This window comes from Arachis ipaensis, chromosome B10 (assembly GCF_059453495.1).
Source record: "Arachis ipaensis isolate K30076 ecotype BB chromosome B10, ASM5945349v1, whole genome shotgun sequence".
Taxonomy (NCBI): domain Eukaryota; kingdom Viridiplantae; phylum Streptophyta; class Magnoliopsida; order Fabales; family Fabaceae; genus Arachis; species Arachis ipaensis.
Genome location: NC_142435.1, coordinates 112,545,880 through 112,617,968, shown reverse-complemented (window position 1 = coordinate 112,617,968; position 72,089 = coordinate 112,545,880). Strand labels below are relative to the sequence as shown.

The window sequence follows — 72,089 nt, the reverse complement described above, 5'->3', positions numbered from 1 at the left end:
AAGAAAAAGCAGTGAAAAGCAAAAGCTTGTAGAAAAAAAAAGCGAAAAATAAATAAAAAAAGAAAGAAAAAAAAACAAGCAGAAAAAGCCAATAGCTCTTTAAACTAAAAAGAAAGGGTAAAAAGGATTCAAGGCTTTGAGCATTAATGGATAGGAGGGCCCGAAGAAATAAAATCCTGGCCTAAGCGGCTAAATCAAGCTGTCCTTAACCATGTGCTTGTGTCATGAAGGTCTAAGTGAAAAGCTTGGGACTGAGTGGTTAAAGTCGTGATCCAAAGCAAAGAGTGTGCTTAAGAACTCTGGACACCTCTAACTGGGGACTCTAGCAAAGCTGAGTCACAATCTAAAAAGATTCATCCAGTTATGTGTCCGTGGCATTTATGTATCCGGTGGTAATACTGGAAAACAAAAAGCTTAGGGTCATGGCCAAGACTCATAAAGTAGCTGTGTTCAAGAATCAACATACGAAACTAGGAGAATCAATAACACTATCTGGATTTTGGGTTCCTATCGATGCCAATCATTCTGAACTTCAAAGGATAAAGTGAGATGCCAAAACTGTTCAGAAGCAAAAAGCTACTAGTCCCGCTCATCTAATTAAAACTAATCTTTATTGATATTTTGGAAATTTATTATATTTTCTCTTCTTTTTATCTTATTTTGTTTTTGGTTGCTTGGGAACAAGCAACAATTTAAGTTTGGTGTTGTGATGAGCGGATAATTTATACGCTTTTTGGCATTATTTTTAGGTAGTTTTTAGTATATTTTAGTTACTTTTTATTATATTTTTATTAGTTTTTATGCAAAAATCACATTTCTGGACTTTACTATGAGTTTGTGTATTTTTCTGTAATTTCAGGTATTTTCTGGTTGAAATTGAGGGACCTGAGCAAAAGTCTGATTCAGAGGCTGAGAAAGGACTGCAGATGCTGTTGGATTCTGACCCTCCTACACTCAAAGTTGATTTTCTGGATCTAGAGAAGTCTAATTGGTGCGCTCTCGATTGCGTTAAAAAGTAGACATCTTGGGCTTTCTAGAAATGTATAATAGTCCATACTTTGCCCAAGATTTGATGGCCCAAACTGGCATTTAAACGCCAGCCAGATACCCTTTTCTGGCGTTTAACTCTAGAAAAGGCCTATGCATGTGTAAAGCTCAATGCTCAGCCCAAGCACATACCAAGTGGGCCCCGGAAGAGGATTTCTGCACTATCTACACTTAGTTACTTATTTTCTGTAATTCTTAGTAACTAGTTTAGTATAAATAGCACTTTTTACTATTGTATAGAGGAGCTTATGCCATTTTTCACATTTGGAGGCTGGCCACACGGCCATGCCAAGATATTTTTCTCTTATGTATTTTCTACGGTGGAGTTTCTAAACCTCATAGATTAAGGTGCGAAGCTCTACTGTTCTTCAAGAATTAATGAAAGAACTATTGTTTCTCTTTCAATTCACGCATGTCTCTTCTCCAATATATACTCTCGTTCTTAATTTAGTTAAGTCAGAATGAATGGGTGACATGTGACAATCACCCACTATCTTCATTACTCGCTTAGCCAAGATCCGCGTGCCTAACAACCACAAGCGGTCTACATGATGTTCAACGTAGTCATTGGACGACAGCTGGAGTATGATCTCTTAGGCCTCTGGTTTGTGACTTTGACTTGCATCTCCTGACAACAGAGCAGTCGAACTCACAGAGATTAGAACCTTCGTGGTAAAGGCTAGAACAAACGAGCTTCAAACTCACCAATGTTGGGCGCAGTGACAGTGTGCAAAAGGATAGAGAGATCCTATTCTGACACAAGTGAGAACCGACAGATGATTAGTCGTGCGGTAGCTGTGCCTGGTATTTTTCATCCGAGACGAGAGATCTGACAGATGATTAGCAGTACAGAAGTCGTGCCTGGACCATTTTCACTGAGACGACGGATGGTAGCCATTGATAATGGTGATCCACCAACATACAGCTTGCCATGAAAGGGAGCACGCATGATTGGATGAAGACAATAGGAAAGCAGAGGTTCAGAAGCAACAAAGCATCTCCAAACGCTTATCTTAAATTTGCACCAATGAATTACATAAGTATCTTTATTTTAATTTACGTTTTATTTATCTTTCAATTATCAAAACTCATAACCAATTGAATCCGCCTGACTAAGATTTACATGATGACCATAGCTTGCTTCAAGCCGGCAATCTCTGTGGGATCGACCCTTACTCGCGTAAGGTTTTATTACTTGGACGACCCAGTGCACTTGCTGGTTAGTTGTACCGGAGTTGTGAAAAGTGTGATCACAATTCCGTGCACCAAGTTTTTAGCGCCGTTGTCGGGGATTGTTTGAGTTTGGACAACTGACGGTTCATCTTGTTGCTTAGATTAGCTATTGGAGGAGCCTTTGGATTCTCATTTATAATTCTGTGCTAAAGCTTGGCTGGCCATTTGGCCATGTCTAATTCTTTTGGACCGAAACTTTATACTAACATTGCATGAATCCTGGAATTCTTATTAAAAATTTTGAATTTCTTTATTTTCTTTTTCCAAAATAATTTCGAAAAAAATACAAAAAGTTTAATAAAATCATAAAAACAAAAAAAAAATTGTGTTTCTTGTTTAAGTCTTGTGTCAAATTTTAAGTTTGGTGTCAACTGCATTTTTTTTAATTTAATTTTTTTTAATTTTCAAAAATTCATGCATTATGTTCTTCATGATCTTCAAGTTGTTCTTGATGATTTTCTTTGTTTGATCTTTACATTTTCTTGTTTTGTGTCTTTTCTTATTTTTCATATGCATTTTCAAATTGTTAGTGTCCCTAGTATAAAAGTTCTTAAGTTTGATGTCTTGCATGTCTTTCTTTTCTTAAAAGTTTCAAAAATATGTTCTTGATGTTCATCATGATCTTCAAAGTGTTCTTGGTGTTCATCTTGACATTCAAAGTGTTCTTGCATGCATTATTTGTTTTGATCTTAAATTTTTATGTCTTGTTTCATTTTGTTGTTTTTCTCTCTCCTCATTAAAAATTCAAAAGTAAAAAAAAAATATCTTTTCCTTATTCTTCTCATAATTTTCGAAATTTTGAGTTGACTTGGTCAAAAAATTTTAAAATTTAGTTGTTTTTTGTTAGTCAAGTCAAAAATTTCAATTTAAAAACTTTATCTTTTCAAATCTTTTTCAAAATCAAATCTTTTTCATTTTTTTATGATTTTCGAATTTCATTCTTAAAATTTTTCAAAATTTTTTTCATTTTTCTTTTAATGTTTTTGAAAATTTTAAAACTAATTTTTCAAAATTTTTTTCTTAATTTTATTTCATATTTTCAAAAATTCTTGCTAACAATTAATGTTTTGATTCAAAAATTTTAAGTTTATTACTTTCTTGTTAAGAAAGGTTCAATCTTTAAATTCCAGAATCATATCTTTTAGTTTCTTGTTAGTCAAGGCATCAACTTTAATTTTAAAAATCAAAATCTTTTTAATTTCTTCTTCAATTCTTTTTCAAAATAAATTTCAATCATATCTTTTTAAAATTTTAATTTCAAAATCTTTTTCTAACTTCTTATTTTTTCAAAATTTATTTTCAAATCTTTTTCAACTAATTACTTGACTTGTTTGTTTTAATTTTAAAAAGTTTACTATTTCTTATCTTTTTCAAAACCACCTAACTACTTTTTCACTTCTCATTTTCGAAAACAACTAACCACTTTTTCAAAATTCTTTTTAATTAACTAATTGTTTTAAATTCTAATTTTATTTTATTTCTTATAATATTTTCGAAACTAACTTAATTAATTAAATAAAAATAAAAATATTTTTCTTTTTCCTCTTCTTAAAATTTGAATACTCTCTCTCTCATCTTTTTCTATTTATTTATTTAATTACTAACACTTCTCTTTTACTCATAACAGTTCAATTTTTAATTCATAATGAAAAATCGGTTTAGTTAATAAGTTGTATATACAATTTAGAATTCGAATTCTTATCACTTGTTTAAGCATAGGAGCGAACTGAGAATACCATTCAGCCAACCAAAATTGGTTCCATTAATTGTAGTTATTAGCACGCATTTAAGGACTATTATTAAGTTAATTAATTAGTTAAATACTAGTATTTGGCCATGCTCTCTGATATCTCTCACTGTTGTTCTCGGTGCTCGTCATTCTAACACTTCAGTCCGATCCGTTAATTAATTGATCAGTTTGTATTTTGGTATTATAATGTTTCAAAATTTGAGTCGTTCTTTTTCCTCTCTCGTTGTGGTTAGAAGAAGGATTTTGAATTTTTCTATAGAAGCTGTAAATACTAATCCGCACTATTTTTCACTTCTCTGTACCCTAAAACTTTTTCTTAACTGAGAAGCAGCTAACTTGTAAAAGTGGTGAATGTAGAAAAATGCTCCTTGGTTATCAGTGCCACAGTTTGGTGACTAGGATCAAAAGGGTGGAGTGCCTGACTACTCACTAGATTTCTCGAAAATCAGGGAAATGAGGAAACAAAACAAGACAAATCTTTCAAGGGCAAGTCTTGGAAACGAAGAAGAGCTCGTGGCTTCAACCACTACCACTACAAACGCAAGCCACACTGAGCCTGAGCCTGTACACCAGCATCCCCATTATCACCAGACAAACTCTCCAACGGTAAGATTCTCGCCCTGTTTAATTTCTTTATTTCATTTTAATTCAGTATTCACTAATAACTAATCTTGTTTAATTCTCGGTCTGTTCTTCACTGAGAATGATAGTGTGGCCATCAATTCACAAACAATTTCAAGATAAGAGAATATGAAAATTGAATATACTAACACAAATCCGTGGCGGGCGATCTATATGTTTTTGTAACTCTACCACATTAATATGTCCAATTTTGGTTACTGTGGGGTCTTCATCCTCCATTTTTTTATTTAATGATAAACATCACTTAGTATCAGGCACAATGTGGGGGAAAAATACTTTTAGCAAGGAGACAAATACGAAACGTTGAATAAATATAAATAATAATAACAACTACAATAGCATTAAGGAAAAAAATAACAACTAAGCCAAGTAAGGTCGGCGCCAACTGGTTGATAACAAACACTTGTTGTCTTGTCGTCCATTGCCTTCCTTGATTAATGCATGCTCTGGACTCTGGAGAATTGTAAATAAAAAAAAGAGTACACGTTGGATTATTAATTATAGGGAATTATATTGTGGGACCAATAGATGATTAGCTGGTTTTATGGATGTGTTGGTTTGATTTTCTTAAAGTAATATTGTATATTATGTACACTATTTTTGCATATATTTTTCTTATACATTTTCATTTTTTATTAAAAATAATTAATAAAAGTTATCTTTTACGCTTAAAAAACAAATCCAATCATAATTCATACCAAGGCAAGACACAGTTCTAGTTGCTGCACATGCAATGACTGTTTGGGGCAACTTGGTTCGTCATTGGTTGACTCATAAAATAGTGACAGGTTGTTTATGGCGTATGGGTCGTAGCGTCGTTGGAGATAATCTCCAACTCATATGTGGTCATAAACAAACTAGTATAGAAAAATCTGTGGTCGGCATTGGACGCCTCGTCATATCTCATATCATATTACATCTTCTAATGTTGGAACTTGGAAATAAAAAAATAAAATAAAAAAACAGCTCCTTTCATGTATTGTTTTGTTATTTCATATTTGTGGTGGCTGACTTATGCGTTTATGTTTGAATTACAGGCAAGGAGGAGCTTCCTCAGCTACTTCAACTGATGTGTAAAAGCATGATATTTAATTAAGGGCACGTACAACCCTTTTACTTCTAAAGATCACGAACTAGAACAATTATGCTTCTTGTCTTGGTGATTAGTACTTTAGTATTTGTTTATGTTTTGTCCTTGTAAAAAGAAAGTCCCTTCGTCCAAGCCCTACTCTGATGTTATTAATTTATTGGTATTTGAAAGTTGGGTAATCTAATTTAGAGGTTAAGATGAACATGTAAATGGCACCGATGAGTCATAAACCTGTACACGTATGATTTGATTTCAAAGTATGATTACTTGATTAGTCACTTTATCACCGTTAGGCTCTAGAACTTGAAGTACCATTCCTCTGTTCCTTCGTTTTTCGGATTGAAACTTAATACATGGAATGGAAGTTGAAAACTAGTTTGGACTTGGCGGTTAAATTCTTTTAAACTCTTCCTTTCCAAAAATATAAATCATTTTTGACAAAACACGTACAAACTGATGAAAAAATAGTAAAATTTAAAAGATATTTGAAGTTTTAAACTAAATAATCCTTTGCAATCTTATTCTAAATGAATGATTATTACTGTGAGAGTCAAATACACTATGATTATGAACTAATATAATTGAAAATAATATTAAAAACATTTTTTATTGGACAAAATTTTGGATAAAGAGAAATGAGAATAGTTAAGAGGTAATTACTGATTAGTTTGTTTCCAGTCGTGCATGAATAACCTATCATAAGTTGTTTGTTACACAGACTCGCTCGCGTTGATCGAGTTCTAGTGTGCACTTTCACAGAGACATCTACTGAAACCAAGAAATCATACTATTGGCTTTCTCAATTCCTTCTTTAGGAGCCAGCCTACTCTTAACTACAGAGCTTTCCATAAATCTTTAACATTCTAAATCCTAAACCTCTAACCGCAGAGGATCATTAGCTTGAAATTTCTAATTAGAAAAATGATTTAGAATTCTTACTCATCTCTCTCGTTATTCTCCTAATATGTAAATAAAAAAAATTTTACCTTTTTAGTGTTTTAAAAATTAACATCTATATTTATTTATTTTTTACTCTTTAAGTATTAAAAAAAAAGGTTAAATATAAGAATCAAGACTTTTAAATTTCAATCGTGTACTCTTTAACTCTTTTTTTATTTCAGCGACCGAAAAGAAAAAAGAAGATATATGAATATATGATGTATCTATTATATTATGGGAAGCGGTTCTGGTATTCCGCTGTACTTGAGCGGAACTTGATGTTCCGTTAATCTCCACTATTCAAATATAATATAAATAATGTAAATGATTAAGATCTTGAAAGTTGTGCTTGAGTGAACATGATAAGAAAGACCTTATTGGGTATGGAGGGGGGTGCAAGACCGGCTGTGTAGTTGAGAAGTTTTGATGGTCATGATTTGTCTCTACTGACCATGTACACTGATAGATAGGTGTGCAGAGGCTTGATTTTCAGTCAAGCTGTGGTGCTACTTTCAACTGAGTTGGAAAATTTTTAAGTTTGGTCTCCTCTTACCATTTTATATTTGATTCTTTTTTCCTTTCCCTTGCAGCCATGTGACATTTTCCTTCCTATACCTTTCACATATTTTTGTTAAAAAAATATTTGTATGTGTATAAGATGAATGGTAGAAAATTGTCAAAGTAAATATTTTAAAATTAATATTCTTTTAAGAAATAACAATTACTAAAACCTAAATTATATGTTTTTATTTAATATAAGAATAAGAATTTAATTGCAAATTTTAAAATTATAAATTTTTTATTAAAAAATAAAAAATTAGAAAAACTAATAAAATAATTAATAATTTACTTGCTTATGTGCTTTAATTTAGGGGTGTTCATGAATTGGATCCGATCCGCATATCCGGGTATTTATCCGAATCCGATCTGAAAATTGCGGATATGGATTCGATCCGCAAGGCTATTGGATCGGATCCGTACATTAATCGGATCGGATTGCGGATTTCGTGTTGGTATCTGCATTTCCACTCACGTATCCGCAAAAATAAAGAAATAAATAAGTAAATATTTTTTTATATTTTATTTCAACTAATAATTATCATATATGTTGTATTATTTTAATTTATTATTTAAAAAATATGTTTAATATTATTTTAAGAGTACACATATTTAAAAGAATAAAAAATGAATTTTATTGATTTTTTTAATAAAAATAAGTTTTTAAAAATATTTTTTGTATTTTGCGGATATATCCAATATCCGATATCCGATCCGCAAATGTGCGGATCGAATCGGATCGAATCCAAATTTAAAATATACGGATATGGGATCCAATCTGATCTGATAATTTCAGTGCGGATCGGATCGAAATTTTAGTTATATCCGATCCGCGTTCACCCCTACTTTAAATCCATTTTTTTAAAGTTTTTTCTCTCTATTATCCAAATAGTTCTAGTTTTTTTAAGGTTAGATAATTTTAAATTTTCAAGTTTAAACTAAGGCGCTATTTGATTAATATGATTCTATTTATTATTAGGTTTCTTTCATTTGAAATTTGAATTCCTCATTTTTTTTTCTTTATCTATTTTTGAAGTTGTTTATTATTTAAAATTAAAATTAAAATTTTGATAAGAGTAACAGGTGTTACAATCAACTTAATAAATATTAATATAATGTGTCTGTTAATATATTTTTTTATAATTAAATATTATATATAATAATAATTATTGGGTTAATTAATATGATAAATATTTTATATTTTAATTGAAATTTTTAAATTCAAATTTTATAAACATTTCTTATAAATTATATATAATGAAACATAATTTTAAAAAAATAAAATTATATATAAAATATTTTTTCAATCTTGATTATATATAATAGATTAGTATGCTAACATGTTTATTAATTTATTTTTTAAAATTAATGATGTATAATACTAATAAATGTCAAATTTATCAAAATATATTTTTTATTTTTTAATGGTGGATGAGGATTCTGCATAATCGATACCGAATGTTATTTTCATCGCCTTTGGTAATTGGTTATTTTCTCTCCCACCTCTTCTTGGCTCCATCCCAATTTGAAGAAATTAATTGGGGTTGAGTGCATGATGAAAATTGTTAGTGTTACTGGGTTAAGTTTGAGAGAAAAAATAAATATAAAAGACGGATATGAGTATGTACTTGGAGGTGCATTTTATACACAAAGTCATAAAACCATGGGCATGATGAATGCTGCAAAAACCCTGCTAGCTTACAGCTGAATTCTTCGCTGCTTCACTGTTAAGACAGGAGTTTATAAATTGTTTACTTCAGCGAGTATTTACGTCAAAACACTCATATAATAAGGGATATTTTCGCCATTTCATGACTCACTACATGACAAAAGAAGTCTAGACAACTTGATCGTACCATGAACATGATGTTCCATTTTTTGTCAGGGGAACACCTGATTATTTTCCTATATTATATATTATTAGTTTTATAAGATACTTTTTTTATTGTAATTGAATTAAAACTTTTCTATCCGAAATGAATGAGATCTCTTCTTTTTCCCTCTTTTCTTTTGTATATTTATTCCTCTTTTATTCACCCTATCTCTCTACCTCTATTGCTCTTTTCCTCTCCTATCTCTCTTTACTCTTTTCAAACTCACGCTATCCATAACCTACTATTATTATTATTATTATTATTATTATTATTATTATTATTATTATTATTATTATTATTATTATTATTTTGACAATCAAAATATATTATATAATACTCTCATTACAATTATAATCATTACCAAGGTTATAATCATTACCAAGGTTCTGAAAACGGACCGAATCGGTCAGTTCAACCGGATTAATCGAGAACCGGTCATCTAGTCGGTCCGGTCCATTCTCAAAATCGTCCTATAAAAAATCGGTAAAAAATCAGTCGAACTGGTGGTTAACCGTTGAACCGGTTGGATTTTTGCAAGGACCGGTTTTTTCCAAATCCACCAAACTGTGTTGTTTTGACATTGAAGGAAAAAAAAAAGAAAAATTGAAGTTGATAAGTGATAGCACCCCACCCCCATCCATTTCTCTCTCTCTCTCTCTCTCTCTCTCTCACCAGCAAAAAATCCTAATCCCACCCAATCCTCTCTTCTCTTCGAATTCGAAGAACAGCCACCACCCACCATCCCACTTCTCAGCTCAAACCCATCACTGGACCCTTCTCTCTGTTGTTTTGCTGCTATTGATTCAAAATAAAAATATTTTCATAACTCTGTATTGAATTTACTATATGACTTCATATGATTTGGTTGAATTATGCTGGTGATTCTTAGGTTGGATACATGTTTTAGAGAATGCTTGATTGACTTACAGAGATTTACATATGGGAGAGTTAATTTTTTAATAAATTTTATTAGATATTTAATTAAATCAATTTAATTTTGGTTGAACCATTAAATTATTGAACCAGTTACTTAACCGATTCAATAACCGGTCCAATTCTCACAACCTTGATAATTACAATTACAATTAAAATTAATTTTTTTTCTCTCCCATTTTCTCTGCATCTTTCTCTTTTTCCCTCTTTCACTTTCTATCCCTCTCTGATTCTCTATCATTTTCTCTCTCATTCCCACTATTTATAATCTATAACCTATTATTAATTTAGCAAGCAAAATATATTACATCACATTCTTTCCTTAGTCAAAAAAAAATTTACTCAATTTTTTTTCTAAAATCTGTGCACCATTACTTCTTATACTATATCCAATTATATTGAGTTAATTTTATAATTATTAATATAATTTTTTTATACAAATATCTAAGTATATTTTAATATATAAAAAATATTATTTTTAAATAATAAATATAAAAATTAATTATTTTTATTTATACAAAAATTTACTACCTAATTAAATAATAAATATTAAATTTATTACTAACAAACAAATAAATTTCTTTCACAAGAGAATAAATTCAAAAAATCAATAAGATTCTTATTAAAAAAAATAACTAAAAGACTTATCACTTCCATTTTTTTTCTTTTCTTGTCTATCGAAGATCTAGTCTCTGTAGTTAACAAGGACTTCTTCCCAGAATCTTTTTCTAAAAGTGGCCTTTTTATAGATTTTTTATTTAAATTAAATAAATATAAAATTTACGAAAATACATAAAATACAGTGTAATTACATAAATATACAATTGCTCACATATCGGTTATTGAGAAATTTCAAAAATTAAACACATCTTGGATATTGAGATCCCCAATCTGTGTCAAAAGAGTTAAATGGGTACTAAGTACCCAAGATACATGCAAAAATAGAATATGAGTTCAGTACTCGAGATATGCACAATGCGCGAATTGGTGACTCAGTATCCGAGATGTGTTCATAATTGAATTTGTGTTCATTTCAATTGTTTTTACTATTTTCATACTTTATAACAATTTAAGTTGGAGTTCCTGAAGTACACATAGCCCCTGATAATATGAACGCGACGGAAACATCAACAGACTAAATGACACTTGACACATAGCTGGTGCTTTGGATTTTCATATTAGTATTTTTTTTCTCTTTTATTTTAAGTAAATAATTAGTTTAGTTGTTTAAACTTTATTAATTTAGTTAATGGTTTAGGCATTTTGATTTTGTTAGTTAGTTTAGTTAGTTTTTTTTTTCTCTTAGTATTTTTAATTTGATAATCTTTGTATTCCTTATAATAGAGATTTTTGGTATTCTTTTTTTGTATTTTTATAGTTATACTGTTAGAACTTGTTTATATCCTAATCCACAATAAAGCCAGGCCCATTAAGGATAAATGCCCATTAAGGGTGGCCTCCTCTACTTACTCAACCTCCTAAGAGGTCAGACACGATAAAAAGATCTAGTTTTATTTATCCAAATAAGTAAATTGCCTCCCCAAATCTCTCCTACTATCTCTATCTCCACTAAAAGATGGAATCTAACAAACTCCCAAGATAAAGGGAACAGTTATCTACCAATAAAGGTGAAACTACCCAAAAGGTGGTTATTGACTCTACTATAAATACACTGACACCCCTCAGGTATATTCACATTCTAACCTACTAAAAATCTACCTAAAACTCTTGCTAATATAAGCATCGGAGTTATTTGGAGGATAGCACCTCAGCACAAGAACAAGTCGAATGCTGCCTCACAAGGAGTCTGGACCTCACGTTCAAGACCAAATCACCATTTTAGGTAACTCTTGGAACATTGACACCATTTTCAGGGAAGAACTACGCCATGGTAGAAGAAGCCAAAATCGGGAAGAACTACGGGAAGAACTACGCCCCCAACCTGGAAGAAAGGTAGAAGAAGTCCAAATCAGAGATCATCCCGAAAAAATAACTAATATAGGGACTAACCTAGAAGGAGGACTGAAAGCACAACTCGTTGACCTCCTACGATGAAACTCTGATCTCTTCGCTCGGAAAGCCTCCGACATGCCTGGTATAGATCCCGACTTGATGTCTCATAAGCTCGCGATCTACCCTGGTTCTAGACCTATTCAGTAAAAACATCAAAAACTTGGACCCGAAAGGATACAAGGTGGAAGAATAAATGCAAGCGTTATTGGAAGCCGGCTTCATAAGAGAAGCCAAGTATCCATTATGCTGGCTAACGTGGTTCTGGTAAAGAAGCAAAATTGAAAATGGAGGGTGCATGTCGACTACACCGACATCAACGAGGCTTGTCCCAAGGAACTATACCCTCTCCCAAACATCGATGCTTTGGTCAACTTGGCCTCAGGTTATCGGTACCTATCCTTTATGGACGCATACTTAGGATATAACCAAATCCTAATGTATAAGTCGGACTAAGAAAAGACCAATTTCATCACTCCCAAAGCTAACTATTGTTATGTAATAATTCCTTTTGGATTAAAGAATGTCGAAGCCACATATCAACGACTGATGAACAAGGTGTTTTTCTCCCACTTAGGAAAACTCATCGAAGTATATGTGGACGACATACTCGTCAAAACTAAAGACAACTTAGATCTCTCCGAGGTATTTTCCACGATAAGAAAGCATGAGATGAGACTAAACCCCTCAAAATACACCTTCACGATGGAGGCTGGGAAGTTCTTAGGATTCATGCTAACTCAAAGAGGTATAGAGGCAAACTCAGATAAGTGTAGAGCCACACTAGAGATGAAGAGCACAACTTGTTCCAAAGAAGTCCAACAACTAAATGGAAGGTTGGTAGCACTATCCAGATTCTTGGCAGGATCAGTGTTGAAGTCCCTACCATTATATTTGATCTTAAGAAAGGAGAATCAATTTGAGTGGACCCCGAAATGCGAACAAGCCTTTCAAGGCTTCAAAGTATTTCTGGGTCAACCCTTCATACTCACCCAACCTATTTAATTACTTTGTCAGCAAAGCCTTACAAGGAGCAGAGTTAAACTACCAAAAGATAAAAAAGTTCACGTATGCTCTTATCCTTACCTCTTGAAAACTCCGACTTTATTTCCAGGCTCACACTATAAAGGTTCATACTAATCAACCAAGGAAGAACATTCTACAAAAGACGGACCTAGCAGGAAGGATGCTACAATGGGCTGTAGAACTGTCTTAGTTTGATTTGAAATATGAATTTCGGACAGTAATCAAATCTCAGTACCTCGCTGACTTCGTGGCCGGATACACCGAAAGTCATAGAAGCCCGACAACTTAGAGCACATAGACGAATCATCCAATACAGTTGGCAGTAGAGCGGGTGTCATCCTAGAAAGTGAGCAAGGAACTCGGATAGAACTTTCGTTAAGGTTTGAGTTTCCTGCTTCTAATAACCAAGCAGAATATGAAGCCTTGTTTGCTGGCTTGAAGCTGGCTAAAGAAATAGGGGCACAAAGGTTGATAATGTTTAGTGACTCCTAAGTGATAACCTCACAAATTAATGGCACTTATCAAGGCAAATATCCCAACATGAAAAAGTATCTAGACAAAGCACGGGAATAACTAGCACAGTTCTCGAAAAAGAGAGGTGGTGCACGAAATTGTGATGTCCAGGCTCGAACAATCCCTGGCAACGTGAGTAACTTGGTGCTCTGATCTCAATACATAATTGTCACAACTTCGATACAACTAACCAGCAAGTGCACTGGGTCGTCCAAGTAATACCTTACGTGAGTAAGGGTCGAATCCCACGGAGATTGTTGGTATGAAGCAAGCTATGGTCACCTTGCAAATCTCAGTCAGGCAGATATAAATTGATAATGGTGTTTTCGAATAATAACTAATAGAATAGGGATAGAGATACTTATGTAATTCATTGGTAGGAATTTCAGATAAGCGAATGGAGATGCTTTTTGTTCCTCTGAACCTCTGCTTTCCTGCTATCTTCATCCAGTCAGTCTTACTCCTTTCCATGGCTGGCTTTATGTGATACATCACCACTGTCAATGGCTACTTTCGGTCATCTCTCGGGAAAATGATCCAATGCCCTGTCACGGCACGGCTAATCGTCTGGAGGCATCACCCTTGCCAATGGCTTCATCTTATCCTCTCAGTGAATAATATGCTCACGCACCCTGTCACGGCACGGCTATTTATCTGTCGGTTCTCGATCATGCTGGAATAGGATTTACTATCCTTTTGCGTCTGTCACTAACGCCCTGCAATCGCGAGTTAGGAGCTCGTCACAGTCATTCAATCATTGAATCCTACTCAGAATACCACAGACAAGGTTTAGACCTTCCGGATTCTCTTGAATGCCGCCATCATTCTAGCTTACGCCACGAAGATTCTGGTTGGGAGATCTAAGAGATATTCATTCTAGCTTATTTCATGTAGGACGGAAGTGTTTGTCAGGCACGCGTTCATAAGGGAGAAGGATGATGAGCATCACACATAATCATCACCTTCATCACGTTCTTGGGTGCGAATGGATATCTTAGAAGCAAAATAAGATGAATTGAATAGAAAACAGTAGTACTTTGCATTAATATTTGAGGAACAGCAGAGCTCCACACCTTAATCTATGGAGTGTAGAAACTCTACCGTTGAAAATACATAAGTGAAAGGTCCAGGCATGGCCAAGATGGCCAGCCCCCTATTGTGATCTAAGATAGCATACAACTAATCAAAGATACCTAATACAATAGTAAAAGGTCCTATTTATAATAAACTAGTCACTAGGGTTTACATGAGTAAGTAATTGATGCATAAATCCACTTCCGGGGCCCACTTGGTGTGTGGTTGGGCTGAGCTTAAGTGTTGCACGTGTAGAGGCCATTTGTGGAGTTGAACACCAGTATTTGTGCCAGTTTGGGCGTTCAACTCTGGTTTTGGCTCCTTTTCTGGCGCTGGACGCCAGATTTGGGCAGAGAGCTGGCGTTGAACGCCAGTTTACGTCATCTATTCTTGGCCAAAGTATGGACTATTATATATTGCTGGAAAGCCCTGGATGTCTACTTTCCAACGCAATTGGAAGCGCACCATTTCGAGTTCTGTAGCTCCAGAAAATCCACTTTGAGTGCAGGGAGGTCAGAATCCAACAGCATCAGCAGTCCTTCTTCAACCTCTGAATCTGATTTCTGCTCAAGTCCCTCAATTTCAGCCAGAAAATACTTGAAATTATAGAAAAACACACAAACTCATAGTAAAGTCCAGAAATGTGAATTTAGCATAAAAACTAATGAAAATATCCCTAAAAGTAACTAGATCCTACTAAAAACATACTAAAAACAATGTCAAAAAGCGTATAAATTATCCGCTCATCACAACACCAAACTTAAATTGTTGCTTGTCCCCAAGCAACTAAAAATAAAATAGGATAAAAAGAAGAGAATATACTATAAATTCCAAACTATCAATGAAACATAGCTCCAATCAAATGAGCGGGACTTATAGCTTTTTGCCTCTTGAATAGTTTTGGCATCTCACTTTATCCATTGAGGTTCAGAATGATTGGCATCTATAGGAATTTCAGATTTCGAATAGTGTTATTGACTCTCCTAGTTCAGTATGATGATTCTTGAACACAGCTTCTTTATGAGTCTTGGCCGTGGCCCTAAGCACTTTGTTTTCCAGTATTACCACCGGATACATAAATGCCACAGACACATAATTGGGTGAACCTTTTCAGATTGTGACTCAGCTTTGCTAAAGTCCCCAATTAGAGGTGTCCAGGGTTCTTAAGCACACTCTTTGTTTTTGCTTTGGACCTTGACTTTAACCGCTCAGTCTCAAGTTTTCACTTGACACCTACACGCCACAAGCACATGGTTAGGGACAGCTTGGTTTAGCCGCTTAGACCATGATTTTATTCCTTTAGGCCCTCCTATCCACTGATGCTCAAAGCCTTGGGATCCTTTTTATTTGCCTTTGCCTTTTGGTTTTAAGGGTTATTGGCTTTTTGCTCTTGCCTCTTGGTTTTAAGAGCTTTGGCTTTTTCTGCTTGCTTTTTCTTTTTCTTATTATTTTTTTTTTCGCCTATATATATATATATATTTTTTTTTTCTGCAAGCTTTGTTCTTTGCTGCTTTTTCTTGCTTCAAGAATCATTTTTATGATTTTTCAGATTATCAAATAACATGTCTCCTAGTCATCATTCTTTCAAGAGCCAACATATTTAACATTCTTAAACAACAACTTCAAAAGACATATGCACTGTTCAAGCATACATTCAGAAAACAAGAAGCATTGTCACCACATCAATATAATTAAGCTAAGTTCAAGGATAAATTCGAAACTCATGTACTTCTTGTTCTTTTGAATTAAAACAATTTTTTATTTTAAGAGAGGTGATGGATTCATAGGACATTCATAACTTTAAGACAAAGTTACTAACTACTAATGATCATGTAATGAAGACACAAACATAGATAAGCACATAACATAGAAAACGAAAAATAGAGAAAGTAAGAACAAGGAATGAATCCACCTTAGTGATGTCCTTGAGCTCTTCTATGTCTCTTCCTTGTCTTTGCTGCTCCTCCTTCATTGCTTTTAGATCTTCTCTGATTTCATGAAGGATGATGGAGTGCTCTTGATGTTCCACCCTTAGTTGCTTCCAATAATTGTGTGGAAGAAAATGTATCCCCTGAGGTATCTCAGGGATCTCTTGATTTGTAGTCAAATGTTCTACCACTGAGCTATAGACCCTTGATGGAAGCTTTTGTCTTTCCTTTCCTCTTTCTAGAGGCCTCTCTGGCCTTAGGTGCCATCAATGGTTATGGAGAAAAACAAAAAAGCTATACTTTTTACCACACCAAACTTAGAATGTTGCTCGCCCTCGAGCAAAAGAAGAAAGAATAGAAGAAGAAGAAGAAGATATGGAGGAGATGGATGGATGTGTGTATTCAGCCATATGGGTGGGATTGGGTGGGAGAGAGATGTTGAATTTTGAAGGTAGTGGTTGTATGGATGTGAGTGGTAAATGGAAAACAGAAGGGATGATCATGAATGGGAAGAGAGATGATGAGGTAGGTGGGGATCCTGTGGGGTCCACAGATCCTGGGATGATCCTGTGGGGTCCACTGATCCTGGGATGATCCTGTGGGGTCCACAGATCCTGAGGTGTCAAGGCATTTACATCCCTGCACCAAATTAGGCATGTAAAATGCCTTTGCACACAACTCTGGGCGTTCAGTGCCAGGTTGGTGCCCATTTTGGGTGTTCAACGCCCATTTGCTGCCATTTCTGGCGTTGAACGCCAGAACCATGCTCTGTTCTGGCGTTCGAACGCCAGGCAGATGCTCCTCCAGGGTGTGATTTTTCTTCTGCTGTTTTTAATTCCGTTTTCAATTTTTATATTTATTTTGTGACTCCACATGATCATGAACCTAAGAAAATATGAAAAACAATAAAAATAAGAATTAGATAAACATTGGGTTGCCTCCCAACAAGCGCTTCTTTAATGTCAATAGCTTGACAGTGGGCTCTCATGGAGCCTCACAGATGTGCAGAGCTTTGTTGAGACTCTCCAACACCAAACTTAGAGTTTGGATATGGGAGTTCAACACCAAACTTAGAGTTTGGTTGTGGCCTCCCAACACCAAACTTAGAGTTTGACTGTGGGGGCTCTGGTTGACTATGTTTGGAGAGAAGCTTTTTTTGCTTCCTCTCCATGGTTGCAGAGGGAGATCCTTGAGTTTTAAACACAAGGGAGTCCTCATTCCATTGAAGGAATATTTCACCTCTGTCAACATCAATCACAGCTCTTGCTGTGGCCAGGAAAGGTCTTCCTAGGATGATGGATTCATCCTCTTCCTTTCCAGTTTCCAGGACTATGAAATCAGCAGGGATGTAAAGGCCTTCAACCTTTACTAACACGTCCTCTACTTGTCCATAAGCCTGTTTTCTTGAACTGTCTGCCATCTCTAATGAGATTTTAGCAGCTTGCACCCCATAGATTCCCAGTTTCTCTATTACAGAGAGGGGCATGAGGTTTATTCCTGAACCAAGGTCACACAGAGCCTTAAAGATCATGGTGCCTATGGTACAGGGTATTATGAACTTCCCAGGATCCTGTCTCTTCTGAGGCAATGTCAGTTGATCCAGATCACTTAGTTCATTGATGAACAAGGGAGGTTCAACTTCCCAAGTATCAATGCCAAATAATTTGGCATTTAGCTTCATGATTGCACCAAGAAACTTGGCAGTTTGCTCTTCAGTAACATCCTCATTCTCTTCAGAAGAGGAATACTCATCAGAGCTCATGAATGGCATAAAGAGGTTCAATGGAATCTCTATGGTCTCTAGATGAGTCTCAGATTCCTTTGGTTCCTCAGAGGGAAGCTCCTTATTGATCACTGGACGTCCCAGGAGGTCTTCCTCCTTGGGATTCACGTCCTCTCCTCTCCTCACAGGTTCGGCCATGGCGCTTATGTCAATGGCCTTGCACTCTCCTTTTGGATTCTCTTCTGTATTGCTTGGGAGAGTACTAGGAGGGATTTCAGTGATCCTTTTACTCGGCTGGCCCACTTGTGCTTCCAAATTTCTAATGGAAGACCTTGTTTCATTCATGAAACTTACAGTGGCCTTAGATAGATCAGAGACTAGATTTGCTAAATTAGAAGCATTTTGTTCAGAGTTCTCTGTCTGTTGTTGAGTGGATGATGGAAAAGGTTTATTATTGTTAAACCTGTTTCTTCCACCATTATTAAAGCCTTGTTGAGGCTTTTGATCCTTCCATGAGAAATTTGGATGATTTCTCCATGATGAGTTATAGGTGTTTCCATAAGGTTCACCTAAGTAATTTACCTCTGCTATTGCAGGGTTCTCAGGATCATAAGCTTCTTCTTCAGAAGATGTCTCTTGAGTACTGTTGGATGCAGCTTGCATTCCATGCAGACTCTGAGAGATCATATTGACTTGCTGAGTCAATATTTTATTCTTAGCCAATATGGCATTCAGAGTATCAACCTCAAGAACTCCCTTCTTCATAGGCGTCCCATTATTCACAAGATTCCTTTCAGAAGTGTACATGAACTGGTTATTAGCAACCATGTCAATGAGTTCTTGAGCTTCTGCAGACGTTTTCTTTAGGTGAATAGATCCACCTGCAGAAGTGTCCAGTGACATTTTTGATAGCTCAGATAAACCATCATAGAATATATCCAGGATGGTCCATTCTGAAAGCATGTCAGAAGGATACTTTTTGGTCAACTGTTTGTATCTTTCCCAAGCTTCATAGAGGGATTCACCTTCTTTCTGTCTGAAGGTTTGAACATCAGCTCTAAGCTTGTTCAGCTTTTGAGGAGGAAAGTACTTGGCTAAGAAAGCCGTGACCAGCTTATCCCAAGAGTTCAGGCTGTCTTTGGGTTGAGAATCCAACCATAATCTAGCTCTGTCTCTTACAGCAAAAGGGAAAAGCATGAGCCTGTAGACTTCAGGATCTACTCCATTAGTTTTAACAGTATCACATATCTGCAAGAATTCAGTTAAGAACTGAAAAGGATCTTCAGATGAAAGTCCATGAAACTTGCAGTTCTGCTGCATCAGAGAAACTAATTGAGATTTCAGCTCAAAGTTGTTTGCTCCAATGGCAGGAATGGAGATGCTTCTTCCATGTAAATTGGAATTAGGTGCAATAAAGTCACTAAGCATCTTCCTTACATTATTATTATTTTCGGCTGCCATCTCCTCTTCCTGTTCGAAAATTTCTGAAAGGTTTTCTCTGGATTGTTGTAATTTAGCTTCTCTTAATTTTCTCTTCAGAGTCCTTTCAGGTTCTGGATCTGCTTCCACAAGAATGTTCTTATCCTTGCTCCTGTTCATATGACAAAGAAGAAGGCACAGAAAAATAATAATAATAATGGAGATCCTTTATACCACAGTATAGGGATCCCTGTGTGAGTGGAAGAAGAGGGGGAGACAAAGAATGTAATATAATGGAAGAAACACAACTGTGAGGATGGAAGAGAGGTGAGATTAGATGTTAGGATATGAATGAATAAATAGAATGAGATGGGGGAGGGATAATTTTCGAAAATTATTTTGAAAAAGAGTTAGTGATTTTCGAAAATGGTTTTTGAAAAATGTTAGTAATTTTCGAAAATTTTTGAAATCAAAAATAAAAAATAAAAATAATTAGTTAATTAAAAAGAAATTTTTGAAAAAGAGGGAAGATATTTTCGAAAATTAGAGAGAGAGAGTTAGTTAGGTAGTTTTGAAAAAGTTTAAGAAACAAAAAGTTAGTTAGTTAGTTGAAACAAATTTTGAAAAGATAAGAAGTTAGGAAGTTAGAAAAGATATTTTGAAATCAAATTTTTGACAAAGATAAGATAAGAAGATATTTTGAAAAGATATGATAGAAATTAGTTTTTTTTTTTTTGAAAAAGATTTGATTTTTAAAATCTCAATTAATGACTTGATTCATAAGAAATCACAAGATATGATTCTAGAACTTAAAGTTTGAATCTTTCTTAACAAGCAAGTAACAAACTTCAAATTTTTGAATCAAAACATTAATTGATTATGTTATTTTCGAAAATTTGAGATAAAAATAAGAAAAAGATTTTTGAAAAATATTTTTGGAATTTTCGAAAATAACTAAGAATTTTGAAAAAGATTTGATTTTTGAAAAAGATTTTGAAAAAGATAAGATTTTCAAATTGAAAATTTGATTTGACTCATGAGAAACAATTTGATTTTAAAAATTTTTGAAAAAGTCAACTCAAATTTTCGAATTTGATGAGAGAAAAAGGGAAAGATATATATATATATATATATATATATATATATATATATATTTTTTGAATTTTTATGATGCAAGAGAAAAACAAGAAAAGACACAAAACAAAAAATCATCAAGATCAAACAAGAAGACTTACCAAGAACAACTTGAAGATTATGAAGAACACAATGAATGCATGATATTTTCGAAAAATGCAAGATGCATATGCAAGTGACACCAAACTTATAACATGACCCAAGACTCAAACAAGAAACATGAAATATTTTTTATTTTTATGATTTTCTAAATTTTTTTTTTTTTGGATTTTTTTTCGAAAATTAATTGAAAAAGGAAAATAAGGATTCCAAAATTTTTAACATGAATTCCAGGAATCTTGCATTCTTAGTCTAAAGCTTCAGTCCAGGAATTAGACATGGCTCACTAGCCAGCCAAGCTTTCAAAGAAAGCTCCAGTCCAAAACACTAGACATGGCCAATGGCCAGCCAAGCTTCAGCATTTAACACGAGAGTATATTGCTCTTGATAACAAATTGCAAGCCTCAGTCCAAATAAATTTAGACATGGCTTTACAGCCAGCCAGGCTTTACATGCTTCATGAAACACTAGAATTCATTCTTAAAAATTTTGAATAAAAAAAAATTTTTTTTTGAAAGCATTTTTATTATTTTCGAAAACAGATGAGAAAATTTTAGAAATATTTTTGAAAAATTTTTGAAAAGAAAATAAAAAAGAAAATTACCTAATCTGAGCAACAAGATGAACCGTCAGTTGTCCAAACTCAAACAATCCCCGGCAACGGCGCCAAAAACTTGGTGCACGAAATTGTGATGTCCAGGCTCGAACAATCCCTGGCAACGTGAGCAACTTGGTGCTCTGATCTCAATACATAATTGTCACAACTTCGATACAACTAACCAGCAAGTGCACTGGGTCGTCCAAGTAATACCTTACGTGAGTAAGGGTCGAATCCCACGGAGATTGTTGGTATGAAGCAAGCTATGGTCACCTTGTAAATCTCAGTCAGGCAGATATAAATTGATAATGGTGTTTTCGAATAATAACTAATAGAATAGGGATAGAGATACTTATGTAATTCATTGGTAGGAATTTCAGATAAGCGAATGGAGATGCTTTTCGTTCCTCTGAACCTCTGCTTTCCTGCTATCTTCATCCAGTCAGTCTTACTCCTTTCCATGGCTGGCTTTATGTGATACATCACCACTGTCAATGGTTACTTTCGGTCATCTCTCGGGAAAATGATCCAATGCCCTGTCACGGCACGGCTAATCGTCTGGAGGCATCACCCTTGCCAATGGCTTCATCTTATCCTCTCAGTGAATAATATGCTCACGCACCCTGTCACGGCACGGCTATTCATCTGTCGGTTCTCGATCATGCTGGAATAGGATTTACTATCCTTTTGCGTCTGTCACTAACGCCCTGCAATCGCGAGTTAGGAGCTCGTCACAGTCATTCAATCATTGAATCCTACTCAGAATACCACAGACAAGGTTTAGACCTTTCGGATTCTCTTGAATGCTGCCATCATTCTAGCTTACGCCACGAAGATTCTGGTTGGGAGATCTAAGAGATATTCATTCTAGCTTATTTCATGTAGAACGGAAGTGTTTGTCAGGCACGCGTTCATAAGGGAGAAGGATGATGAGCGTCACACATAATCATCACCTTCATCACGTTCTTGGGTGCGAATGGATATCTTAGAAGCGAAAGAAGATGAATTCAATAGAAAACAGTAGTACTTTGCATTAATCTTTGAGGAACAGCAGAGCTCCACACCTTAATCTATGGAGTGTAGAAACTCTACCGTTGAAAATACATAAGTGAAAGGTCCAGGCATGGCCGAGATGGCCAGCCCCCTATTGTGATCTAAGATAGCATACAACTGATCAAAGATACCTAATACAATAGTAAAAGGTCCTATTTATAATAAACTAGTCACTAGGGTTTACATGAGTAAGTAATTGATGCATAAATCCACTTCCGGGGCCCACTTGGTGTGTGGTTGGGCTGAGCTTAAGTGTTGCACGTGCAGAGGCCATTTGTGAAGTTGAACGCCAGTATTTGTGCCAGTTTGGGCGTTCAACTCTGGTTTTGGCTCCTTTTCTGACGCTGGATGCCAGATTTGGGCAGAGAGCTGGCGTTGAACGCCAGTTTACGTCGTCTATTCTTGGCCAAAGTATGGACTATTATATATTGTTGGAAAGACCTGGATGTCTACTTTCCAACGTAATTGGAAGCGCACCATTTTGAGTTCTGTAGCTCCAGAAAATCCACTTTGAGTGCAGGGAGGTCAGAATCCAACAGCATCAGCAGTCCTTCTTCAACCTTTGAATCTGATTTCTGCTCAAGTCCCTCAATTTCAGCCAGAAAATACCTGAAATTATAGAAAAACACACAAACTCATAGTAAAGTCCAGAAATGTGAATTTAGCATAAAAACTAATGAAAACATCCCTAAAAGTAACTAGATCCTACTAAAAACATACTAAAAACAATGCCAAAAAGCGTATAAATTATCCGCTCATCAAGAGGTCCGACACATAACTCGAAAATCAAATGCCCGAGCAGATGCTCTCTCCAAATTAGCCAGCACCAAGCCAGGGGGCAATAATAGAAGCTTCATCCAGGAAACTTTTCACACACCATCAGTATCAAGGGGAGAGGACAACTCATATATAATGGTTATATCCAACCAAAATTTAGGATAGATGACCCCTATTAATCAATTACCTTAAATTTGATATTATTCTTGAAGACAAAAAATGAGGCTCAAAGACTCATAAGGGGAGCTTAAAATTATACCTTGGTTCACAATGTTCTATACAAAAGAGGGATATCAACACATCTCCTAAAGTATGTCCTGACCTCTAATACGAAGGAGGTCCTAGAGGAAGTACATAAATAGCATATGTGGGAACCACTTGGGAGTCTGGTCACTAGCCAAGAAGGTATCTGGGTAGACTTCTTTTGGCCGACCTTACAAAGAGAAGTGGCTGAGTTCATTAAAAAATGTCAGCCTTACCAAAAGCATACCAACTTCCATGTTGCGCCTCTCGAAGAGCTTATCAACGTCACCTCACTATGGCCATTTGTAAAGTTAGGACTCGATCTCTTTGGACCATTTTCTCAAGATCCAGGGGAAGTAAAATACCTCATAGTCGGGATCAACTATTTTACTAAGTGGATCAAGATGGAACCATTAGCAACCATCACGAGCCAAAGAAGTCAAAAGTTTCTCTACAAGAACATTGTCACAAGGTCTGGAGTTTCCCACTCCATCACCACGAATAATGGAACTCAATTTATCGACTTGACCTTCAGGAATTTGGTGCCCGACCTCAAGATAAAGCACAAATTCACGTCGTTAGAACACCCTCAGGCTAATGGACAAGCCAAATCTGCAAACAAAGTCATACTAGCCGGGTTTAAACGCCGACTACAAGACGCAAAAGGATCATAGGTAGACGAGCTTCCTCAAGTTTTATAGGAATATCGGGCAACTCCTCATTCCACAACAGGGGAGTCAAATTTTCGACTTGCTTACGGAATGGTAGCCATAATTCTTATAGAAATCACTGAAGAATCACCAAAGGTTATATTCTACAATGAAGAGGTCAATACCCAAGCAGGAAAGCACAAAAGGAAGAGCCTAACCTCCTCCCAGAAGTCTGAGAATAAGCTCGAATCAAAGAGGAAGTAGGAAGAGGACGGACCACAACACTGTCTGAGGTGGAAAGAGGTGGAATTAGCCGAGACAGCGGGACGGGTATAATCTTTCGCGAAGCTGACACGCCCGAGTCTAACTTTGAGGGAGAAGACCAGGCAAAAGTGTCACAAGCTTTCTTTAGTTGAATGCCCCGAGCCACAACATTTTTTCTAGTGGCACGAAGTGTCTTCTTAGCAGCATATTTAGGAGTCATTCTTTCTGTAACACCAAAGTAAAAACACATTGGTCATCAATACAAACTTACAACAAAATTTCATAAGCAAAAGGTAAGAGAGCTACTTAGCTCAGACCGAAGTTGACTAGGATCCCCTAAAAAAATTTTAGTGTCCAAATAAGGAGCCCGACTCCAACACTCTTGAAACAAGCCCACTACACTCTTCTCAAACTCATCTAAATTATCTATATTATACTTGGCCATCACTGGTTTCTCCTCCCAATACAATGGAAAACAAGGTTCATTGTTCTCGCTATGGAAGAAAGGTCGGGCATTCTCGACAGTCCTGACTTTGAAAAAGTAATTTTTGAAATCATGAAAGGACTCGTAAAAAATAGAGAAGACTTTCCTCCCCTGGACATCCCGGAAAAAAATCCAACCTAATTTTTTAGAAGAACTAAAAAGTTTGGTCAGTACAAAGAGGTAGAAGAACACTTTCAGGGAAGGTTGAACATCCAGTTCCCGACAAAGGAGCTGGTATATTTTCAGAAATACCCACGAATTAGGGTGTAGTTAGGTAGGGGCAACATTAATCTCAAAGTCAAAAAAGGAAGCCTAACATCTAGTTTAGTGAAAAAGCAATCATAGGCGTAAAAGAAAGGGCGTTCCGACCTATCCAATGAGGGAAAACATACCCTCTCCTCGGAATCAACTACCAGTATTTCATAATTTCTCTCATCTTCCTGACTTTCACACAACCTATGATCCCTACAAAATGTCTCAACATACTTTCTATCAATAATAGAAACGGGAGTAAGAACAGAAGTATCTACCCAGGTCAGATGAGAAGGGACTTTGGTATACATGTTGTGAATAATAAAGTGAGACATAAAAGCTATACCTACTAGTACAACAAAATAAAGAAGTTATCATAAAGAAGTCGGATACCAAACAAAGGAAAACGGATTTTCGAAAAACAGTGTGCAAAAAATAATTTCGAAAGATTTTTACAAACAAATACAAGAATTAGAAATTAAGTCACTTTTAAACTAGCAAAAGCAACACCATTTGGGAAAAACGCAATTATAGTTCATAGCAACAACCAGCGGCTGTAAACCTCGAGTGATTAGTGAATAATTAGTTAATAAGTTAATTATTAATCAAGAAAATTAGAAAATAGAATTTTGTAGTTTAGTATGATAGAGCTAATTAAAACGAAAATTTTGACACTAATTTTAAAGAATTTAGCCCAAGATTGAGCCAAACCGGGCGAACTAGACCCGTATTGGGCCCAAGGCCCAACCCAACACATAAAAGTCAATGAGCTTCAGCTCATTTACTCTCGATGCAAGCCAAGCACGCTGCAAGGGCAGCAAAAGGGAAGAACACCTTCCAAAATCCACAAAACCCTCACTTGATAATTAAATCCACATAACTTTTGATCCGGAACTCCGATTGACGAGCCGTCAGTAGCCATGCGTTCATCTCGAAATTCTCTACAAAGCCCACAAGATTATTTGAAAGGTAAGTCACGTTTTATCACCAGTCTTCCAGCCTTTTAATTTCGAATTTATTGGGTAAAGATGTTGAGATTTTGTGTAATTCTGGTGTTTATGTTCAAATTAACTTGCAAGGATTGATGGGCTTGGTCCGTTGGATCCATGGGTATGATAAAAATTCGTAACCCTAGTGGAATTCATTGAGTACATGTGTTTGGGTTTTGAGTTTGTATGTGTGGATGTTAATGTGTATTAGGTAATGTATATGTAAGTGGTTTGGAGCTTAATTGAGGTCTTGGAAAGCTTGGAGTGAATTTTGGTGCTGGAAAATCCATTTGGGAGGTGTTGAGCCTGGAAGATTGAGGGAAAAGTGAATTGGGAGTGTTCCGGGTTTTATCGAGAAATCGGCCAAGGTATGGTTTAGGCTTCATGTATTTAATGTATAATATTTTGTGAAAACTTAGGTTAGTTGACTATAAGATAGGAATGATTGTATGTGTATGTTAAATTGTTTAGTGCCTTGAGAACAATTGTGAATTTATTTGGGAGTTGATTGTTGTTTGATAGTGGAGATGAAGGTTGGAATGATTAAGGGTGTTGAATGTTTAGTAATTGTGACTTGGATTGATGATATATGTTGAGCATGTGTTGATAACTATGAACCAAGTTGAGTATGGGTTTGTTGTTTAATATTGAGAATGGAAATTTGGATGTTAAATGATAATTTAATGTTGATTGATAAATTGATAATAATGAATATGTATAGATGATGGATGGTTGGTGGTCTTCTTGATATGATTATGAAGTTATGCATGAGAATTGTTTAGAATTGAGGTGCGATGGATGATGGAAGGGTGTAGAGCTGTGTTGTTGTGATATTTCAAGTGTTGGAACTAATTTTAAATGTAAGAGGATTGATATTGAATGGTGAATTAATGAAAATAAAGGTTTGAAGGTTTTTGTGTAAACTTAATTTTTGGTCGAAGTTCAGTGAGTCATAACTTGGCTTCCAAACTCCCAAATTATTTCAAACTTCTTTCATATGCAAATTGGGTCCGTGGAGTTTATGCCGTTTGAAGAACGGATAAAAAATGTTTTTAGACGAAAAAGTTATGTGCGTCGAAAGTTTGAAGTGCAAAATTGAAAATTCTGCAGCATTCAGCATTTTTGCTATTCTGCATAACTCGCGTACACGACTGCACGTGACGCAACCAACCTATTAGGATTGGGTATCTCACGTAGGTGAGCAGGGTGCTTGCGTACGCGGGCATAGAAAATTGTACTCCCACGCGCACGCATGATGTTTCAAAAATGCACTCCCAGGCGTACGCGTGGCCCCTGTTTCAGCAAAAATGGATTTTGTATTTTAAAGCTCAAATTCGAACCTCTAAACTTCTATGTTCATTCCTTTAGCCCTAGATTTATTAGTAAACCTAGTAATAGGAGGAAGTTAGGAAATTGTGGTAACTTGGAGAGGAAGAAATATTTTTAAAAAGGTAATAAGTAGTTAGAGAGGATGGTACTTGATTAATAAGGATGATGAAAACTGCATATAAGGCAATTAAGAGAGAGTAAAGTAACATTGAGAAAGATGTGATGAGCTATGGATTATTATTGAGAATGAGAAATGATTGAATATATTGAGCTTGGGGTGTTGTCTTCCTCATATCAGTTTGGGGTGTTGTCTCCCCATGTCAGCCGAGAATTTTTTCCGTGAATATTATTGAGCTTGGGGTGTTGTCTCCCCCATGTCAGCTTGGGGTGTTGTCTCCCCATGTCAGCTTGGGATTTGTCCCATGATAATATTGAGTTTGGGGTATTGTTTTCCCCTTGTCAGCTTGGGATCCTGTCCATGGTTATCATTGAGCTTAGGGTGTTGATTCTCCCATGTCAGCTTGGAATTTTTTCCATGGTTAATTTCCACAATTAGTTACCAGGACATGTCGGGCTGGCTACGTAACCGACAGTTGATATCAACAGCCATAGGACAGGCATACATCATGTGCATATTGTATGATTTGGTTGCTTGTGAACTATGTGGGTTTGCCTACGTGATTATAATATGTTATTTGTTATAGTTGCTATCTGTATTACTTGTGAACCACTTGTATTTGCCTTGTTTTGCTTGTTTGTCTGTGCAACTCATAGGAGACGGAGGAATGAAGAAAAGGTGGAAAAGATTAGTGTGCAGGTTAAGTTGGTTAGGTTGAGAACCTTTAGACGACCACCCTAATTCATGGTTTCTGTTTTTAGTTTCTTAAGTTTTATATCTGAGTGTCGGCGTTCTAGGATTGCCTCTGGCATTCCCAAGACCTTATATCTTATATGTGTGGCACCTTTACCATACTGAGAACCTCTGACTCTCACTCCATACTGTATTATTATTTTTCAGATGCAGGTCGAGAGGCTCATCTGTAGGTGTCTGGACATCTGTAGAGCGGTTTTCTGGGTTTTATTTTGATGTATAGTTATGTTTATATATGTACTTAACTCTCTGAATTGCTACTTTATTTTGTACCTCTTAGAGGTTTAAGGAGAATTAGGGTTTATCTTTGTATTTTAGTTTTTGGGATACGTATATATGTATGTAAATATTTCTCTGGCCAGCCTTAGCTTCGCAGGCTGAGTTAGGAACTTGTTATTTTGTATTCTTGACTCTCTACTCTTACTTTCTATATATTTAGGTTTATGAACCTTAGTTTTCTTCGTACGCAAGTCTTTCGTTTACCTGAGTATTACGACTTTTGTTTTAAACTTTTCTTCACAGGCTCTTCGATATGAATTCCTTTCAGCTATTATTATTATTATTATTATTATTATTATTATTATTATTATTATTATTATTATTATTATTATTATTATTATTATTATTATTATTATTATACATTTTTACTTTTAGAGGTCGTAATTCCTTGCCACCTCAACTTTATGACTTAAGCATTAGACTCCGTGTGGTAGGGTGTTACAGCGACAGTTTTAAAGAAATTTCAAGACACAACAAGCATCGACAATAAAAAAGGGAAAGCAAAAGTCTCCGTCAACATTTTAAAATCATTACTCAAGATATCATTCAAAACAAAGAAATACAAGTGCCACCCAGAAACATTGAAAATGAAAAACAATGAAAATAGGCGAGAGCACCAACCATGATAAAACGCAGAGATAAAGGGGCATGTCAAACAGCAAAAAACTCAAATGCTCCTCTCCGAAAAGCAAAATGAGATCTTCATAGGATCCAAGATGAAAAAATCTTATACCAGAAAGACGTAAGAACAAAAGAAGAAGAGTAAAGGGTACGAAGCAAAGAGAGTGATTTCAAAAATAGAAAAGAAAGAAGAAGAAAGGCGCGGAGGTTTTATAAGAAACAAGGGGCAAAAAAGAAATATCGCACCCCTATTTAAAGCCACGCGCGAATTCCCAAGAAACTTCCACATAACATTTGCCACGACATTAAAGTAGCAACATTTCAAAAATTTGACACACGTCGAGTACCCGACCTCATGAAGGCGGCGTACCCGACACAGGAAACAGTAACCACAGATACTTGAACCAGACCTCATAAAAGCTCAAATTTAAGCAGGGGCACTATTCATACCCTATCCAAAAATAAAGTCAGGCCCATTAAGGATAAAGGCCCATCAAGGGTGACCTCTTCCACTTACACGACCTCCTAAGAGGTCGGACACGATAAGAAGGTCCTGTTTTACTTATCCAAATAAGTAAACTGCCTTCCCAAATCTCTCCTACTATCTCTATCTCCACTAAAAGATGGATTCTAACAAACTCTCAAGATAAAGGGAATGGTTATCCACTAACAAAGGTGGAACTACCCAAAAGGTGATTATCGACTCTACTATTGTAACACCTTACCATACTTAATCTTATGCTTAAGTCATAAGACTGAGATAGTAAGGTATTACGACCTCTAAAAATAAAAAAATATATATAATAATAGAGAAAGGGATACTTAACAAGGAGCCTTGAAAAACGAGTAAAACAAAGTCGCAAAATTTAAAAGCGCAACCCTCAGAAAACGTGGTTACTTGCGTTAAAAGAAAACTAAAGTTCATTAACATCTATGTACAGATGATACGAGTAGAGGGCCAAGAACACAGCATAACTAGCTCCTGACTCAGCCTGCGAAGTCAAGGCTGGCCGGAGAATATATATATATAGTAACAACCCAAAAGAGCATGTTCAAAACCCTATTTCTCCATCAAACCTCTAAGAGGTACATAAACAAAGTATTCTTACATACAAGAGGAGAAACTATACATATATATACATCAAGATAATAAAAGGAGACCCCAAAATAAACCACTTCGCCGCAAAACCTTCAAACGCCTAACGAGGAGCCGCTCGACCTGCATCTGAAAACAACAACACACCCGGTTCTCAGCATGGTAAAGGTGCCACGCGTATAATAAATAAGGTCCTGGAAATGCCAGAGGCAATCCTAGAACTCCGTCATACGATTATAAAACTTAGTTTCTAAGCAAAACCATCATTAGGGGTAGGTGACCTAAGCTATTCTTATACTTACTCAAATTCAAACCTAACATAACCACCAACCTTTTTCACCCTTCCTCCGTTCCTTCGTCATCCATAAATCATGCAGAGACAAGCAACCAAACAAGTTCATGCACAAGTAAAAAGCAGATAGTGCAAATAGCAAGTATAGCAAGTAGAAGAATATATATTTTTAATTAGGCAATCTCAAATAATGCATAGCAGTCAAAGCAAACAAATGCACATGATGCATGCCTGTCCTATGGATGATGATATCATCTGTCGGTTATATAGCCAACCTGACATGTCCTGGTAGCTAACCATGGACTGAAACACCCATGCAGAGCAAGTGGGTTTGAGCTACAACCCCCTTACTACTACCCGCTTAACCCAGAGCCAGTGGAATAACCACTACTGCGGCTACTACCCAGGCGGGTGTTTAAAAGCTCAACTTGGAGCAAGTGGAAGATCCACTACTGCTGCTACTACCCAGGCATCACAAACATACATTTATTTAAGTCAAGCATGATCATTATCAATTCTCAAACATTAACTTGGAGCAAGCGGGACGAACCACCATCCTTACTACTACCCAGGTATCTCAAACATACATTCATTCCCAAATCTCATCATTATCATCGTCATTTCCTTACATTAGTTCTTTATAGTCATAGCTTAGCCTAATCTCATACATACTTCTCATATCATTACAATTTGTACCTAATTCTTCATTTTAAGATTATTACTTCACTCTCAAATTATCACTCTTTTCCTAACTTTAACTAATTACTAAGCTCACTAGAAAAATCTAGGGTTAACAGGGCAGAAATGGAGGTTTAGAAGTTCAAGATCATGTTTAGAACGTAAAAACACAGGTGCTGAAAAACAGGATGTGTGCGTATGCACATATGTGTGCGTGCGCACACTCAAAAGAAAGCAGAACGTGTGCGTGCGCACACATCACTAAGTGTGCATGCGCCTCACCTGTGCTAGCGCCACCAACAGAAGGCCTATCCTGGCGTGTGCGTGCGTACAAGGGCGTGCGTACGCACACTTTATGAAAAATACCAGGTGTGGGTGCGCACAAGGTCGTGCGTACGCACAGGAAAATTTTTGCCTCTATTGGGTGCATGCGCACAGCTGCGTGCGTGGGCACACCTCAGAAAATCTGGTTCTGCTGCAACATTTAAAAATTCAGTTTTTTGCACCCAATTTTCGGCATCCATAACTTCCTCTACAGAATTTAGTTTTTCGCAAACCTTATATCATTTTCAAGCTTTTAAAACCTTCTTTAATTTAAGACAAACCTCACCTTCATCCAAAATCTGTAGGGCAAGTTATGGGCTACCAAAGTTCATCAAAATTCACATTTTACCAAAATATACTAAACCCCATTTTTACCAAAACTCATATTCATGCCCAACATACCAAAATCATCAACACAACTTACTCTTCACCATAACACAACCATTCTTGCAACCCTTGCATGTCCTTAACTCAACAACACCTCATTTCAATCCAACTTTACAAATTTTACTCATAAACTCACAAACTAACATTTTATCTCATATCCACCTATTATCATCATCATAGAATACTTCAACCACCACCACAACATTAATAAAGATAACCATACCAACAAATCCACATAAACACCACTCAATCTCAACCATATCATCACATTGCCATAATCATAAATCCTTCATCCATCATCATTATACTAACATACATATATATTTTCATTCAACCCACATTATCGATTACTCAATCCATGCCCACATCAACTCATCCATCAATACCATAAAAACTAATCATTTAACACAATTAATCATTTCAACTTATCCTATAGTTCCCTAGCCTAAGTTTCCATAAAACCTTATATATTAAACGCGCGAAACCTAAACCATACCTTGGCCGATTTTCGCGTATAACCCGAGACACCTCCACAAAGCAAGCTTTCAAGCCTTCCTTGCCACAATTCAGCTTCTCAAGTTTCCAATTAAGCCTCTAGTATATTCAATTCTTACTCCATCTCACATATACTCATACACCTAACCCAATTGTCATAAATACACATACCCAATTTAATTTCCAACTAACTAAATCAAAGAATTAACTAGGGGTTAATGATCCTTACCGTACCCAAGTGCCAAATAAACAAGAGTGAGCATCTTTCTCAAGCTAATCGGGTCTTATAACATAAAAAGACCAAAATCTCAACACTCACATACATAATTTTTGAAAATCAATAGGGCAGAAAAACTGAATTTAGAGAGAAGCTTGCCAATAAAATTGATCCGATAGAAACGTAGAGCTCGACGCGCTGGATGCGTGGCTGCAAACGGTGCTCGGATGAAGAAGTTACGGTGGTTTGAATGAGGATGGAGGGTTTAGCTTCTCACCTTCTTCTCCCCTTGCTCTGGAACGAAAATGGGGAAATGAATGGAAATGTTATGAGCTGAAGCTCATAATTGGTGAGTGGGTAATGGACCTTGGGTCCATTTTGGGCCCGGTTTGTTCGATTCGACCCGTTCGGTCCAATTTTGAGCCAAATTCTTTGAAATTGGTGTCAAAATTCTCGTTTTGAAGAGCTCTCTCCTATTTTAATATTAGATTTATATTTTTAATTTTTCTTATTAAAATTTAATTTATTGACTAATTATTTACCGATTTTAGCGGAGTTTACAACTATAAATACACTGACACTCCTCAGGTATATTTATGTTCTAACCTACTAAAAACCTACTTAAAGCCCTTGCTAACTTAAGTATCAGAGTCTCTTGTAGGTACCACCCCCACCTGCTCACGTAGAACTCGAACGGCGGCACCTCGACACAAGAACAAGTTGGATGCTATCTTACAAGGAGTCTGGACTTCACGTTCAAGCCCAAGTCACCATTTCAAGTAACAATCGCAACAGTACTCATATCTTTAGTAAAAATATTATATATACATAAAAGTTTAGATACTAAATTAATTATTTAATAAATTGTGTATAAATATTGTTTAACTCATTTTAAAGTCTAAACTATACTTCTAACTTGATTTTTTTTTTACTTTGGGTACTTATATAAATGACACTATTTTTATATAAATAACTCATTTTACAAGTACTCAAAATAAAAAAAAATTAAGTTAGAAGTATAATTTAGACTTTAAAATGAGTTAAACAATATTTTTACATAATTGCTTAAATAATTAATTTATATCTAACTTTTATGTATATATAATATTTTTACTAAAATATGAGTACTAACAGTATAAGAATAATAAAAAGAATAACAAAAATCTCTACAATAAAGAGTGCAAAGATTACCAAATTAAAAACATTAAGAGAAAAAAAACTAACTAAACTAACTAACAAAATCAAAATACCTAAACTGTTAACTAAATTAATAAAGTCTAAACAACTAAACTAATTATTTACTTAAAATACAAAAAAAAAATTAATCTGAAAATCCAAAGCACCAGCTATGTGCCAAGTGTCATTTAGTTTGTTGATGTTTCTGTCGCGTTCATATTGTCGGGGCTGTGTGTACTTCAGGAACTCCAATTTAAATGGTTATAAAGTATGAAAATAGTAAAACAATTGAAATAAACACAAATTCAATTATGAGCACATTTCGGATACTGAGTCACCAATTCGCGCATTGTGCCTCGAGTACTGAGCTCATACTCTATTTTTGCATGTATCTCAGGTACTCAGTACCCATTTAACTCTTCTGACACATATTAATGTTTCAGTATTCGAAATGTGTTTAATTTTTGGAATCTCCTCAATAACGGAGATGTGACCAATTGTATATTTATGTAATTACATTGTACTTTATGTATTTTCGTAAATTTTATATTTATTTAATTTAAATAAAAAAATCCTCCTTTTATTCTGTGTATCTCTTTTGCCATAAACCAAAAGGCCGGAGATTCTTTTAAATAAATAAATAAATATTTTATTTATCGAAATAGATAATTTGTAGCCTTTTTACCAATGCATCTTATATCCTATTTCGTTTACAGTGAAATGAATTATTACTATACGTAGTTTGTTTATACTGTAAACGAAATAAGTCACAAAACGACGTGGCCGTATCATATTTGTACACGTAGTGTGTAACACTCTTATTTCATTTACAGTATAAACGAAATATGTGCAATATTAATTCGTTTATACTTTAAACAAAATAAGACTGGACGACGCCTATATATAATATTTTGTTCACAGTGACTGTTTGTATCTTAAACCATCCATTTCTTCAACTTTTTTCCACTTTTACCCTTCTCTAATCAAATTTACGACTTACTTCAAGATTATAACGAGCACCGATAATCACGATGCAGACATCAACCAACTGAACACGACATGGCACATTGTAGAAGCAGCCAACTTTGAGGTTGGTGTTGTTCTTCGTTTTATGTTTATGTTAAAACATAAATATGTTGCCATAATTAAAGTACTTTTACAGAAATAGTATGTAGTACATGTTAGGCATATGAATATATTGTTAAGAATGGTTTAAAGAATATTGTGTGGTATTAAGCATATTTTAACATGGATTTAGTAGTTAAATGTTTATTTAGAGTTGTTTTTCTTTAATGTAGGTTATTAAGCATATTTTGATGATTTTAGTTATTAAAATAGGGTTATTAAAAATTTTGGTAAACTAATTACGTAAGAAGATGTGAATGTTTTTATTTAGTCAATATTTAAGTAATTGATTTTTCAATTTAAATTTGTTAAGACTTAAATTAAGTTATTAAATTAATAGTGTATTTGTTGTTAGTTATTTAAGTAAATGTTTTTATATAACCTAACTTATGAATGAGATGGGAAATGAATATTGTTATTAATTATTTAATTAATTAATTTTATTTACATTAAATTATATACACGTTTATTAATTTGGTTATGATTTTTTATTTAAATATTTTTATTTAAATTAAATTAAACAGACGTTTATTAATTTAATTTTTCATTACTTAAGTAAATGTTTTTATTTAAATGAATTTACAATGTAGATGTATGTAATTATTTGTTAAATTAGTTTACTTATAATTTAAATTAATTTGAAAAATGGATTTTTCTCTTGCATCATGTTCAGATCTAATATATGATATTGACTGGAGACAGATGATAAGATTGAAATTGAGTGCGGTGCAGCAGAAAATACCGACGTGATAGCTCGACTGGAGTCTCTGGATTCCAGTACAAATTCCTCCTCGTCATCATCTTTCGTTACTATCTGCAACATACTCCTCGTCTAAGTCCTCACCATCAACGTCTATGTCTTTTACTGGATTAGCCACGTGTATTCGTGGAGGTGTGAGAGGTGGGTCATCCTACACAAAGTTCGACTGCTCAGATCCACCACCGCCGACATTACCAGAAAGTTCCATCACTTATTCCACCATGATTCTCCTATAGATGTCAAATATTAGGTGCACATGCTCGTCGTCATGGAGACAAAACAGACGAAACCAAAAAACTCCATTTTCTATCGGTACTAGCATCCTATACCCCACCCTTCCGATTTCTTCTTCCGCGACCACCGAGATTACTCAATATAGACTCTTCAGTCCTATACCCCACCCTTCCGATTTCTTCTTCCGCGACCACCGAGATTACTCAATATAGACTCTTCAGCTCACCGAGTACGTAACAGAATAGAATTCTTACACTCAAATATCACCTCATTATGCCGATTTTTCATATGACAATTGAGATACACACTTAACCAAATATCCACTGCTACTAAACATTTTGGTTTATTTTCAAAAGAAAAAAATAAAGAAGAAATAGTGAAATGTTCAATAACGAATACAAAAAGTTACACATCATTTTATAACTGTTAAAAATTTATCGTTAAATATCTCATTTACACTATACACATTATAATTATTCACGTATCTCATTTACATTGTAGTATTAAACGAAATAAGATAAAAAAAAATACATTTTGATAAAAATGCTACAAATTATCTATTTCGATAAATATTTTAAAAAAAATCCCAAGGCCAGACTCAATTGACGTAATTTTAAAAAAATTATTTCTTTTAATATTATTAAGAGCTAAAGTACTAGTTTTCTTTCCAAAAGGTATATCAATATCAGTCGTACTATTTGACATGGATAAAGTTTGTCTGTATCTTGTTCAGAATTTCCGGCAAAAAACATACCAACATATCCACCTGAATCATCTATCTAAACAAAAACATGTTACAAGAGCAGCCCCAAATATCCATTTGTATCGGCATGGTCAAAAAGAGACATCACAAACTAGAGTTTTTTAATTACATCTCCGGACTGGAAATACTCAACTCAACTCCCAACTGAAAAAGGAAAGTAATTTGAGTGTGATTTAACCTCGGGGAAATCACGAAGAGATCTTCAATCACTGATTGGAAGTCTCAGTTCCAACTCATGCCCCTGTTATGTTTCCAAAAGATATCATCTTGAATACCTTGCAACAACACTTATAACTTCTTATACCTTCTTGATAATCTGAACCACGTCTTCATCTTCAAGTTCATGCTCCTGGTATGTAACAGCGTATTACACTTAGTATTAACATTTACTAATAAGGAAGAACAGAAGTAGAAATACAACTTTTGCGGGGGGAGCAAATAAGTGGAGTAAATTGAGTAGGTTACCTTGCCAACTCTTTGAGGCTTGTGCTTCGCACTTGAACCCCAGACCAGAGCACTGCATCATTCAGCAAACATATAAGCATTGGGTGAATGAAAGATACAGGGGAGGGAGGAGGAAGAAAGAGAAAGAAAAAAAAAATGAAGGCAAGGGGATCGGAATGGGAGTGTGGTGATGGGGAGAGGAGGCATGTTCATTGTTCTGTTTTATGATGCAAATTTAGGTGACCATGATTCAGAACATGTAGTAGCTTTTAACGCATACATGGAAAAGTCACAAGACTTCATGAAAAAATAAAGCTTCAAGATTGGGAAAGGATGCTCACTACTTAAACTGTTTAAGCATATCCTTGTGAATGCGATTGCAGAAGTCCTCAACTGTTCTTCTTTTAGATGACAATATTACCGGGTCCTCGTAGTCAGGATTCATCCCTTTAGGTTTAGTATAAATACGAGTTAAATTGAGATATTCCCAAATTTTCTCCAGAAGACCATCGAGGTTCCACTCCAGGTGTGCACTAAAGAAAAGTCAGAAAAACATATAACTTTTATAAATAAATGATCTATAAGTTAAGGCGACTATGGAAATGGAAGAAATAACGATCATTAAAAAATATGCTTCCTAGGGGAAAAAGGTTTGAGATATTTAGCATACAAGACCAATGATTTGAATGAAGAATTACCTGATTGGGCAGTAATGAGGTAGCTTATCCAATATCTCTAATTCCTCAAGTGTGATCTGATCAATCTTGTTCACAACATAGATGCAAGGCATGTATACTCTACTTCCCTCGATAACATCTATAAGGTCATCGGCAGTAGCATCATATCTGAGAGTAATATCTGCATTGTGAATTTTGTACTCACTACATATAGCCTTCACAGTGTCAAGATCCAAATGTGTGTTGGTAACCGTTGAAGTGAGGTTGATTCCACCTTTATCTTTCTTCCTAAAAGTCAGATTTGGTGGCTCTTTATTTAACCTACAGTCAATCAGTAAACAAGTTAATCAAAGAGAAACAAAGTAAAGAAGCTTCTTCCCGCATTTTTTATTTATTTATTTTGGGAGAGAGAGAGAGAGAGAGAGAGAGAGAGGGGGGGGGGGGGAGACAAGTGGAAACTTGCGTACATGACACGAGCAATTCAAATACAATTGGTTACCTTATACCAAATCCCTCCAGCTCTTTTTCTATAAGCCGCTTATGAGTTATTGGCTTTATGGCATCAAGAACAATTAAAATACAATTGCAAGTCCTTGCAGTACTGATAACCTGCATTTGCCAAGCAATATATAAAATAAAAATGTGTCTTTGCCACTTCCCGAAGTGTGAATGTGCCAAGTTGCATGGCGGATCAGTTATTAATTGCAAATCTATATGAATATACTTATATTAGTTGAACAACAACTAAGTATTAAATATTTTAAAATACAAGATTCAATGCTCGTGCAGAAACTTGATGGAATGAAATTTGCGAAATCTGAATCAATCTTCCTAAATATGTAACAATCATGTATGGTGCTGAAGACAGTTTCTGCCAGTGGAGAAAAAGACAAAAACATAGCTTACAATTATACACAGTTCTCTAAATACTGCCATTAAGAATCAAGAATCTTTGAAAAACAATTCTGCCATATGACCAAATATAAAACCACAGGTTCTCTAGACACTGAAATGTTTTCCATTGATATCACCACAGCATTCAGCAGATGATCAACGGAAAATTTTTTACAAGTTTCACAAGGACCTTTGATTACATAGTTAATTACTTACAAAAGACGTGATTTGGCTAATCAACATTGAAATTTTGTTGACATATATTATACTAAAATCTACTTAAAATTGCAATTAGAACAATTTTATTTTACCTGTCTTCCTCTACCCTTTCCATCTTTAGCACCCTCAATAATTCCAGGGAGATCCAGCAACTGTCACATGTAATTAAATAATTAAAAATTTATCAAAATAGTAAAATGTAGGATGATAAAGTTGCAAGCAGACAAAATCAATCATAAAGATACGGGATCTTAATTAATCAAGAGGTTCAAGTGCAACTAGATTTTGCTTTAAGTAACACAAGTTTTAAAGCTCACAAGCAGAATATCTTGACCTTGATAAGTATTATAAGTGAAACCTAAGAGAAAGAAATATGGTTTTATTTACTATGGCTCCGCAACCTAGTTGCATTCATATGATATCAATAACAGTAGAAAACCCTCTTATGAGGGATTTTTCACCAAGAGCAAAGATGAAAACATCATCAACATTAAGCTTTCTAATATTGTGGCACCTGAATTTTAGCTCCACGATACGTGATCACGCCAGGGATGCAAGTTAAGGTTGTAAACTCGTAGGAAGCAACCTACACAAACCAAAACAAGTAAAAGTCTTCAGGAAACTCTTTCACATAAGCTATTAAGCATATTAGATAATTCATAATTGTAATGCTGCCCGCTATCTTTTAAAATAAAAAAGGGAGCATCTGGTTGACACGTGAATAGACGCCAATGACCACTATTATAGTGTCCAAAGCAAAGAATAGTTGACAAACATCATGAATGATAGCAAAATGTAGAAGTTAAAATAAGTAACAGCTCATTTATACCATTTTATAATAATCAGATCAGATGATAAAAAAAAAAATAGAATGAACTCGAGATATAAATGGTGGGCCACTGCAGAAGGTCCCCACGGATTAGGATCTCCTAAGGGTAGATGTACTCAGCCTTACCCTGTAAGCAGAGGGGTTGATTCCAGATAAAAAACCTTGATCTCAATATCATAGGCCAACAACCTTACCCTAGATATGACATGCACCTATCCCATGCAATTTTATTTTATTTTTTAGAAAGAGAAAAAGAAACATCACTTGCAATATTTCAAAAACATGGTAGAACTCATAGAAGTGAAACACTGGCACACTGCGATATAAATAAATTAAATAGTGAAGATGGCAGTATATAAGACTCATAGAAATACATTCCTACCTCTGAAAATGTCCCAGTCAATTTATTCAGTAGAGTAGATTTGCCAACTGAAGGGAAACCCACAAGACCAACTCTTGAATCACCACTTTTAGTAACATCAAAACCTTCACCAGCACCTCCAGCACCTTTTGATGAAGGAGTAAGGAGTTCCCTCCGCAGCTTTGCCAGTTTAGCCTAGTACCAGAGTGGCCATATGTTTAACAATATTAAATCAACTAGCAGCAAGAATAGAATCACAGAAATACAAAAGTAAAAGATAACAAGGAAAATAATTCTAATAAAAAATAATCTTATTGGTGGTTGATTCCAAATAGAAGCAGAAGTGAAAACACCCATGTAGCCTTCAATATCATATATCAGAAAACTTTCAAACAAAGTATCCAAGTTAACAATAGGAGCCCAAGGCTGATGAAAAAACAATTCAAATATTCTCAACTTATATTTTAATGTTTTATCCAAATCGGAATACGCGTACGAGCTACATGCACCCAAAATTATAAATAAATCAATATGTAAATCAGTAGGAATCTTGTATCCAGCAACAGCTAGAAAGTGGAAACAAGAAGGCCTATTCCAAGAGTAGAATGAGCTTAGCCTAATAATACAACTTCCAATTGAATTTCAGGGAAAGGGTTTGAGTCATGAGTCATGAACCAGAAGCACGTCCAAATGCAATCTCTAGAGCAATTACTCCTACAAAATTCTACCAACTCATTCAGCATGACCCAATCATTCCAGTGCTTGGATGAAATTGATCACTTTCTGTCCCATATCCCATCTACCAACTCATTTAACATGACCCCATCATTCCAGTGCTTGGATGAAATTGATCACGTTCTTTCCCATATCCCATCTAACGATGAAGCACACAATGCAGAAACATGTTTACCTTCAGCAAGCCCAAATGATGAGCAGTAGCCTTGTTCTTTTGCGTTCTTGCCATCTGCAGCATAAAAATGACAATGATCATACTTGAAATAATAACTACAATGGAAATACAGCTGCTGCTTTGAACAATCAATACAGTTCCTCAGTTCTTGATTACCATATGCAGGGAGTAAAGGAAACAAAGCACATGCACAGAAATAATATGAAACCTTATCGTAGCTGTCAATCTCTCAAACTCAATCTATACATATTCAACCAGAATTACGACTTAGAGGTATCCGCAGTATTAGTTGTTTTAGTTTTAGCCTAAACATAAAAACTTCACTTATTCTGAGTAACAAGGAATTCATTACAATCCCATCTTACTTGATGCTTAAATATTATTGAACGTAATCACTAATCAGACGAAGTTGCAATATGTACTGAAATATGAACTCCAACGAAAATAGAATTTAGAAGTTTCTGGCGAGAATAATTCCGATTAAGGAACATTAATCACAATTAAGCACAGCTTCTATTCCAACTCTAGAAATGCATAGAGCTTCTTAAGAATCATATTAAGTATAAATCATTTGTATTAATAACACCTTAAAACTGGATCCTAGGATATGGCTTTAAAATTTCGTAATTCGTAATCAAACGGTAGTAACCCTACTACTGCAGAGGAAAACAACTTATGGATTAGATTGTAGTCCAAAAATGTTATACTTTCACGGATACGAATCGAGGCGTGCAACCAAGTTCCGTTGAGAATACAATGGAAGGAAGGAAGGAAGCATTAGAGACAAAGCATAGGGTACCTCATCTTCGATATCCTTTATTTTCTGCATCACGGTCGCCATTGTTGAAGGATGAGCTCAGAGGAAGAGAAGAAAATAGTTTCAGATGAATCCTCTTCAAGTATACCGGGATGATTAATGGTTACTCTCTTGCGTTGTGATGTGTCATGTTGGCTCTTAAGCTGGGCCCTGAAAACCGGACCGGTCATCAAACCGTTTTAGTCACTGGTTCACTGGTTTATTGGTCTAACCGGTCCAACCGGTGGTCCAACCAAAAAAACCGTTTTAGAATAAAATAATAAATAAATTATAAAGGACCAAAGATGAGGGTACTCCAAGAACTCCTATTAGATGCAACAGCATTCAACATTATACATATTCTCACACACACATACAAAGCCTTAACTCAAAGAACAACCACAGCAAGTGACTTGGAAAGAAAATGTAAACACCGAAACAATCACAAGCATACAGAACATGTGAATATTATTATAGCAAACATAATAATAAAATAACTCTTCTAATGCGTCTTCGAAAATATCCCAAATCAAGAAAACTACATAATCTGATCCACTTGATTCAGAAAGTTACATATATTAGAAAAATTAAGAATCAACTAAAAGAAAAAGAAAAGGAAAGCCTAGTTGATTCGATTCAATTGCTTGAGATGAAGAATCAAACAGGGCTGAGAAGCTGAGAGTTTAAATGTTAAACCTCAATATTCAAGTAACATGACTCCATTATTGTTATTATTACACCCTTCTAATGTCACAAATTCAATATATATTATAGTCCGTTGACACTTGTGTATTCACAACTTGGCCTCATCATTCTAATTCATACCTTAAGTAGAAGAAAAAGTCCCAATAAGCTTTCATTACAATTTTATCCAGAGAGTTGGGGCTTTGGTCCGGAGTTCATGCCAATGATAATGACGAGAGGGATGAATCCGTGAATCAGTAACATAGGCAGTGCAAATTTTAACAAAGTTCACCACAATGATTAACAACAACAAAAAGCACTGAAAGAACACTCAGTAATATAGGCAGTGCAAATTTTAACAAAGCTCATCACAGTGATTAACAACAACAAAAAGCACTGAGAACAGTGAATCAGTAACATGGGCAGTGCAAATTTAAAATTTAAAAGTTATCAATTTAAAATTTATCATCAAATACAATCGGTGAGCAAAGCCAATCAATCAAACACTGACTGAGCATTCTGTTCTGATTCTGTGCCTGGGAAGCAACAATTTACAGCAACAAATTTAACAAATCCTAGTAAAGTCCCGAGTTACAGCAAAAAGGCAAATTTATTGATTACCAATTCAGCAACATGCAGAAATACAGGGAGAAGGGAAATCTGGAAAAGAGAGAACACTAAACCAAAACATTAACCAATAATCACACTAAACCTGCAACCAGCAATTACAAAACAGCAACAAACATTAGTACATTATAAAACATTCCAAAACAGTGATGACACTAAACCTGCATAGTAAATAATCTCAAAGACAATCATCACCAATATCCAGCAAATAAACAACAAATACACAACAACAATTTAGCAAATAAACAAGAACAAGACCTAAATAGAAAATCCAACAAATTAGGTCGCAGCAACCAAACAATTTGACAAATTAAAACAACAGCAGCCCAACAATTTAGCAAATCAACTTAACAAATTCAAGAATAGAAAATCACAACAAAACAAAAAAAAATAAAAGTAACAGAAGAACACAAGAACAATTAGCAAATTAACAAGTTCACAATAACAGTTAAAAAATTCACTAATGCAAGTGGAATCATCATGCTAACATGTTTTCTGCAAACATGCTATTTGTACAGCTAAAATTTCCTAATTACTATGATCCAATTATTCTAATTTCACATGCAACCAACTTACTAAGTTTCTAAAAGCTAGAAATTATAAAACCAACCAGAAATATGGTTAAAGCATTTCATCAAACATGTTGAGTGCGGTAAAATTAAAACAAAATAAGAGAATTCAAAGCTTAATTTCAATGTGATAGAGAAGAGAACATGACTATTGTAACTTTAATTTAGTCTATGAAAAAATCCAAACCACTACAAATCAAATAATTACTTATTGTAATAGAAATCAGAAGTTGCAGAGTTTGAAGAAGAGTATTGGTGTTGTGTGAGTGTATTGTCTGGTGGCGGGTTTAGGGAACTCACGGCGGGGACAAAAGAGAGCAGCTCGACGGCTGAGTGGAGCGCGCGGGTTGGTGGCAGAGTTTGAAGCAGAGCAACGTGGCTTCCAGACGAACGCGAACTCGAACGGTGAACAGCGAGTGAACGCGAACGGTGAACACCGAGTGAACGCGAACGGTGAACACCGAGCGAACGCGAATGGCGAAGAACGCGAACGAAGACGCGAACGTGAACGGCAAACAAACGGCGACGGAAGCGCGGCTGAGCAGACAAAGACGACGGACGCCGAGCTCGAGGAAGCAACCGCGATCGGTGACAGCGAACAGGGGTTGAAGATTTGGAGCACGAGGGAAGCTAGATGACGGATGGCGAACTTTGAGTGCGACGGACGGCGGCAGTATGCCACTCCTTGTGGCGGTGGTGTAGGCTTACAGTGCTAGGGTTTTGTGGTTGGGTTGGGTGATTTCTCTGACTGAAGGAAAGAAAGGGAGAAAGAAACGAATGAGCTTCCCTTTTTGGTGTAAACCGGCCGGGTTCGAGTTCGATCCGATCGGCCGGTTCACTTCCGGTTCAATGGTTTTTTTTTGGTTTTATGATTTCCGGTTTTATATGTCTGACCGAATCGTTAGTGTTGTTGGTTTGCGGTTAAATTGGTTCGACCGGTCAGTTCGGTCCGATTTTCAGAACATTGGAAAACGGGAAGAAGATGCTAGAACAAAATGGAAATGGATCCTCTGCAGTGAAAAATCCACTTGAGAGAATAAAGTGTGATCTTTTACCTTTAATTCTATAAGTGGGACCAAAATTAAATATGAAAGAGAAAACAATGAAAGGTTAGATTAGACACTGGATACTATCCAATTTTTTTCTCACTGGAGAGGATCCACTCCCCAAATATGCAGACTTGCAGAGTGCACCAATGCTTACAGTAAGACGGTCCTAGGGTAGAAAAGACTACTCTGCTCTCCTTTTTGTTTTTGGGAAGCCCATAAGAAGGTACAGCCCAATTCATAAGGAAAATGTTGGTTGGGCTAGACTTTTTCTTGGTCCAGTGGCAATTATGTTTGGCTTATGACTAAAATGTTGATATATGAAATTTATGAATCTCTAAATTTTGAATTTTAATTTTAAAAGGTAAAGTGTAATTTTTTATTATTGAATAATTTTTTTTCATATTTTTTATGTCTCATTATAAAATAAATGGTAAAAGATCACATTTTTTTCTAAAGTAAAATTTAAAATTTAGAAAATCTAAATCCAAAATTTATGGAAGAGGGGGAAAGAAATGTGTATGTTTTAGGGTATAATTTGACAAAAAAAAAACTCATACTTGCCGCCATGCGACAGAAAGAAATATTTCATTGCATCGAAATAAATTAGTTGAAGTGGTAAATCATGGTGCCTCTTATTCTCTTAATGGATGAAAAATTCTTAGGCTTTGGATATAGGAAAGTAAATAAGAGGAAAGAAAATGAGAGGAAAAAAAATAGAAAGAAAAGTGAAATTATTTGTGTATTGTTTGGTTGAAGAAAAAATGAATGGAAAGAAAATAGAGAGAAATTTTTTTTCCGTTTAGATGAAAAGAAAAGTGAAAAAAAAGAAAATCATAATGATATAAAATTATATTAATACCCTTATAATTAAGTAAAATATAAATATTTTTATTTATTTATATTTTATTATATTTTATAAATATTTAAAATATTATAATTTTATCTAATACATATATAATGTTTAAATATAAATCTCTATTATAATAATATATTAAAATTATTAAAATTAAATTTATATTGATAATTATTAATAATAATATAACTATGGATAATATTGTAAATACAAACAAAATAATCTTTCTCTTCTTGTTTTCTTGCTTGGAATGGATGGAAAATTTTTTTAGTGGGACCCACACAAAAATTTTTCTTTTCTCTCATTTTCTTTTCATCATTTTTCTTTCCTGTTATTTTCCCTTAAACCAAACATAATGTTAGTGAGTACATAGTGTAAGAACTGTCCAATTCATCTAACGAATAAAAAAAAGATTTGTGACATCTATAGTCTCTCAAAAATATATGTGACATTAGTTAATTAAAATACGCATCATATTCATATCAATTTAATTAAAAGCACTTCATTTCATTCATATGTGTTCAGTTTGTTCAGGAATCGATTGTCAAAGGAGATTTAGATGGATAGTAAATACGCCATGAATGCAACTCAAACAGATGAAGGATGGAAACGGATAATACTTGGTTGTTCGAGGAACTTGGGGACAATAGTTCTAATATTTGTGTAATTTCTTTATGGTTCCATAAGATTGTAGCAAGAGACGATGAATCAAATGTGAGAGGAAGAAGCTCCTGGCTGCATTTACCGTTTCATAAGCCTATGACACCATATTAACGTTATGAGTTTTGCACTGCATCCTTAATACATCGGTGAAATCGCTTTCGTTAAAGATATTTCACTGACTTGAGCGTCAGAGTCCTTTTTACAAATACCACGCATGGGTTCGAGTTCACAAAAATACTTCACTTCTGAGCAAGATGCTTCAAGAGCTCGCAAGAACAGTGTGAAGCCAACCTATAGCACGGAAGAGTATCCTTGCTGGAACATTTGGCGCCTACCCTGGTAAGCAAAAATATAAAACGATTTGGGAAGCTACTAAGGTTGACCCACAAACCTTTTCGCACTCCCTTCAACTGGAACAAAGAAAAGAAAATATTAAGAGACACGAGAAACTTCAGAAACTTCAGAAAATCCATTAAACACTCAAATACTCGCAAAAACGCCCAAGAATTTAGATGTAGCTGGGATGGAGCGCAGTTGAGTTGAGTCAGAACCTTACACTTAATATAAAAAAACGGAAATTTTAAATAAAGTTCAGTAAAACAGAGGGTATACATATAAAAATAACCCTAGTCTCCCTTCCTCTCACAAACCCTCTTCTCACTGCCGTAAGGGAGAAATTCGACGCCAATGGTCGAACCATCCTTAATCAACTTCAGAGCTTTGAGCTCGCGAAGTGACTCGTTATCGCAGTAAGAAGAAGCACGCATTTTAATGTCAACATGCACCCAGTGATAGAAATTTTCATTTTTAACCTCAACCACTTTTTCTTTTTTCTTTTTCTCTACCTATTGTCAAAGCAAGAAGACAAAAAGACAAGGACAGGAGAACTAACCTTTTGAAGTCTAGAAGACCTAGGTCAAGAGTTTTGTCTTTTTCCAAGATAAAAACGACAATAAAGCATCACTACCACCCACTTAGTGGGTAATTCAAAACGTAACTATTCACATACTGTAATGAAAAGAATAGTCCAGATTTTGCCTAGAGAAATAAACATGAATTTATTGCAACCCGAATTACAAGGTGGAATCATTATTAAATTACTAAATTTTAAATTACTATTATTATTGTGAATATTTCATTTGTTTCGATAAAAACCCAAGCTTAAAAAATGGTAACGCGCATTGAGCTTGGGGGCTAATATATTTTGTTCATAATCGAGGTATAACTGCACGACAAAAGCTCAACTTGCTAAACGTAAGTTCGGCAAGTCTCTATGTACTGTATCTCTAATACATCTATAAAACCGGATTATACCTCAGTAGAATCAAACAAATTCAAAATAATTAACTCCTTAAATTTTGGTCCATTGAGCTTGGGGCTAATATATTTTGTTCATGATCGAGGTATAACTGCACGACAAAAGCTCAACTTGCTAAACGTAAGTTCGGCAAGTCACTATTTACTGTATCCCTAATACATCTGTAAAACCGGGTTATACCTCAGTAGGATCAAACAAGTTCAAAATAATTAACTCCTTAAATTTGGGTCGACGTTAAGAGGGCAAAAGATCACTAACACAACATATGACATTCGCTCTCGTTAAAGATATTTCACTGACTTGAATATTTCTTTTTGCAGGTACCACGTTTGGGTCCAAGTTCACGAGAATACTTCATACAAGAAGCTTCAAGAGATAAAATAAAAATTTAAATTAATAGAAGATGATATATAAATATTTATATATCTAACCTCGTTTTGGTACACACGAAAAAGAAATACTAGAGATAAAATAATCATTTAAAATTAAAAAGTTATAAATTTGTTCTCTAGTCTCTATTACTTGAAAAAGCACAATAGATTCGCATCTTTATAACATTTAGATTGTTCGCACATGTCTCGACCGAAATAGAAGAATAAGTATTTGATTGGTAATCAATTTCTTTTGAAATTGCCGAAAAAAAAGTAAATACAATTTACAGATCATAATTTTTAATACAAATATTGCCTACACACAAATTAATACAAACTATTCATAAACATATCACTTATAATTTTATTAAATATAATGTTTCATCTGCCACTGCACTTCCACCAGTAGTACCGCTCCATGACCCTACCATACAATGCTCATTTTCATTTTTCTTGCTCCACCACTAATACACCGCACATGCAATTCATCCTCTACTCATTATTCTAACTTTACATTCTTGAATAATTGGTTAGATTTACCTATGTCTCCCAAAATCCAATTAATCCTTCTTTTATATTTTATCACTATTTTTAACTCAAGTTCACGAGAATACTTCACGCAAGAAGCTTCAAGAGCCCGCACTGTTGCCCGCAAGAACAGTGTGAAGCCAACCTATAGCACCGAAGAGTATCCTTGCCGGAACAAGTTTAATTGTTTACGGTTTGAACGTTTTGTGAATTTAACTTAAGGACGTCATTGTTGCAACGAACGAGTCAAGTCCTGTGTTTTCTTTGTAACTAGGCCAACACTAGAAAATGAAAAAGAATAATTTTCAAAACCAATGAGAAGATCTTCTATCCGTTTCCTTTTACTATGCCAACTTTGAAGCCTAAAAATCATCAAATGAATTCCCACAAATGCAAAATTAAAGACAAAATCGCTGGACCAATCTGTTGATCCGCAAATGTCTATTATCAAAAGACAACAATTAGATCCAAGTCTTAACACAAAACAGAATATCAAAAAGAAATTCTAAGACTCTACTTTCCTCTAGAAGACTAATTCATGAGGCTTCTGGCCTTGCTTCAAAGAAAACCTAGCACCAAGGTAAAACTTCAAGTCTGGAACACTCTCGATGGCTTTTATCAAAGCAGAATCAACAGTCTTCTGGTCATCCTTCTTGTCTTGAGGGAGGGTCTTCTTCTCCTACATTTGATGCAAGATAGCACATGAGCAAATGCTGATAAAAACTGCAAGTGCCAGAAAGACAAATTAAACAAGAAATTTATACAAACTAACCTCCTTCTCGGACTCAAAGAACTCGCCTTCTCCCTTCTTTTTCTTTTTCTGGACTTCCTTTGAAAAGTATTTGTCATCGAATTTCTCCACGTTACAAGCAGACACATCTACTTTGGTTGATGTGGCAATAACATACGACTGATTCACACGTCTCAACGGAACTCCATTAATCTTGAAGGGTCCTGAGGAAACAAGATATATAAGACCAGAGGAGAGAAAAACTTCATTAATCCGCTAGCTTATTCGGACACAAGTTATACACAACACAATGGAAAGCAATATCAAAGGAGAAAATGTTGTCTATGCGTTGAAATCCGAAGTTTGAAACTGCAATGGACAACTTAATTCAAGCACTAATGCATTCAATTAAGTGACATAGGGGAGAAATGAAGCATCATCCACGTATTTTAAAAAAAAAAAAAAAAAAGGCTTATCAAGCAAAATCCGAAAAAACAGAAATACTCGCCCATAACAAAAACACAAAGCCAATGTTCAATATGATTTAAAACACTATTTTTCACTATAAATCCGAGACAATAACATAAACAGAAACTTCATTGAGGATAATGAGCAAGAGTTACCAGACACAAGAAGCAGCCCAGAAGGAAGCTGCTTGAGGAACACAACTCTCTTCCCCTTGAATCTTCCAGCAAGAAGAATCAACACTGTCCCAGGAGTAATGCTAGCCCTGAAAACGTGATAAAATAATGAAACATATAAGATCAATTGGATCAATAATCTAACCCTAAGATAGGTCAATCAATTTATAAAAATAGTAAAATTAGATAGCCAAGAATGCCACCATCCCAATCTAAATTCTCATTTCAGATCAAGAATTTTGTTTATCACATTTGACATCGAAAATTAGAAAGAAAAAAAAAAGAACAGACCTGAGTTTGGTGGGTTTGGGTTTGTGCTTGTTGACAAGAGGAGTCTTGACATCTTCAGCAGGATAGAACTTAGGGGGTTTTTGAGCAAGGGCCTGGGGCTTAGGCTTGGGTTCATGGACGGGGAACTTGCCACCGTTCTTAGCCTTTATGGCCCACAAACCCCTCTTGTGGTACATCTGAGACCGAGAGTACTTCCCGATCCCCCGCACCAGTTCAGGGTTCCTGCCGACCTTCCTTGCTGCTCTCTGCTTCGGCGCCATTGCTCTCGTTCTTCACTCAACTGCAACGCTTCCTTTTCCTCCCACAAAACCCTAATTCTCCTTCCTTTGCTTTATCAATGATCTTAGGCTATATATTTCGCTGTGCCTTACCCTTGTAGACCATCTAAGCCTTGCTTACCCTAATTTTTGTAGCTAATTTTGATATACATGTAGTATAATTAATTCCTTTCTGTACCATATTTATATCTGTCTAACATTTATTATTTTCTTTTTTTCTCTTTCCGAGTTGAATTTGTAATTACTTGAGATTATTTTTTGCGTAGAGACTAGAGACTCAGTCTTATTCTTAGCATTTACTTGTAATATTAAGAGTTGATTTAATAGAGTATTGACAAACATAGGCAATATTGGACTATTGATATAATCATATTTGATGGATTGATTTATAAATTAGTTGAAGTATGTTTTTGATTAGTTTGTTAATCATTAATTTATTGATTGTGTTATATTTTATTTTTTTATTTATTTAAATTAAAAATATTTTGTATTAATGACTAGTTTATTATAAGGTCTGTCTTTAGTAAGCTCAAATTTTTTGAGTTTTTTTAATAAACACAAAATATAAATTATAAATATATCCCACATGAAGGTTTAATAATAATAATAATTATTTTTTGATGTTTACCATAATTTTTTTTTTTTTTAAATTTAACTAATAAAACCCTTAATTCACCACACTCCACAGCCCCACCCCCAAACTCACCATACGGTACCTTAATTCCCAAATTCTTTTCCTGTTAACTCACCACCTACGTGACTCTCCGCTGGTCTCAGCCTTCGCCGTCGCTGTCCAGCGGAGCGGTCACCGTCCAATTCATCTCTCTGTGGTTCGTAGGCTCTCCCTCCCCGTTGATCGTTCAATAGCAAGTCATCCATCAAGGCCAGCGTTCACGTTGGGTCCAAAGGCGAAGCAATAATTGTGACTTTCCTTTCAAGTAATTTTATTTAAATGCCCAAATCCTTGATTGTTAGTAGTTAGAGTATTATTGAACGATGATATATCATCTTGTTATATGGTTAGTAGTTCGAGTGTGATTGAATGATGATGGCCATATTGTGATCTTTTATTTTTATTTTGGGCTGGAATTGAGCATTAGTGATTACTGAAGCAGGGATTGTATGCTATATTTGTTCTGTTCTGTGCTACAAGCATGTTGGTGTAGCTAAGATTCATGTCAATTTAGTAGTTATATGTAGCAATTATAATTCTCTATTATTGTGCTACACTTTTTTCTTATTTTTTTATGCTTCGGAGGAGGAAGGGGGTTTCAATGCTGTAGTGGTTTGAATAAACATAGATAATTGAAGACTGCGTGTATAAACAATGAGATGGAGACAATACAATGGACCTTTATTGAAGTAGGAACTAGGAAGCTCAGGTTGATGGTTCCAATAAACTTGTGCATTTTGTAATCTACACCATATTGTGTTGGCATAACTGATAAAAAAAATCAATAACTGCTGCTTAATTTGATGTTATAATACCCAATCTTAAGTATATACAGGTTTTTTAGCTTTGAGGGAAGCATATCAAAGAAATCTGATAATATATCTGAGTGATTCTCATGACTACACTAATATGGCTGATATGACTTTACTGATATTTTAATAAGATGTATATCCTGGATATTTTGTTGCACTAGGTTATCTGTATATTTTTGTTAGTGTTTTTTGGTTACTTCTAAAAAATCAACCTTTTTTTTTTATTTTGCCTGTAAAATATGCCGAGTTGAACATATCCAAGTTATTGTATAGTGCATGTTTGAGGTAGATAGTCATATTAGATGAGTGGAAGAGGAAATAAATGGGAAGATAGAAGGGTGGAGAGAAGCTTTGGAAGCAGTTTTCTTTATCTTATATCATTTATATTTTATATTAATAGAAGTAAGATAAAGTATACAGAATTTAAAGTTTCACATAAAGCTTATGATTCCTAGCTTAGATGTGCAAATTGGGGAGATATACTAACATCACAATTCAAACAGTTTGTGTTTCTTGATTTTTATCTAAGATACCTGTTTTCACACTATGTTTTCTCTTCCCTTTTTACAGAACCCACCTCTACTGCCAATTTATTTGAGAATTCCTTTTTCAGCTTCAGAGTGTCGTCGTTCTTTCTGCTTTCATCGTGCACCACGTCTTCCCGTCGTCCTCAGCGTCGTCTCCCCCTTCATCGCTACACTTCAAGAGTTTCAATGGAGCCTCAGTTTCAGGTATGAACTTGTTTTATTTAGCTCATTTTTTTATCCCTTTATGTTCTGCAGCATGAACCTATTTCGTTGAAGTCATGATTTCAATTTATGGGTTTATGTTTCTACTCAAATCTGGTATTTATTTTTATGATTCTGATTTCAATTTCTGGGTTTATGTTTCTACTCAAATCTGGTATTTGTTTTTATGATTCTGATTTCAATTTCTGGGTTTATGCTTCTGTTCATGCTGTTCTATTTTTTATTTATTATTGTTGTTTGATTTCTGTTCATAATTTTAATTTCTGAGTTTATGTTTCTATTTAAATTTGGTATTTGTTCCATTTTTTATTTGTTATTGTTGTTTGATTTTTTTAGTGTGTTTGTAAATTCAGAAATTAGTATTGTGATTCTTTTTGAAAATTCAATGGTTATTGGTTAGTTTTGCTTATTCGATTATAAATTGTACCTAATTTATGCTATAAATTGCAGGAAGTATCAAATAGTCAAAGACACACAAGTGATCAAAATGTGCATAATGTTAGTGATCATGTGGATGAAGACGCAACTTTTGATGCGGTGGATATGGATCAATCGCATAAACTCTCGAGAAGATATTGGTAAGATCGATTTCTCAGGTCTATCTATGGAAAATATTTGTCAATTGCACTTTGCTGATCTTGGCTTGGCATTCGAATTTTATAATTCATATGCCAAAACGAGGGGCTTCAGTGTGCGAAAGAGTAGGAGTAGAATAGTTGATGGAAAAGTTAGAGAAAAAACATATGTTTGTTCTTGTGAATGGTATAGATTAGAAAAATGGAACCACATGAAAAATCGAGTTAGGGAGCCAAAACCAGAGACAAGATGTGGTTGTATGAGTAAACTTCATGTGATCTTCAATGCGGTAACTGAGAGTTGGGTAGTGAGAGATTTTTGTGATGAACACAACCATGAGCTTGTTGTTCCAAAGTTAGCAAGAATGTTAAGATCTCACAAGAAAATGACTGAGCCTGACATTAGTCAAATGAACCATATGAAAGAGGTGGGGATCAGCATGCCAAACATATTTGGGTCATTAGCTAGCCAGTGTGGTGGGTACGAGAACGTTAATTTTTTAATTAAGGATATGCACAATCAAGTTGCGAAACAAAGAAGACAATTACCTGATGATTTAACCTCTGCAATGGCTTACTTGGAAACGCTAGCAGCAAGGGATCAAAACTTGTTCTATAGTGTTAAAAAGGGCAGAGAAGGAGTGTTTCGGCAAATTTTTTGGTGTGATGGCCGGTGTCAGTTGGATTACGATCTGTTCGGGGATGTGCTAGCATTTGACGCCACAGATAGAGAATGGAAAACAGGCTATGAAAATCCTGCAGTATTGAACCCTTCTGAACTCACAAAACATTGGGTCAAGGTGGCAGCAGAGATAGAAATCTCATTGATGACACTAATTAATTTTTAAGTAGTTAGATAACCAACTAATTAATTTAATTTTATTATATCATTTATTCAAAAAATAATTTTAATAAATATCATTTATTGTATCATGCGCTTTAATAATATCTGATGTGTATTGTTGGATTTGATTTTAACTTTATATTATGTGCTTTAATTAAATGATGTCATTACTTGTAATAAGTAATCAAAACCTATGATATTGAATCATTCTTAGTGCATAATCATTAATATGTAAATTTTGTCCTCTTTCTTGATCATTCATTCTGACTATTTTAACAGATATCAAGACAAATTCTCAAATGCATTAAAACTATAATAAAGTTCAAGTTTTATTCATTTTATTGAAAATTATAAATTTGTATCCTGATATTGATAAAAATAAAATAAAATAAAATAAAAATTTTTATTCAAGTTTTTAAGCCTATCTTAGTATAGTGCAGACCGCTTATGCAAATGGAGCACACTTTGAAAGAATAAAATGAACAGACAAAAATAAAATGAGTGTCACAATCTATTTGGCACCAAAGAATATTTAATGATGTTATGTTGGGGTTTTGTGTTTGATCTTGGCAACACCATTATTTGTTCCATGCTGTTAACAACAAGCACTATTCAAATAAGGGAATATTAAAAATTTAAAGGACAAATAATTTTTTGTTCACTTTATTTTGTTCCCCCAAGAAGTTAATGCATGCACTCTGATCTACTGAGTGCAAAACAATGAGAAAATGTTAAAAAAGAAAAAATCATGGTCAAAAAATAAAGAATTCTCTTCTCAATATAAAATTAGTAATTAACTAATAATCTTGCATCTCTCTGAAGAACAGAAATCTAGAATATTAGCATGTAAATAACACGTGAGTAATTACTCGTACAGAAGTACTTGACAATAACTAAGAAGCTTATGATAATTAATTAATCTTAAATTACTTAGTGTATTAGATTAATTAGACTCGTGCTCATTATAATGATTGTGGCGCTATCAGTTTAGTTAGTTGTTGCCTGTCTTGGTATATTACAGTGTTGTCAACCGTGGGATTGGGATTTACCACAGCAACATGGTTATATATATGAATTAAGAACTTTAAGATCCTGAACTTTTTAAATGGTCATTGGTTACAAGGAAAGAAAATAAAACATGGTAATAAAACATGACGTTCGATGTCAGCCTGGGAAATCAATGTCATGATAATATTGTATTTGTTAGATGCTGAATGTCTTTCATTTGAATCCATCGAAGAAATCAATTAAAGGCAATACATAATAATATCTTTAAGACAGTGTCATAGGTAAATCACAATGTCCTAACTTGCCTCCACAGTCTTCAAATTGATACGCAACAACTCTTTACGACTCTCAAAATTCGGAAAAGGAATGTATATACGCTTTTCCAGCCCTCGCCTGATTTGATTTGCATCAACATATTACATTGTATCAGTACATGCACATTAAAAGAGGTTTCCGACAGATATAACTAATTCATCGCATACTTCTATCACTTGCAATGCACATTAAGAAGTATAAGAAAAGGATGCAGAAAAGCAAATACAAACCTCAGTGCGTCATCTATGTCCCAAGGGATGTTTGTGGCTGCCAAAACCATTACTATTTTACGGGTACCATCTTCATTTGTGGAACTATTGTTTACACCATCAACCTGAACTAGAAGTTTAGACTTCACCCTTCTGGATGATTCATGTTCCCCAGAAGCCCTGATGAATTGAAAGGCAACTCGATCAGAAATCAAATAATCTCAACTGATACTACAAACTCAGGGTGAACACAAGGGGTAGTTGACAACCATTATCTCCCAATGCAAATAAAAATATGGCATACATGATGCAAAACTCAAGATTTTTATGTAGGGAAAAGAACAGCAAAGACTTACCCCCTAGCATTGCACAGAGAATCAATTTCATCAATGAAAATTGTACTTGGTGCATATGCTCTTGCAAGATCAAACAAACATCTTTCCACGGTCTCCTAATCCCCTGTAAGAATCACATATAATGAATTGCACAGAAAAGATCTTTCCATGACAACAACAATGGGATAGAAATACAACAACAGCCTGCTTAAGGCCATCGAAGCTCAGCATAACAAGAGAATTTGTGTGCATGATTACACAAGCATGAGAGAATTCCAAGTAAAAAAAAGAAACAGTAGCATGCAAGATTAATTCAAATTTCAACATATAGCGATACAACTACCAAGGGAATAAAAAGCACCAGACATCACAAAAGATCCGCATAAAATAATCTAAGCTCTATACATTTTACACGGTTCTTAGATACAAGAATCCTCCCCCTAAGTTTTTTATTGTTGGCTTAATTTTCAAATCTGATCTCCACTCTCGGCTTCTAAGGAAGCAAAATCCAACAATGAAAACTGAAGGGTATGCATAAAAAAGGTTAATTAGCAAGGTTTTGCTTTCCAAGAGAATCACGCCCTTCTGTTTTGCTTCTCTCAATTCTATGGAATACTTCCCTAATCGGAAAAACTTAATCGGAAAATTTGAAAATTAGAAGTTCAATTATGCACAAAAAAAAATTAAAAAGAGAGAGGAGAGAAAGCTCACCGAGATAGATCTCTCCAAAGGATCCGCTACCAATTTTCCGACCTATACATAACTAATTTCCAACTCGAGGCTCCATTAAAGATCAACTTCTTTTGAGCAAAACCCTACAAAAGATTCAAAAATTTGAGAAGATAAACGAAAGCCGAGCAACAGAGTTTGACCAAAACCCTACCAATTTTCGTTGTGGAAGAAGGCTTAACCTAATAATCTTACTAATTTTGATATATGGGGTCTCCCATCGGTAGAAATGGGAGCAAGGAGTTTAGAGTCCATCATAGCAACCCTATGATGAGGAGGACAGCCTTCTCTCCCCAGACCCTTGCTGCAACTGGTAGCATCTCCCCTCTTCATGAATCGCTGCAGGATTTGAGACCGCCACGAGTTGTTCATAGGTACCAACTGAAATTCACGCTCGGGTGTGAATTGGTAGCTCACAATCTCTGAATTCGCATCGCCAGAAGGCTTAGAAAGGATAGACAATTCTTCGGTGGACAGTGAGTAGAGGAAGAAGCGGAGAAAAGAGGGGGTAGAAGAAGAAACGGGGGTTCATCATTTGACGAAGAAGACAGAGGAAGTGGGTGGAGGGAAGAGGCAGGGGCGCATAGCTGCAGCAAGCAAGGGTTTAGTTCTGAACTTTTATATTGGGCAATATTAAAATATTAAAAGAGTTGTTATCTTTTAATGTAATTTTTAATAAATTAATAATGATTTAAATATAAACCATTAGATCGTTTGTCAATCTAATCTAACGCTTTGAATTTAATGGTGCATCAGATAAGCTCATAAGAGGTGGGCTGATTTTAGACAGACCCTTTATTATATATGTTTACATTACCAGGGGGCATTTGTCCCCACTCTTTTTTTTTTAAATATATATATATAATATGATCTCATTCAAAGTTCTAAAAATCGAACCGATCATCGAACCGCTTTAGCTACTGGTTCATTGGTTTACAGGTTCAACCGGTTCGACCGTGATTGAATCGAAAAAACCGTTTTATAATAAAATAATAAATAAAATATAAATAATATAAACTCAAAAAATTATTTAAAACACTCTTAAAATATATGTTTCCAAGCACTTTTGTCATCATCATCTTCAACTTTACACTCATCACTCAATTAAAAAATCCACAACTCTAATCTTCTATGATTTCTTTTGGAAAAATAAAATCTCATTCAAGAAGGAAATCATAGCTGTAAGTAATTGAGAATATTTGTGAGACTCAACACCAAGACATAGAACAAGTATACATATAGAAAAGTACCAATAATCCAATTCTCAATTTCATGAATCACCCTAAACTCTGAAATCAATAAATCTAACAACAAAAATTCAAAAATAGTATATTCATAAATTAAAAAACAGCAGCAGCAGGGTTTAGAAAAAACATTTAATCACTAACAATACAGAACCTTGTGTATTATTAGTTGATATGATGCAGGGTGCTTTTCTGAATTTTTATTCTCCCCCTCTGAAAATGACATTTTTCCATACGAAATTGCCCCTAACAATATCGAACCTTGTGTAGAATTCTGCACAAATATTACAAACAGGATTATATATTATCAGTGGCAATATCCAAAAGTTTAACAAAGGAGAATATACCTTGGGAAGCTTATCTTTCGGTGGTGGACCCAGATAAAATCCTTCTTTTATATAAACAAAAATCAACATGACAACAAAAGAAAACATACAAATGTAGGTAATTATGAAGGAATAGAAACTCATTCATACCCTGGAAATAAGAATGACGATTTAAAAGAGCCATTTCCAATCACTGGACCATCAGGTTGAAAGAAAAAGGATAGCTGAATGATTTCCTGGAAACAGAGACAAGAAAAAAAAAAATCTATCAACAATTAATCATGCTTCACCCTTCAAGCAATCAGCTTCAAGTCTTCAACAATTAATCATGCTTCAACAATCAATCAGTTCAGTTTCAGTAATAAGTAAACAACAATTATTAACCAAAGTTAACAGTTCAGTTTAGCAGGATCAGTTGAATCAGTTCACAGAGTTTCACACTACACAGTTCAAAGAAAAATAAAATTGGGAGACAGAGTTTCAAAGTTTACAGTTTCGGTGTTCATCATGTGACTGTCACAGAGCTTCACAAAATCAAAGATTCAAAGAAACACTCAATCAAACTCATCAGGAATCAAACAACCATAACTAAAAAAAATGTTACCTGGAACTCTGGAAGCTCGAAGGCACCTTCAAGGCTTCAACAGAACATGCAATAGGGAGAGTAGGAGACAGCAAAGAGACGACGGTGAGAGTGAGGCGTTCTCAGTTCTCGACGGTGAGAGTGAAGCGTTCTCAGTTCTTGACGGCTGCTGCGGTGGCTCGACGGCGGTGACTCGACGGCGGTGGCTAGACCCGTGTGAGAGTGAGGCGTTCTCAGTTCTCGACGGCTGCTGCGGTGGCTCGACTGCGGTGGCTCGACGGCGGTGGCTCGACCCGTGTGAGAGTGAGGCACTGAGGCGTTCTCACCTCTGAAGCAGCTTCACTGAAGCTCGATGAATGAGAACTGAGAAGGGAATTAGGGATTTGGTTTCAGAACCTTGGAAACGGCAGCGTTTTGTTGACAGCCAAAAATCCGGCCGGATCACGGTTCGGTTCGACCGACCGGTTTACCGATTCAATTCTGGTTTTTAGATTTTGCGGTTATGCTGATTGACCGAATCGTTTTTGGGTCTGGTTCACGGTTTGACCGGTTCGACCGGCCAGTTCAAACCGATTTTCAGAACATTGCTCTCATTTTAAATTTTAAATGATCTCATTATAAATAAATTTATTCTAATTATTTAAAGCCTCAAATTCATTCTATCTTTCTATCATTTTGACTATTAGTTAACCTAATTAAATTTAGCTTTTTCTCATTCTCAAATTCCAACCGTCATCACTCTTATATTCTCTTCAATTATTTTCTTAGTTTCAACCTTCATTTTCTATTTCTTTTTTAGTGGTCATTTTTTCTTTATCAAAAGATAAATTTTAAATTTTCTATTTTTTTAATATAACTCTTTATGATTCTATATATCTTTCAATTTCATTATTTTTCTTTTTGATATTTTTAATTACAAATTATAATTCAAGCCATTATAGTTTAGGTATTAATCTAATTTTTTATTCTCTTTATAAATTTATATATTTTATTTTATTCTCAATTTAGTGATCCTTATTATTTATTTGTTTATCTTTTGTTCTATTTTATTATATGTAATTATGTTGCATATAAATTTTTAAAGTCAATTGATCAATTTACTAATTTAGAATATATATTTTTTATTTATAGAAATAATAATAAAAAATATTTTAAAAAATATCTTTCTTTCTATTTTATTATATGTAATTTTTTATTTTTTTATTCAAATAATTAATGTGCATTTTTATTTTTTTAAATTTAGATTAATATATTTTTTGATAATAATATATATTATTTTTGTCTCTCTAACATAAATTTTTTGGATTTGTCACTAATCACTAATTATATGATTTATATCTACAAATTGATATTTGATTGTTATTAATATATTTGTGAAGACATACATTTTAACTTTTGATTTTAATTTTTTTTTAATTTTATATTTTTATTTAATTATGATCGGGTCAACAAGATAAATAAGCGACTCACCGATTAAACTAATGCCTCGATTACCCGATCCTATCACTGGAGTGATTATTGCTTTGGTTCTGATAACTATGGCACTAAGATCTAAAATCCAAATTCTCTCTTTTTCTCTGAAGTTTTTCAAAGTGCAAATTCTTAAATCCAGGTCCAGAGGCCCTTATCCACTTTGGCCCTCCCATTTATTTGCAATAGGTTTTGAACAAAGTAGTCAGCTAATGAGTCAAAATAACAATAGATTCAGTTTGTTCACCAAAAAATAAAAGTAAAAAATAGATTCAGTTTTTAATACCCGGCCCAAAAAAAAGAGAGAAAGATTCAGACAAGAATCTGCTCTACATTTTGTCCAAAAAAAAAAAAAAGAAGAATCTGCTCTACATGGCAGTTTGCAATGGCTTCCGAGTTTGCAAGCATGTTGTGTGGTGTTTCCTCCTTGGAATGACGGTGGCAGATGCTATCACAATATTCAAGTCCGTTGTTCCCATGAGTATGAGCTTCATTAACCTTTCTTCTCTGTCTCTTGCTCTGCAAGAAAGAAGAGCCTTCAGTTCATATTCACAGGTCAAATTTACCAGCATTCACAATTTCTTCTTGTTGTTGTTCCAATTGTTTTGAATATGGTAGAAATGTTTTTGAATATAATGAATGGGTTGTTAGATAGGATACCGTGTTTCAATTTGTTGCTACACGGTTAGTGATGCGTGCCACATGTTTGATCAAAGTTTTTAGTGAGTACTAGAAAATATGCTGCTTTTCTATTTTATTTTATTTGTTGATATGTATATATAAAATTACTAATTAAATATATTTGAATTACTGCGAGCTTATTGGTTATATATATAAAAGAAAATGGAAACAACGTATAGCACCTACATGCTCTGGCTCTGGCTCTGTCACCTACATGTGTTCTTTTGTATGAGGAAAAAAGGAGATAGAAATGGAAACAAACAAAAGAAACATGTTTTCAAGAACTGAAGAAATGAAATGATTATTTAGAATTGAGTATAGATAATGGAAATAGAATATGTTTCCACAAACAACCATACCCTTAGATTGCCCCTTTTCTTCATTTACATTTTCTTTAACACCAAGCATGGTTTATTTTGGGAAGATCAATTTTTTCCACTTATAATATTGATATCCTAGAGATGCATCAAACATCACATGAACATTAACTTGCATATTAGACAGTGTTTTAGTAACTGAAACGTAATGTTTTCCCATCATTTGGTTATTTAGGCCCAACTTACATTCTTATGTTTGAATGTTATCTTATTTTGAAGCAAATGACTCCATGTGGTACTCTATAATTTAGTTGATGAAGAAATTATTAAAATGTCATGTTAAAATTTTTGAATCCTTCTAGTGGCAATTAGTTTAGTTTGGTGCATTCTATTATTATTGAAGAATTTGAAAATGTTCTTGAAGTTCTATTGTTTTTGCTTTCAGGATTTTGTAAGTTCAATGATTTCTGAATGAAGGCTCACCCCTACATGAAGAGTGATATCAAAGAGTTGGATAAGCTTTTTTTCTTTAATATCCAGTCAAGATGTGGGTCTAAAAGTTTAATATAACACTGAATTTTTGTTGCTCCTCCTCCAACCGAATCCTTACAAGCCTTTGAAACGAGTAGCAACAAAGAGACTATCTTCCCCCTAACTTGTTTGCTTTTGAGAAAAAATGGCATCAACTTTGATCTATCGTGCTTCACGTAGGTTTCTCAAATATTCTTTCCCTTCTACGGGCCTCTCCATACAATATCATTCCCCTTCCCTCTTCAATCCTTTAATCTCCACTGAACCATCTATAAGCATAAACCACAACTTCTATCCTTCACTCTGTCCATTTGGGCAATCCCACTATCAGGATTCTAAATTTGAATATTTTAAAACTGTTCGATCTCTCTCAAATTTTCAGCTTGTTCAGCACATCTCTACATCACCTTCTAGTTTAAAAGAGTGGTCAAAGGGAAATAAGAATCAAAGTGGCAATGTGAGTAAAGCAAATATCTCTTGGATCGATTTGTACTTGCCTAGGCAGGTTCAGCCCTATGCACAGCTTGCTCGCCTAGATAAGCCCATTGGGACATGGTTGCTTCTATGGCCTTGTATGTGGTAAGTGTTCTATTTACTTGGCCTATGGGTAAATGCCTTGTTGTCTAATAACAAGGACAGTCCAGTAATTTTATAATATGAAATTGATTGCTAATTGAAAATATATGTTACACTCTTTGAAATAGTAATGAATGAAGAAATTTTAAAAGAAATGATCATTCTATCGATTTGTAATTTTGTTCGTACAAGTTAATTTATGGTAACCTGGTTATTGAGTCTAAATTAGTATTCTTTATCTTCTTATTTAAGTCCACAAGATTAGATAAGTTAAAATTGTTATTTGTTTATCGTTAGTACTATAAGTAGTTAAGCACCATCCGTACCATACATATCCACAAGAAAAACCTTGCCTTTCTTGTTCGTTATTTCTGTCCTAAAACCAGTCCAAGCTGCACCCCTTGAATCTTTCCTACTGCATCTGCATACATATGTATGGATGTACCCAAGGGTTGTGTTATGCAGTCAACTACGAATCTTTATGACATGGATCGTAGAACTTTGTGTATATCTTCAAACATAATACATTTTATTTGTTTTACCTTTTCTTAGTATTTTCTGTAAAGTGCTTCACTTACAACTTTAACAAAGCCATCTATTCATGTTGACAGAAAATAATATGAATTGAAAATATAGTTTTTTGTGTGGAGCAGCAAGAGGTGTTGCCTTTTCTATATTATATCATGCCTTGAAGTTGTTTCTCTCTCTTTTATGCATTCCACTTTCTAAATTCATTCTTGTTCTATTTTATTTACTAACTTATTTATTTTATGTTTCTAATTTCAATGCTTAGGTCAATTACGTTGGCTGCAACTCCAGGACAGCTGCCTGATTTTAAAATGTTGGCATTGTTTGGATGTGGGGCTTTGCTTTTGAGGGGTGCTGGGTGTACTATTAATGATATCCTTGATCGTGACATTGATACAAAGGTAAATAGAAAGCTTTTTTCTTTTATATTTTTATGTATTGAGAGATACTGAAATCGTTATTTCATGTTGTAAATTAATTTTTCACAAGTACATGTTATTAGCATAGTGTGAATGTTTAACTTATATTATACATTTGATTTAAGTTAAAAAAAATAATCTGAAAGCTTAGTCATGCCAAGTCTAGTGCCTTGGTACTTCACATGGCCTGTAAGTTCATGTATTTTGCATTTGAAGGTTTTTCTTTTTACTTTTTCTGGTTCATTTTCATCGTCCCTGCCCTATTTCTAATATGATTCAAAATATAAATCTATCAATTTACTTGCATGAAACATCCCTTTGATTTTATTCCTATGACATCACATTTCTTATTTTGTTTTAATGAGTATTGAACATGAGATTTTGGGCAATGTACTGAAATAAAATAAATATGAGAAACCTTTACGTGATTCCAACAATTGGAAAAACCCCGTGGGAGCTAACCACGATTTTTAAATTATATGTAAAATTTGTATTAGTTGTAATTTAAATTTTAAATAGATATAATTTAAATTAATGATTTATAAAATTGTATGTATTCGTATTATTTTGTACTCATATGATTAATTATATTTATTCGATTTTAAAAAAATACCAGTGGTTAATTTTTTTTATTTAAATACATTCATATTATTTTCAAATTAAAAGAATATACTTATTTAAAATAATATGAGTACGTTGATTTAAATTTAACAAAATTTTAAAATAATAAGAATATGTTTATTTAAAATATTAAAATTTAAAATTTTAGATAAACTTACTAATATTAATTTTAAATTTTATTTAAAATAATACAAATATGTTTATTTAAATTAAAAAATTAAAATAATAAGAGTACATTTATTGAGCAGCTTCCTTGACAATGATCTCTTGAGCAGCTTCAATCTCGCTCATATATATATATATATATATAGAATTCATCTCCTCATAAACCGTGGCAGCCTACAAGGGTTTATGAGTTTAAAAAACACTTCATAAACCGTGGCTGGCTAGAGAGTTTTTTGCTCATATTGTTTCGTACATAAACCGTGGTGAGCTTCCACGGTTTATCTTCAAACCTTCCCCTACTTTAAACCGTTGCAGGCTGATACGGTTTACATGTAATTTAAAAACTGTGGTTAGCTCCCACGGATTACATAATAATAAAAATGCACATGCACGTAAGCCTTTTCCAATTGTTGGAATCACGTAAAAGTTTCTCATATTTATTTTATTTCAGTACATTGCCCTGAGATTTTATTTGATTTTCATACCTACCTTGGGCATTTTTCAGAACCCATTAAGCATTTTTTACTTTTTTGGGTTCAACATAGCTGATAGTAGATTCAATATTCTGAATGATACTATACATAATTGTATGATGCAGGTAGAACGAACAAAGTCAAGGCCTATGGCAAGTGGTCTTTTGACACCATTTCAGGGACTTTGTTTTCTTGGTATTCAGTTAACTTTGGGTCTTGGGATTCTTCTGCAACTGAATTATTATAGGTTAGTGTTAACTTCGAATAGCTGAGCCTGTGATCATTATTACATCTACATGACTACGTCAAGTGTGAAAATTTGAGTATTGCCAAAATGTTGAATGTTGTGATTTGTGATCTTTTTGCAGCCGTGTTCTGGGTGCCTCATCCTTGTTGTTTGTCTTTTCTTATCCCCTCATGAAGAGGTTTACATTCTGGGTAATGAATTTCCTCAATTTTAGTCTCTTCTAAAAGATTTTATTGTTATCTTTGACATACAATCTCATTATGCTTTTTATGGCACTCGTAAATTTTTTGTTAGCCCCAGGCCTATCTCGGGTTGACCTTTAATTGGGGCGCTTTGTTAGGATGGGCAGCAATTAGAGGAAGTCTAGATCCAAGAATAGTGCTGCCACTTTATGTCTCTGGAGTTTTTTGGACACTTGTTTATGATACAATCTATGCTCACCAGGTAAAATCAACATTACTTCCTGAAGATTTTTCTCCTCTGTCCTGCTATTTAATTGCTGCATGATATATCCCGGTGTGGGGTGATTATCTTGACTCCAATAGTTCAGTGTGTTATGAAACAAACCATACAATGATAGACTACTTGCTACCTTCCAATACAAATTATATAATTAAAGCATTGTAATCAAAGTTCTTGGTCTCTGCGTATATTTATAACCTTGCATTCAGGACAAAGAAGATGACCTGAAAGTGGGAGTTAAGTCAACTGCTTTGCACTTTGGTGATTTTACAAAGGAGTGGATTACTGGGTTTGGGATTGCATGCCTGGGTGGTCTTGCCCTCAGTGGCTATAATGCTGAAATAGGTATGTCTTATGAGTTATGACCCATTTTATGTTCTCTCTGTTTCGAGTTTTTAGAACTATATTTGGATTTCAATGGTTGTTTTCCTGTTCAACCTTCTGATTCATATTTGTGGAGCAGGCTGGCCATATTATGCATTTCTGGCAGCTGCATCTGGACAACTAGGCTGGCAAATATGGACAGTTGACCTCTCATCACGTGCTGATTGCAATTGCAAGTATGTTTTGGAAGTTTTTGTTTAATGCCACCCAGAAAAGGGATTGTTGCATAAATCCATGTATTAAATTTCATTTTCACTTTCCAAAGACTAATAATTCATATGGCTTTACTGCAAGCACTTGATGATATATTTATATGTCCTCAGACCTCAACAGATAGAAATCCCCCAAAATTCAGTGATTGTTCAATTTCTCTATTGATTACTCTTCCAATGTTATATTGATGGTTTCAGAAACTTATGATGCATCCACCTGTTCATTAGTTTACCATAAAACGTTTAGTTCCACACTTCTAACCTCTCAATGTTGAACTTAATGAACTGACTTTTGTACCTTTTGCTTGCATCCAGATTTAATTCAAACAAGTGGTTTGGAGCTATCATATTTGGTGGAATCCTAGCTGGAAAACTTGTATCATAGGGGTAATTTGTCTGGTTGAGTAGTTTATTCTTTTGTCTTGTAATAATTTATCAAATTTGCATGAGTTATACCAATTGTTATGAGTCATCAGTCATCGCCTTAGGATACTGTATGATTTTACTTCCTTACCACATATAACAATTTTTGCCTCCAAGAAAAAGTTAATGTTCGTTTTATTATTTCTTTTGAACCAAGTGTTGTGATTCTGAAAAACTATCTGGAGTGTGCCCAAGGAATGGAGCAGCTTTCCTCCAATACACTATCATCATTATTTTTCAACAAATCCAATATTAGCCAAGTAATGTTGGGATTTTTTTTTTTGCGACTGAATGTTGGGAAATGGTTGAATTGGAATAGCTAACACTTATATTGGACTCGAAGGGAAATGCTTAATGACAGTTATCAATGGTTAACTAGTTGAGGTACTTGATTACCTTATCGTTACAAGGTAAATAACTTCTACTTATTATTATTATTGTGTTAGCAGGGCATTTTTCATGAAGGAAAAATTAGTCACCGAAAAACCAAAAATTCAACAGACGAGAGACAAGGTTGAATGCCATTAGAAGGTACATGGTTTCTTGGTATTCATGTTGCAATTTTAGTAGTTTGAAATCTTAAACCAATGGTGTGCCAATGTTGAATATTTGGCTGTACATGATGCATTGTTGTTTCATCCAATCTAAGGAGTAAGTCTATGATCCTAAGATCAGATCATTCTAAGCATCTTGCATTTTTAATTTGGTGGATTATGAAGCTTCCTCTTGGTGATTTATCTTTGTAGGACACTAGTTTATTTGCTGAAATCATACTTAGGATATATTTGATTGCAAGTAAAACTGGAGTAGAAATTTTCATGGATGAATTTGATATGTGAAATTGCACATGGACTTCATCCTTGAAAATTTCACCCCATTTTTACTTACAACTAAACATACTCTCCAGGTGTGGTTGTCTGTTGAGGGAAAGGAAGGGAAGGAAATGGTTTGAAGGATAGAATGGAGTTATATCAAGTTCCTCTATCCTCTCTTTCTCTTCAAAATCTCAACTCACAAACACGCTATTAGTGAGAAGGAGGAGGAGAAGAGAAAATGTTGGAACATTCAAGTTCAACTGCCAAGACTGATTATGAAAGGCAGAGAAAAAGGCCAACACTTATTTACACTTTGTGATCACCTGAACTGAAAGGTTAGAACACATGTTGCTGTAAAAGGCCAACTATGCAGAAGAAGAATATCCATGCAAAATATTTCCTACTCCTACCAGTTTTCCCTCTGAACCCCTGGACTTCTTACTCGATTTTTGGTGCTTTCCGCCACCTTGACTGCTGAGAATTCCAATTCTCCCTATCCCTTTGGAGAGGGAGTTCAAGAATGTTCTTCCATTTCCTCCTTTATCAATCATGCCTTGTTTCATGAACATCTGCTCCTTTTCTAACTCACTTAGCCTCATCCTCATCCTCGAAATCTCTAGCTTCAGCTCCCGGATCTCTCCTCGCAGAGAAGCGTAGTTATCTCTTGGGGACATAGCAGTACTTGGAATGCCACTGCTTATTCTCTGTGACAGTAGGCCATCTCTTGAACTCCCTGACACTGCATTCTTCAACTGTAGTTGCTCGCAGTACAGGACTTGCACCACCATCTGCAGTTGAAGTCTATCATTTTGTGATGGCTTTGTTAAAATTGTGTTGAAAATTTTGTTAATCTTAGTTAAATCTTGTTAATTTTTGTTAAAGCTTGTTAATTTTTATGCTAACATAAATTGAGTTCTGTTGGTTTGAGTGTTAGATAATCAAAATATAGATGTTAATAACTTATGATTATGCTAGTAGTTTCTTCAGAGTTGGTTCCATAATACTTGCCATTCATGATGCAAGTGATGTATTCATGGAAATCAATTCTAAATTTCCAGATTAAAGGGCTCTTGGTTATGGCTGTATGGCTCTGATTTAATGCTACTTGAACATGGGACTTATGTTCAAATGGTAAACGTAAGAGATGACTGCTAAACTGTATTCTGAAGTGTGTTATAACAAAAATAGTTGTAGCAACTTTTCTACTTGTAAGGAATGGTGATATTATTAGGAAAATTTGCAAGTTTTACATGATATATCAGCTAAAGAGTAGATAAAAGTGATGCAACCATGATGAGAGAAAAGTTGATATAAACAACATCCTCTTCTTGGCCCAGTTTGAAAAAACTTCTTAAATAAACTCTTTTGAAAAAGGAGCTTTAAATATAAGGATTTTTATTAATAGCAGCTTATAAATAAGTTATTTTGTGTTTGGATTTTTAGTTATAGAAGTACTTGTTTTAAAATTGTAGCGTTTGGATAAATGACTCAAAAAATATAATTTTTTTTACATAAAGAACGATGATAACAAATACCTTTCAATATTAAATGTTGATTTTACATAACTTAATCAGTGAGATTTTATACCATATACAATGTTAAATACAAATTTAATAATAAAAATAGAGTGGTAGAATGATAAAAAAAAATTCCTGGAAGGAAGATAAATAGTGGTGGAGGGTTAGTAATTTCAACAGATGAAACATTGTGTAAAAATGATGGTGGAAAGCCAATACTTCTAGTAGATGGAACATGGTCAAGAATGAAGGTAGCATAATGGTCTCTTTTATTTTAATGGGAATGATAAAATAACTTCTAAGAAAGAAATAATATTTTTCTACTTCTTCAAAAGCTCTTAGTTAACTTTTCAAGAAGTTAAATGCATTTTTAAAAAATGGTATCAAACACATGTAATATAACTTTTTATAATTCAAAAGTAAAAAAAAATAAGTTGTTACTTTCCAAACGGCTTTTGATTGCATTGCATTTTCTTTTTAGGGTTGTGTTTATAATTTATTTATTATTTTATTATAAAACGATTTTTTGGTTGAACCACGATTGAACCGGTTAGACTAATAAATCAGTAACTAGAACGATTTAATGATCGATCCGATTTAGATAAATCCCTCCTTCTAATAGTTGATCTATTGCCTCTCGAGTTTGAGTTTGAGTTTTGAATTGTAATATCTAGTTTTATTGTTTCGGTATATAAACATGCTCTCATAACAATGTTGTCATCGTCATTGTCAAGTGTTTTATCGATCAAGTTTCAACTAAGTCAAATATGCGTGCTTCTTTTTTCAATGACGTCATCATCACTTCTTTGTCATTATGCTTCCTCTTCTGCACGCTTCTTCTTCAACAATATCGTCATTGTCATCGTCTTCTTTTCTTATTCTTGTTTTTCTCCTTCTCTTGATCTTCTCCAACAACATCGTTGTCATTATTGTCGTCTTCATCTTTTTCTTTTAATTTCTTATATATGTTCAAAAAGTTAGAGGTTTAGTGCACATAAATTTTGATGCATAGCACTAAAATGTTGGTGTACAACACAACTTTTTAAAAGATTGTATGTCCATAACATTGACATCCAACCAACAAAAATATGCACAACCCATGAATTTTGATGTGTGGCATAGTAACTTTTTAAGGACTATATGTCAAAAATATTGACACCCAACTAACAAAATACATACAACACGAAAATTTAGTGCACATCACAGTTTTTGATGCCTAGCACACAAAAATCTTAAAAACCATAATTGGCTCACCCATTCAACAAAATATATTTATAGCAAAAATTTATGTGCTACATATAAAATTTTTTATTCTATGAATAAAAATGTATATGTTATGTGTAAAAATTTTTATGATATATTGATAAATTTGTGTTATGTACAAAATCTTCTGTGCCAGTGTAAATTTTTGTACTAAAAAATGTGAAAAAGAAAAGTGGTAACGCATGCATGTGTTTTTTTGTTAGACTAATGCCAACTTGACTGTACTTGATTACACGTATACATGTAAATTTTAATCACTTAATCATTTTCTATTGAATTAGACAAATTAGTAAAAGGAAATAGGGTTTAGTGAGAGTACGTACTTCGTACTTTGTACAATTTTAGAAATCGAGATGAGCGGTGGAATGAGCGGGGAAGAGACTTTGAGGGTAAAACACGACAAGGCAGCTGATAATGTTGGTGGAAGAAATAAGGGGAGAGCGAGGAGAGCTTGCATCAGGGGAAAAGGAGAATCATACTTCGAGAGGGGTTTTTAAGCCTTTGAAAGTTTCTTTTAGGGACAAAGTTGTGAGTTCTAAGATTGCTAAAACTTTTTCACTCGTTGAAACTTTGTCAGGAGATAACATTGCGGTAGTATCTGGGAAGCAAGAAGATCTCTTGCCACCGATTATAACGTTTACCCAAGAAGCTAATGGCAGAACCTTATAAGGATGTTATAGTGATTAAAGTGCTAGGTAAACATTATAACTACACTGGATTGTCTCATAAACTCCGAACGGTATGGCGGATTAAGGGAGGTTTTGATTTGTTGGACGTGGGGTTTGACCATTTCCTTGTGAAGTTTGATGTGGTTGAGGAGCGAGAAAAGGTTCTCTTAGGAGGTCCATGGATAATTGAGGAAAATTATGTGGCAGTGAAGTCTTGGGATCAAGAATTCAGATAAAGTGAAAACTATTTTGGAGCAACTTTAGTGTGGATTAGAATTACTGGATTACGAATATAGTGCTACCAAAAAGATGCAATGCTCCGTGTTGCGACTGCAGTTGGCATCTCCGTCAAGGTTGATTTGGCAACAAAATTAGCTGAAAGAGAACAATATGCTCGTGCCTGTGTTCAAATATATTTAGGATTGCCCATGACTAAGAGGATTCTTGTTGAAAGTGTTGAATATGAAAGTCTTCACCTTATTTGTGGCTCCTGTCTCAAGTTTGGTCATGATATGAAGATGTGCAAGACTGACAGCAACGCGGGAAGAGGAACTAATGCCAAGGGGGTCGACGATATAGCAAAGCAGCCAGAAAGGTTAAATTCAAAAAATCCGGTGCATGTGAAAACAACAAGTTTTCATTTTGGCAAGAATCTTGGAGGTGAGACCGTAACTGTTGCTGTCCTGGATTTGGTGGAGAGTGATTTGCATGCTGTCCATGTAGATCATGCTCAACATGAGGATTTGGAAGGTTGGACTCAAGTAATTAGAAAAGGAAAGTATAAAATGGATCAAAAGCCTTCTCTTAGCACCTATCAGGTCTAACCAAAAGCAAAGAAGACTCCTAACAAGGCTACCAATACTTGGACAAGGCTTAATCATCAACGTACAACATATGCTATCGGATCCAAAGTAAAATTAAGCAGGGGTATCAATATTAAAAAACCAGTTAGTGTGGCTTCTTCGGGAACCCGTCACGATGTACATCATCAGCAGCAAGGTGAGACAACAAATGGTACTGTGAGGAAGCGTCCTCGCCCAAACTCTTTGCAGAATTTACTGGCAGATAAGGATGGAGCATCAGCAACGGGTGTGGCGCAAGTTTCAACGGAGAAAATTGCGTTGCAACTTGAGAGTCCATTAAAGGCGGGATCGTCAAAGACAGGGACATCATGTTGAGTCTCGGGTTTGTTATTGGAGCTCCCTTTTTGCTATTTTTTATGGATAGTTTCAAT

The 72,089-nt window shown here is 34.7% G+C and overlaps 4 protein-coding genes and 1 non-coding gene across 6 annotated transcripts; 3 read left to right on the top strand and 2 right to left on the bottom strand.

The window, feature by feature from the left end:
- Positions 1-19,297: 19,297 nt before the first annotated feature.
- On the top strand, positions 19,298-19,405 carry LOC148581331 (small nucleolar RNA R71). The gene has a single exon (XR_015898237.1). It is a non-coding gene; the product is annotated as a small nucleolar RNA R71 (small nucleolar RNA).
- A 17,440-nt stretch (positions 19,406-36,845) lies between these two features.
- LOC107623659 (developmentally-regulated G protein 3) lies at positions 36,846-45,190 on the bottom strand. 2 transcript variants are annotated; one of them, XM_088509498.1, is made up of 11 exons: positions 45,109-45,190; positions 42,083-42,250; positions 41,284-41,337; positions 40,395-40,568; positions 39,698-39,769; positions 39,276-39,335; positions 38,570-38,679; positions 38,092-38,391; positions 37,735-37,926; positions 37,415-37,466; positions 36,846-37,298 (listed from the first exon to the last, which is right to left on the bottom strand). In XM_088509498.1, the coding sequence occupies exons 2-11, from the start codon at positions 42,122-42,124 to the stop codon at positions 37,248-37,250; spliced, it is 1,107 nt and encodes a 368-aa protein (XP_088365624.1). In that variant the 5' UTR covers positions 42,125-42,250; positions 45,109-45,190; the 3' UTR covers positions 36,846-37,247. The 2 variants fall into 2 exon arrangements, with proteins under 2 accessions (XP_088365624.1, XP_088365621.1); XM_088509495.1 differs by lacking the exon at positions 45,109-45,190 and adding an exon at positions 44,260-44,724.
- Positions 45,191-49,101: 3,911 nt separating this feature from the next.
- On the bottom strand, positions 49,102-51,038 carry LOC107621045 (large ribosomal subunit protein eL6z). The gene is made up of 4 exons (XM_088509491.1): positions 50,404-51,038; positions 50,095-50,201; positions 49,514-49,695; positions 49,102-49,420 (listed from the first exon to the last, which is right to left on the bottom strand). The coding sequence occupies exons 1-4, from the start codon at positions 50,661-50,663 to the stop codon at positions 49,265-49,267; spliced, it is 705 nt and encodes a 234-aa protein (XP_088365617.1). The 5' UTR covers positions 50,664-51,038; the 3' UTR covers positions 49,102-49,264.
- Positions 51,039-53,519: 2,481 nt separating this feature from the next.
- LOC107621046 (protein FAR1-RELATED SEQUENCE 5-like) lies at positions 53,520-54,338 on the top strand. Its single transcript, XM_016323093.1, has one exon. It carries the CDS (start codon positions 53,520-53,522, stop codon positions 54,336-54,338), a length of 819 nt encoding a protein of 272 aa, XP_016178579.1.
- A 6,702-nt stretch (positions 54,339-61,040) lies between these two features.
- On the top strand, positions 61,041-66,714 carry LOC107624256 (4-hydroxybenzoate polyprenyltransferase, mitochondrial-like). The gene is made up of 9 exons (XM_016326742.3): positions 61,041-61,108; positions 61,997-62,661; positions 63,452-63,587; positions 64,990-65,111; positions 65,233-65,302; positions 65,406-65,555; positions 65,783-65,918; positions 66,037-66,133; positions 66,485-66,714. Exons 2-9 carry the CDS (start codon positions 62,228-62,230, stop codon positions 66,552-66,554), a joined length of 1,215 nt encoding a protein of 404 aa, XP_016182228.1. The 5' UTR covers positions 61,041-61,108; positions 61,997-62,227; the 3' UTR covers positions 66,555-66,714.
- Positions 66,715-72,089: the final 5,375 nt, after the last annotated feature.

Coding starts and splice junctions, on each gene's coding strand:
- LOC107623659 (XM_088509498.1), bottom strand. CDS start 42,124: ATGGCGACCGTGATGCAGAAAATAAAGGATATCGAAGATGAG. Junction 38,680..39,275: donor GAAAGGGTAGAGGAAGACAG/GTAAAATAAAAT, acceptor TGGCAAATGCAG/GTTATCAGTACTGCAAGGAC. Junction 37,467..37,734: donor ATGCTTAAACAGTTTAAGTA/GTGAGCATCCTT, acceptor TGAATGATGCAG/TGCTCTGGTCTGGGGTTCAA.
- LOC107621045 (XM_088509491.1), bottom strand. CDS start 50,663: ATGGCGCCGAAGCAGAGAGCAGCAAGGAAGGTCGGCAGGAACCCTGAA. Junction 49,696..50,094: donor TGGGCTGCTTCTTGTGTCTG/GTAACTCTTGCT, acceptor TTGTTTCCTCAG/GACCCTTCAAGATTAATGGA. Junction 49,421..49,513: donor TCTTTGAGTCCGAGAAGGAG/GTTAGTTTGTAT, acceptor CATCAAATGTAG/GAGAAGAAGACCCTCCCTCA.
- LOC107621046 (XM_016323093.1), top strand. CDS start 53,520: ATGGAAAATATTTGTCAATTGCACTTTGCTGATCTTGGCTTGGCATTC.
- LOC107624256 (XM_016326742.3), top strand. CDS start 62,228: ATGGCATCAACTTTGATCTATCGTGCTTCACGTAGGTTTCTCAAATAT. Junction 63,588..64,989: donor ATCGTGACATTGATACAAAG/GTAAATAGAAAG, acceptor TGTATGATGCAG/GTAGAACGAACAAAGTCAAG. Junction 65,112..65,232: donor CTGCAACTGAATTATTATAG/GTTAGTGTTAAC, acceptor ATCTTTTTGCAG/CCGTGTTCTGGGTGCCTCAT.